At 36.6% G+C, this 62,650-nt stretch overlaps 1 protein-coding gene and 1 pseudogene across 1 annotated transcript; one reads left to right on the top strand and one right to left on the bottom strand.

The window, feature by feature from the left end:
• Nucleotides 1-8,102: 8,102 nt before the first annotated feature.
• Nucleotides 8,103-8,185, top strand: LOC144224245 (U2 spliceosomal RNA; annotated as a pseudogene).
• A 1,568-nt stretch (nt 8,186-9,753) lies between these two features.
• On the bottom strand, nt 9,754-55,219 carry OPRM1 (opioid receptor mu 1). The gene is made up of 4 exons (XM_077755087.1): nt 54,927-55,219; nt 13,951-14,303; nt 12,449-12,969; nt 9,754-9,798 (listed from the first exon to the last, which is right to left on the bottom strand). Exons 1-4 carry the CDS (start codon nt 55,217-55,219, stop codon nt 9,754-9,756), a joined length of 1,212 nt encoding a protein of 403 aa, XP_077611213.1.
• Between the last annotated feature and the right edge of the window lie 7,431 nt (nt 55,220-62,650).

The raw sequence follows: 62,650 nt of genomic DNA, 5'->3' as shown, positions 1-62,650 counted from the left end.
ACCAGCATTACCAGCATTTTCAAGCTGGCATACATGTTGAGCGATCCCATGACATTTGTTCACACACGTAAAATGTGACTTGATATTTTCAAATAAGGAAGGAGAATTGTGGAAAAGAAATAAATTTTGTAATTAACAAGTACTCATTGTTGTCATTGGTACTATAGTTTTTGGTGAGAAGAAAAGGAGGTGTGTAACTTACTATATACACTCTATTTTGGTAAATTTCAAACTTCAGGAAAAATGCAAGAATGAGATAGGCACAAAGAACACTTGTGTACGCTTTACCCACATTCACCTGCTGTTACCTTTTTATTCATTTGTTTCATCATGTGCTTTGTATTCTTTTTTTTCTCTCCCTCCACACACACACTATCTTACTGAACTATTGGATACTAAATTGACTTTTTATCACTAAATATTTCAATATATATTTCCTTAAGAATAAGGAATAGAAAATCATGATCACCATTTGGTAAGGCCATCTGACAGGGACTCTGGGTTCCCTGCACATCCCTGTTGACTGTGCCAAACTGTGAAGCTTACCTCTCCTGGTCTGGAACAGTTTCTGCAGATGGTCACACAGACAATTAGGTAGGCCAAGGTGACCACAGCACTGATTGCTATGTAAAGTGCTTTTTCCGAGGGAGGTCTGTTTATTGCTTGCCCCAAAAGGGGCTGAGACTTTAGCTCTGGGTTCCTTAACTGTGACAAACCCATTGTGTGTGCAGCCACCATCTGGTCCCATCCCACTGCCTTGTGGGGTGGGGGTAGAGGAGCATAGCTATTGGGAAGCATCTGCTTTTTGCTGTGCTGTGAGTATTAAACTGTCTGACATTTGGTCTACTTGTAGCATCTAAAGAGTTGTGGTAAGACAGCCTGTTTGCTCAGTCATCTCCTTCAGAGTCTGGTTACTTCTTTCCGAAGGGGTACAGCAAGCATTGATACTCTTTCTTCTGGTCCATTGAATTACATTGTCCATTTTGGTCCCCATGGAACAGTGCCAAACCTGCCTGCTTGCCGAGATACCTCTTTTGGAAACTTGTAACTCCCTGCAACTACCATTTTCTAAGATGGTGCTTCTTTCCTGACATAACCACAGCACCATTATGGATTCCAGGAAATTTGACACTTGACAGGGATACACGATTTTAATGTATCATTTTCCAATGTTGTCAACAGCTTTTTGAACTGTTATTTATTATTTTTTTTTTCAGGAAGTCAACTAACAAGTCCCCTTGGGTTATATTTTTAATATATTTTGAACAATAAAGTTTTGAAAAACTTTTAGATTCAAACTGAAGTTTCCTTGAGGCACTTTTAATCTCTATCCATACAATGACTGGAGTTTGTTTACTACCCTGAAGGGAATTTAAGAGATTGTTATTTATTTATTTACTTACTTATTTAGCCAATTCCATTTGAGGACTTGAGAGGTGAGGTGACATGCCTCCTGGTTAGGGAAAAGTTGGTCCAAAATTTTTATTGTTGCTTTTTGCAGCCACTATTTTTTGCTTCCATTTTCTTTTCCCTGTTTGTGATGCCATCCACAGAAGTTGTGACTGAAGCCAAAAACTGAGTTGGGTACTTTTGAATTTGATCAGAATTTCAGCCAGCAGTAAGCTTCAAAATTTCATTCACATAGAATCATCCAGACAAGGCCATGCAAAAAAAACTGGGAGTTGATGACTCATAGGCAAAACTCTACATTTACCTAAATAACATAGAACTCATCTTGTTTTCTAAGCTCCATTGCCTGAATAGACATATTGGGATCTGGAGTATGACAAGGGGTGAATCTTCGGTCAAGGAGAATGTAAGGACTGAAATAATTGTGTAGTTTAAAGGATCCAGACTGGATGATCCATATGCTTCCTTTGGCTTTTTTTTTTTTTTTAAGTTTATTCATTTATTTTGAGTGAGGGAGAGGCAGAAAGAGAGGGAGGGAGAGCATCCCACAACAGATGTCTTGATCAGTTACACATGGTTGTCAGGTTAGAGTGATGGTTCTCAATTCATTCCCTCCACCTCCCCATCCCAGGTGACATTTGGCCATGTCCAGTGACACTTTGGCTGTTGTAACTGGGGGTAGGTGGGTGCTACTGACATCTAGTGGATAGAGGCCAGGGATGCTGCTGAACATTGCAGCACACATTTCCCCACAACAAAGAATTAGCTGGCTCCTAATGTCAACAGTGCCGATGTTGAGAAGACTTAGCTAAGACCAGCCTTATGATTTCTTTTGGCACCATTATTTCATCCCTTTTAAAATTTTCTTCATAAAAGCTGTAATTTGGTTGCTTGGGGATAAGAGAATGAAGGAGATGAAAAGTGTAAAGCCTAACTGAGTGGCTTAGAGTAATAGTAATAGCAATGCTAGCCAGTTGCTTGGCAAAGTACAGAGACTATGATCCATCACGTTCAAGTTAAAACTAAGTCCTAGCTACTGAAAATACCACCATTCTCACAGAAGTAGCAATTGAAACTGGAGAGTTCCAGCAGTTTACTCAGGAACATTCAGCTGGTTAGTGGCAGAATCTGGATAAATAAATGAGCCACCTAAACTTTTAGGATTTTATATTATATCTGCTATCCTTATCTAATTATCAGGTGTTTCCTTACTTGCTGAAATTTTTAATTAAATTTACAAATACTAGAGTTTATGTAATACGGAATTACCTGACTTTTTTTAGTCATAAAATTTTTCTTAAACTCTATTTGAAAGCCAGATATTTGAAAAGATTCTATCATCTTTTATATTTGGAAAAAATATGCATAGTCAAAAAAGTACATTTCTGGCCTACACTTTCCTCATTTGTAGAATAAAGGAGTTTGAACTGGATGATCAATCTTTAACATTTTTTTTTTCAGTTCGCAACACTTAAGAATTGTGACTATTTTGTATATGCTTGATAACTCCAATTGCATGAGTGGAACTTAGATGTTGATCTTTACTTGCAATGTAGTCATTTGAGAGTCTACTTGTCCCACTGAATTTCCGAAATAGCCAGAAAACTTTTCGTTAACATGTATGCTCACCATACTGCAAGCTTTCATCTGCAGCGTTGTGAGGTTCTGAGAGTGACGTGTTTCTCTTCTATTTCCTAAGGGTAGCTCAGGAAAAGCAATTTTTAAGTTGATGTTTTGAATTTGAATGAACCCATATATAATTATATTTGGGGAGTTTTGAATATAATGACATTTTAGCTAACATGACAAAGAAGAAGAAAAAACAGATAGAGTGAACTGTTCTTGCTAAGTTGGTAAATTATAGAATGGGTTAAATACATGATTGTATTGTCAAATATATAATGACCACATTCCCTTCCACATCCACTATGTGCTGCATTTTCTTGTTAAGTTTCTTTTTTCAACAATTTGGCTTTTCTTGAGTAAAATATTCTTATTTCTTAATGACATTTTCCATAACTTTTACTTTTTTGCTTTTCTATCAGATGTATTAGAGGTAAATGTTTCACTACAATAAGAAAAAATTACTCATTTCTTATGCTTTGAGGGACTTAGGCATACCATTTGGGATTCTGGATCATGAAGATCTGATAATGTGGATAGAAAAAAGAGGAAAAAATTAGGTAGGGCTTGATAGATTTTCTAGATTTCTGGTATCCATAGGATTTCTGTTGTCTGTGTGGACAATAGAATAGTAGGAAGAATATGGCTGATTTCAAACACAAATATACTCTTTTTCTCCCTTCCTCCCTCCCCTTCTCCTCCCCTCCCTCGGGCCCTCCCTTCCTCTCTTTCTACCTTCTTACTTTATGAATTCTATGCTTTACAGACAAATGACATGAGTTACTTTTCTCCATATTAATTCTTGGACTGACAGAGCTATTTTTTAAATCACAATGAAACTTGCAGCTTATATTTATACGTATTCAATTTTTGAAATAATATGTAGCTAATTTATCTGGCTAATTATATATTTGCATGCGTTCCTAATGAGTTCAGGTGTTATGGAAAGAAAAAGTAACTCATTTCCTTTGATTCACAAGCAGTAAGTCAACAAACACTAAATTAAATGTAAATTTGACTCCCACCCAGGTATTGATAGTAAAATAATATTTATGAGTATTCATTCCTTCAGCATACATCACTGGTAATGCAGAAGATCAAACTTGTATGGCGTCTGGAGAGTAGGCATTATAACCTTTTGGATATGTGTCATCAAAATGATTCATGTTTTGAAAAAGCACTATTACAATGATTTAGCACTCAAAATGAATTGTTTGTAGCTTCCCCTTACCGTCACTGTGTGTGTGTGTGTGTGTGTGTGTGTGTGTATGCTTTTATTGCAGTATAGCGTTCTAATATTTCACTTTGTCATGAAAGTTTCTACTAACTTCAAAGCCAGGAGCTCCATTATATAAGAAAGAAATGCCTTAGTGTAAAGGGAGAAGGGCAACAAAATTTGTGCCTCTAGGTTCTTGACTTCCATGAAAATAATAATTAGGAAGGAAAAATTATGACATGTTTTATTTTAGAAACTTGTGTTTCTCATAGTCTCATCCCCCAAATACTTTTACTATTTGAAAAGCTGTATCAATTTGCAAATATTTATTGAATTTATCAAAACATAGTTTGAATGACATTCAAAATTAATGACTGGTTTGTGATAGGTCTTCTTCATTCAGATGGTCAGTTTGTTTGGGATGAGGAAGAAAATGCAAAGGCAAAATAATAATATGTAACTGCATTTCAAATTCATAAAGGTAGAAGAATAAATGTGTTGTGCAAGTTAAGAGATCAAAATGCCCACCCTTTATATTTAGCTCCCAAGATGCAAATACAGATAGCGAATAAAGATTGACATGTTCCAAAGTACTAAATCTCCATGTGAGAACTTTTCCACGATAATGATTATGAAATATCAACTTGCCACTTACGCTTAGCCAAATAAATAACATCTCATTTAAAGTGAGTTTTTAAAAGCTACACATGTTGCTTTACTTTATCAATTAGTTACATCTACTGAAACAACAAGCACAGGAAAATACCGCAGTAATTATATTAGTTAATCTAATCTTTAAAATGTAACCTCTCTGAAAGATAAGAATATTCATTCAGGAAGAGCACTAGCCAAGTCATGTTCACCGTATGGCTCTGATATAGAGAATAATCTTCTGGTTCAATTCTCTTATGCGCAAGTTCTTGTAAGAAGAAAGGGTTTGCTCCATCGCATGTTGGGCAGGCATAGCATGACAACTTGAACTTTCACCTGATCCCCTGTCTTGGCTTCCTCTAGCACCGCCACTCATCAAATTGCCTTCTCTAGTAGGATAAATGTGATTTATGAAAATACTAAATGAACCTCTCTGACATGAATGAAAAATTTTAACTTGGGGAAAAACAAATGCTATCATTCTGTGAGCATCAATATGGACTTAATGATGGCAAGAGTTTAGTTCAAATAATTTGAACTCATATAATGATAACCAAAGTTCTCATCATTGAATTTCTAATTCCCCAGGCTATTCATCAACCTATTGTGATGTTTATCATTACACACAAAGATATCCCATGAATACATCAACACAAGCCTACCTAAAGACCTTACGGCATTTGAATTGTTAGTATGTAAATGCAAAAATTTAGTTCCAAAAGTCACCAGTCTTCACATAGATAAAGATCCATTCCAGCTGGATTCTTTCCTCAGCCATACTTTTGTAACTATGACTTTGGGCAGGTTAATTCTGTAAACATTGGTTTCCTCGACTCTGTGGACTGTATGGACTATTATCCATACCTCATGTGACTAAGTAAGACATACTGGACACAAACTGATCAGTAAGTGTTATTTCTAATAGTCTTAGAGACAGATTTTTCTTTGAATAAACATATTTTCAATTAAACAATATTTTCTCCTCCCAGATTATGGCCAAGTTATAGAAACATATGAAATTCTTCTGCTATTTATTAAAGATAATGTTCATTTTAAATTTAAATAGACTCTGGTACTACACACACTTAAAGAGGCACAACAATATCATGCACATGCGCGCGCGCACGCGCACACACACACACACACACACACACTTGTAACGGGAACCATTTTCTTCCTAAACCCTAGAATTGAAAGAACAGCCATTTTGGTTTAGGAAAATATGGATTAATGAGGTCAAGCTCTGTTGTTTTGTGAGCTATTTGCATTTGGGGCTTTTGTGATGGAATTGAAATGTTTTTCCTTTTCAAATTATCTTTCTATAGATATTTTATTTAAAAAAAATCAAGATCTAGTTTTTGAGAGTGACATGGTTGATTTAAAAAAGTAGTCTTCTGCTTTTAGTTTAGCTGGGGGATAATATAGCTTTGTAGTCAATACAAATGCAAAGCATCTCCTTATTTCTTGACTTATTACCTTGCTTAAAATATCAAGAAAATGCTTTAAAAATGGTAACCAGAGGGCTTACCAGCCGGACTTGCCATATTACTGAGAAGAAGTGGAAGAAGGTACCATAAAGTTTGCTTTATCACTGTTATATTAATTACTATATCTTATAAGACTCACTGATCGATATATTAAAGAGTTTAGGATTAGTCCAACTATAGCTACATTATCCTTCTAAATATAAGATTCATTTGGTGAAAAAACTCTTACTAATCAGCTGGACTAAAATGGTAGCCACTTCAGACAAAATAGTAACCTTGGTAGTATTTGGATAAAGTTACAGTTTAAATCAGTTTTCAGTTTTGTGTTTTATTCAAAAGGCAGATCCTTAGACCTCACCTTGACCTTGATGCACTGAACCAGAATTTCTTTTTTTTTATTTTTTAAAGTTTTTAAATATATTTTTTCTTAAATAGTTTATTGTCAAGTTGGTTTCCATATAATACCCAGTGTTCATCCCAACAAGTGCCCTCCTCCATGCCCATCACCCTTCTTCCTCTCTCCTCCATCCCCATCAACCCTCAGTTTGTTCTCAGCATTCAAGAGTCTCTCATGGTTTGCCTCCTTCCCTCTCCCCAACTATTTTTCCCTTTCTCCTCCCCCATGGCCCTCCGTTAAGTTCCTCCTAATACACCTATACGTGCAAACATATGGTATCTGTCCTTCTCTGCCTGACTTATTTTGCTCAGCATAACACCCTCAAGTTCCATCCACGTTGCTACAAATGGCCAGATTTCATTCTTTCATTCTTTCTCATTGCCATGTAGTATTCCATTGTATAGATAAAACACATTTTCTTGATCCTTTCGTCAGTTGATGGACAGGCACTTTACATGTTTTGACTATTGTTGAGAGTGCCGCTATGAACATTGGGGGTACATGTGCCCCTATGCATCAGCACTCTGTGTCCCTTGGGTAAATTCTTAGCAGTGCTACTGCTGGATCATAGGGGAGTTCTATTGTTAATTTTTTGAGGAATCTCCACAACACTATTTTCCAGAGGCGCTGCACCAGTTTACATTCCCACCAACAGTGTAGGAGGGTGCCCGTTTCTCCACATCCTTGCCAGCATCTAAAGTCTCCTGATCTGTTCATTTTGGTCACTCTGACTGGTGTGACGTGGTATCTCATTGTGGTTTTGATCCGCATTTACCTGATGATGAGGGACGCTAAGCATCATTTCATGTGTCTGTTGGCTACCTGGATGTCCTCTTTGGAGAAGTGTCTGTTCATGTCTTCTGCCCATTTCTTCACTGGATTCTTTGTGTTTTTGGATGTGGAGTTTGGTGAGTTCCTTATAGATTTTGGATACTAGCCCTTTACCTGATAGGTCATTTGCAACTATCTTTTCTAATTCTGTCAGTTGCCTATTAGTTTTATTGATTGTTTCCTTTGCCGTGCAGAAGCTTTTTATCTTGATGAGTTCCCAATAGTTCATTTTTGCTCTTGAGTCCCTTGCGCTTGTGTTGCGGATGTGTTGAACCAGAATTTCTTAGAGAAGTTCTTCAGCACTTACACTCACAGTAAGGTTTGAGAGCCTCTGGCTGAGACCGTGTAATAATATTTAAGAACAAAGTAACATTTTGTAAGAAAGCAGAGGAAAGCTTTGGATTGGATTAATATTAGAGGCCCAGATATTTGTCTGGGTTCTGCCTCTTATTGGTGGTTTGATCCTTTAATAATCATTTAGCCTCCAATCACTTCTCGGCCTTTTGGCTAAGATCAAGTGTATAATCATTTAGCCTCCTTGAGCATTTTTTAAATATATATTTACCCATCATTAAACGGGTTATAGGAAGCCAATGTGATAGTGCACATGAAGGCACTTTTTAATCTGTATGCTGTAGGATACAAATATAGGATGGCATTATTATTATAGTTGTGGTTAATACAAACTTCTTAAATAATAATCCAACTGGTCTAATAGAGTTGTTTCTTTTCCCATATAATGTTAAATAGCAAAGGGCATAGTCTAGATGTCAAAACAGAAAATGCATTATAGAATGCAGTCAGAGTGGAAACCAAACAGTGAAGGCAGTAAGAGTGGCCAGCATCTCAGGTCCAAGCTGACCTGAATTGATCTGAGCAATAGGGGAAGTATTCTGAAGCAAGGTGGAGTCCAGTAACAATGGTAGGGTGGTACATGTACAGAGAAATTAAATTGCAAGGAGAGCAGATGGAAAATGAATGTCTATGCCTGATTTTCCCTAATAAAAATCTAGAAGCCATAAAGACAAGGAGCTGAACATAAATCAGGCATGGGGTCCTGCAGCTGGAGTGGGAGACTGAGCCCCAGGAGGCATAAAAATACAGGAGACATCTTTTCTTTTCTTTCTTTCTTTTTTATGCTTGGCCAGGGCAAGTCCTCTTTAGGGCCCTAATTCCTGTTTTGGCCTCCTTGTCAATAGCTCTTGTTAGAAATAAAATTAAAAGACAAACACGAGTATAACAATTTTTTTTTTTTGAAAAGTAGAACTTTTGGTCAGAGAACTAGAGAGAAGAAAATGAAAAACACTGCTGTGAATATCTTCCAGTTACTGAAGGGTGAGACTGGAATAATGGCAAAGCATTACATGAGCATTGATGTTGTCAATCAGTCGTATAAAAAAGGGGTCATCCGTACTGCCCTCCATATCTCCTGAAAACATCATGAGCACTCTGATTATCATTCATTCAGCAGATATTTTTGGAGTACTTTTTAATGTGTCAGATACTGTTTTAGGTAGATACTGGAGCAATGAGAAAGAGCAAGGCAGATACGTTCCGTGCTCTCAAGAAGCTATGCCTACGCAACACAGCATGTGCCTACGATATAGACAGCTGGCAAAAGGGGCCACGATGATTTCCCTCCCTATATCCACATCCCTTTGCAATGTAACCGCAGCTCCTGTCATCAAGAGGTGAGGTCTGTCTGGCCTCCCCTTGAGTCTAGAACCTGTGCCCACCATGAGAACAGCAAGGAAAATGAGGATCTGCTGGAAGATGAAAATCCATGTGCAGCTTGCAGTTGTTGCAGGGGTCTTCCTAGACTAGCTCCCTGACAGCAGTTCTGACACCTGCTAATGTCCCTAGAGTGAGCCCAGCCGAGACCGGAAGAACTGTCTAGCTCAGCCCAGGGGCAACTACTGATCTATGGAAGCACAAACTAAATCAATGGTTGCTTAAGGCCACTATGTTCTGGAATGATTTGTTATGTAGCAAAAGCTGACTGAGCAGCCCTTTCCTACATAAACATGATTCAAACTTTATTTGGGGCACAGAATGTTCTTATACAGCTTGTCAAATTACCTTGATAACTGCCAACTCTTCACTTTGCGCTGTATGGACATGGTCTCAGTGTACTTTTGTCAGAATACAGACACCCTGGGAAGGTTTGATATTGGATCTCTGATCTGCAGGATATGAAGTTGGCTAATGTGCTTGAAACATGACATACATATACAAGAGTATATCTCTTAGAGAAAATACAAATACATCTACAAGTACCAACTCCAAACAAGCAGTTAACAAGTTCATGCAAGTCTGATTAGCTTTGTTTCCCAACATAGTAGCTCACAGTTTAAGAACGGAAACACACACACAAACAAACAAAAACCCCCAAAACCTGTATGACTAATCAACTGTGTACTATAGACACAGCCATAGAGTCTCTGGTTTTCCCTTCAAATAGTTTTATTATTTTGAAATATTATTGAAACTATCGCCAAAGGCTTCTGTATCATTCCCGATGTCTGTGTGTAACTGCTTTGATTCTAATGATGACACATCAGTGGAGATTAGTGAAAGAGATCTTTGATTTATCTTAATTTTCAAATATGTCAGAGTGTCTTTTCCTCTTTTCCTGGCAGCCGCTCTTCTCTGTCCGGTCCTCCCAGCTGGGCATTTTGGGAAAGCAGCCAATTCCAGGGCTAATGTGTTTCTGCTGTTATCTGACACTGATGCTGCTTCATAGAGGCAGCAATGAAGATAAGCCCTAATTGGATGTATTTTTAAAGCAAACCTTTTAGTTACTTAGAACAGAGCTTCCTCAATTAGCTTCCTTTCCCCTCTCCCTAGCTGTGCAGGAACCACATTAATGTGGAAATGCTGGATATGGATGGGAGTCAAGGGCAGGGTCTGGGCAACTGAAGGACAATCATAGTGAACTCAGGAGAAGCGCTCCACCAGACAGGCTGGGAGCTGAGCTGTTTCCAGGACAGCAGGTGAGGGAAGAGTGCTGAGAGGGTCAGATGGGACTGGAGTCCTCGTCAGTGGTCCGGGGTCATGCTACCCACAGCCACACCACAGAGTGCCTGCAAGAGAGGGAAGGTAGGGCAGGCTCTGGTGGAGAAAGAAGCGATACTTATATAATAGGCTCCATCATTGCACTCCAATGGAAGTACTTTGTTCCAATGCAAAATATATTAACCTGGGTTTAGGATTCAGAGTTTTAAATTGCTTTCCACAATATATTATCCTCAGGTCGGAGAAAACTTATGTAAATCCCTACCCTTTTTTAAGTTACTCACAAGCTTTTGTAGCTGCTGAGAGGGAGCTAGAAGAAGCAGGTGTAGAGGTCTTGATTGGAAAAAATGGAAAAGAAGCAGAATAGAAAAACATTTCTTTCTGGCTTTTATTTCTGAAATGAAATTGGAGGTGACACTTAGTAAGTTTGTAATTTCCCATTGGTTGGAAGCGGGTCTGCCATCATCCCCTTATACTCTCTAGGGGGCCCAATGGCCCCTGTCCCTTTTGACCTTATTTAGTACCAGCGGTGTGAGGATCAGCACCCCCTATGGCAGGCCCTCTGTGCCTCTTTACATTAGGTCTGTGGTCAACTGCAAGGGGTGAGCCTGAGCGGGTGGGTCTGCAGGCCAGAGAGGGGGTAAGAGGAGACAGAGTGGGGAAGGGCACAGGAAAGAGAAAAGGAGAGGAAGCCTCTGCTGCTCTGTACTGTAAGGCTTTCCTTCTCCCTCCCCAATTCAACTTCCTTGTCATTTTTATGGAGTCACCTGTTCTGACAGTCCTGCCCTCTGACCTTAGGAAGTTTTAAGGTTCTGACTCAAGGATTTACTTCACAAGAAGTTAAAATTTGAGTTCTGTGTTATAAAATTACAGGGGCTACGATTTTTGGATGCTGGCACTATCATTAGAAAATTTACGTATTTAAATTAATGTTAATAGTTATGCAGTATGTTTGATTTATAGGTCAGATTCCAAATTTTGCACATTGGTGGCTTATCGGGGTCATATTAATTTAGAGAGAATTTTTTTTCTTTTCTATTTTTTGGTTCTCATGTGATTATAGTATTGTGTATACATCTTGACTCTGTGCAGCCTCACATCCATACTGTGTGCTTAGGAATACATCTTCCAAAACATAGTCACTCCTCATCGTATTAACCCTGACTAGTATAAGGACACTTATAAAACTAAGTTAGTTCTAATAATTAAGTAGTATGATTGTCATGTCCTCTCGAGTTCAGGTACAAAAATGGACAAACTAATGGCTGAACACATTAGGGCTGGCCACTTTTTTTCTTCTCTTTTCTCCTTTGCTGTGACACTGATTTTCTGGGAACACCTGGCACTCATCACCACAGTGAGCAAAGTGATGACCCTTTCTGTTTAACCACAGAGCCAGAGCAGGATTGGTTTTTGAGAAGTGACAGAGGTGTTGGAGTGATGTGCATGAAACATAGAACATTGGGGTAAATTAGAAGAACTCCAGAAAAGGATCACTTCCACCATGTGCTAATGTCATTAATTCCGCATAGAAACAACAGCTGTGAAGGTAGTGATTATTAGTGGCTTTATGGATTTCTAGTAGGCATATCTATGTATCTAAACAAACACATACCAGTGCATAGAGCTGTTTATATAATGAAGCACCCCTCTGTCTGAATGACTATAATTTCCTGCTCTCCTCCCTCAGTCCTCATGGGAGGAACCTCCATCCTTTAGTTACCGATCCACTTCTAATGGATTAAGGCTGGATTGGTACAGACTCTATAATGCTTGTGCCATCCCCGGTAGGTATACCCAATCCCAGAAGCTGCATACCTGATGGTTAGTCCGATCCACTGTATTGGCCGTGGAAGGGTGGTCTCGAGTATTCTGACGGATTCGAGTGGAGTTTTGTTGCTCAATGGTGGAGGAAGTGGGGATACAGAACTCTCTGAAGCATCGCTTGAAGTTTTCATCCAGAAACGCGTAAAGGACTGGGTTCAGACAGCTGTTTGTGTAACCTAGAGCAATGCAGAAGTGCCAGGAAACGGTCTGGAATGTCGTTTCTGGGATTGTAATCAAGGCTTTAATGATGACGTAAATGTGAATGGGAGTCCAGCAGACGATGAACACAGCCACAACCACCAGCACCATCCTGGTGATTCTTCGCAGGTTCCTGTCCTTTTCTTTGGAGCCAGAGAGCATACGGACACTCTTGAGGCGTAAGATCATCAGTCCATAACACACCGTAATGATGAGGACAGGCATGATGAAGGCAAAGATGAAAACACAGATTTTCAGCAAGTTTTCCCAGTACCAGGTTGGGTGAGAGAATGTGAGTGTACAGTCTATGGAACCTAGGAAACAATGATTATAAGGAAGAATTAGCAGCAATATCTAATTGTAACCTTGACCAGAGCTACTTTAAAGCCATGATGGGAAACCAATAGGAGAAGATATAAAGAACTTGAGGGAAAAACTCAGCTGTCTGTTGATTTTCAGAAAGAGTTTATTTTTAGTTTTTTCCCCCATCATATATCTCATTTTTTGTCTATTTTGATTGCATTAACCTTTCATTCAGTCAACAGTCTAGTTCACTGTGAACTAGATCCTTTATGGGATCTATGTTCTATGTTCTATGGGGGTTCTATATTATAAAAATATAATCACTGTCCAAAGTCTATAGGAGTTTCCAGCTAACGGATATTTTCATTCTACTTTTTGATCGGTGGATCATCATTCTAGAAAGATAAATTTGTCATGTAGGCAGTCACTCAAAGTTTTAAAACAAGCTTCCACTTAATGTTTTTTGGGAGGGGTTAAGTTCTAACTTTTTAATGTTTTTTATTTATTTCTGAGAGAGACAGAGACAGCGTGAGCAGGGGAGGGTCATAGAGAGAAAGGGAGATACAGAATCTGAAGCAGGCTCCAGGCTCTGAGCTGGCTGTCAGCACAGAGCCCGACGCGGGTTTCAAACCCACAAACCATGGGATCATGACCTGAGTCGAAGTCGGATGCTTAACCAACTGAGCCACCCAGGCGCCCCTAGGGTGAGGTTAAGTTCTAATTACTCTTGGAAGAGCTGTCTAGTTTCCCCATCATTTTGATGAAGTAAATGTAGAGAAATCAGGAAGCAATAGGATATGTTCTCTTCAAAATGCTTAGTGGGCTTAAAATTTAGGGAAAAGTTCCTATTACAAAAACTTCAAAGGCATTTTGCTAGAAAAAAATCATTAAAATTACAATTTGACTAAGAAGTCAGACCACTCCATACTTGATGCATGCCTTCACCAGCGTATCAGTCTATAAGCCCTTCATTCGTCAGGCTTGCAACTTACCATGCCTGTACTTTGTTGTTGCCATGAACATTACGGGCAGACCAATGGCTGAAGAGAGGATCCAGTTGCAGACATTGACAATTTTGGCATTGCGGGGAGTACGGAAATCCAGGGCCTTGACGGGATGGCATACGGCGATGTAGCGATCGACGCTCATGGTACAGAGGGTGAAGATGCTCGTGAACATATTATAGTAATCTATGGAGATCACAATCTTGCAGAGGATGGTTCCAAATGGCCATGTTCCCATTAGGTAATTGACGCTCTGGAAGGGCAGGGTACTGGTTGCTAAGGCATCTGCCAGAGCAAGGTTGAAAATATAGATGTTGGTGGCAGTCTTCATTTTGGTGTATCTAGGAGATGAAGGAGGAGCAGTGGCAGAATCAGAAAATGACCAACGTGAAATATAGATAAGCTTCCAGTAATAAAATACATTACAAAGATTAGTGGAAAGCATTTGAGATGAGATATGGAAGAACTCTTTCTAATACAAGTATTATTTATAAGCATGTGTCTATGAACTAAATACATAGTTTCTCTACCTATCAGTTTTATAATTTGTAAAATTATACATTTGTAATTTGTAAATTGGTTATAATAGCTGGATGCCAATTTATCAACTTTTTTTTTAAATGTGCCAGGCACTGTGATAGATGTAATAGACACAGGGAGCTCTCAGTCACGTATTCAAGTATATTGATATTCATGAAATGGATATAAAATGAATAGTAATTCATTTTAACTCTATGCATGAGAAAAAATTCAGATGTATATAGTTAAAATTATGGAAAAGTGTAGTCATGCAGGAATATGTACCTATATATGTCGATGTAATATTGCAAGTGTGTTTATGTGTATGTATGTACATATGTCTGTATACACACACACACACACACACACACACACTATTATAGTGGCGCCAAGAAGAAACAAAGGAAATAAAAGGGGTAAGGGAAGAAGAAAGGTATCCTGGAATTGTAAATGTGCAAGTATAATCTTACAGTTGGTAAGAGTAGGTCATTCTAAACAAAGGCGTGACGTGGTGTGTGTTTTGGCACTGCTGAAGGGTAAAATCCCACTAGAGAATGAATGGCAATAATTCTGATAGGGTGGGCATATAGAGGCCAGTTCCTGGAGGGATTTGTGTGCCCTGATGGGGAGATAGGACTTTATCCAATCCATGCTGAAGAAGTTAAAGCTGTTTGTTTTTATTTTTTAATAGCTTTATTGAGACATAATTGACATACAGTAAGTGGCATATAATTAAAGTGTACAATTTGATAAGTTCTGACACATGTACACACTTGCAAAACAGTCATCTTAATCAAGATCAGGAATTGGTGAACTACAGCCTACGGAGCGGATCTGGTTGCTACCTGTTTTATTGGAACACACTCCACTTCATTTAATTACTTCTTATTTATAGCTGTTTTGATAACGCAATGGCAGAGTTGAGTAGTTGTAACAGAGACCATATGGCCTGCAAAGTCTAAAATATTTACTTTCTTGCCCTTTACAGGGCAAGAAATGCCAACTCTTGATCAAGATAACAACCATATCAATCACCCTCAGAAGTTTCCTCATGCAGCTCTTTAATCTTTCCATCTTACTTTCCCTGCCTTGACCCCAAGCCCTAGGCAATCATTGATCTTGATCTGTTTTCTGTTATTATAGATTAGTTTTCATTTTCTAGAATTTTATGTAAATAGAATCATTCAGCAGGTACCCTTTTTTTGTCTAGTTTCTTTTGCTCTGCATAATTATTTTGAGTTTCATTCACATTTTGTTGCATGGATCAATAATACATTCTTTTTTATTACTGAATATGGATATGGATATTATAGTATTGTTTATCCATTCATCTATTAGTGGGAATTGAGTTGCATTTCCTTTTTTGGATACTAAAAATTAGCTGTTATGAACATTAGGTCTTTGCATGGACATAGGTTTTTCTTTCCCTTTGTAAGTATTCTAGGAGTTTTATATGTCTTCAAAATCACAGAAATTAGAACTTAGAAGAGATAAGCAGGTATATTGACAGCACTAATGAATTATATCTTATGGTAGAAGGATACCCTACAAATGTATTGTGAAATTGGCGGATGTATTTGACATTCCACATCTATTTACCTTAACGTTAGGAACAGTACCTCAGTTTTCACTCTCGGAAACCACTCTTTTTCCACTCTCAGTCTGTGTGGTTTGCAATGGGCTCTGTTACTAGTTCAGGGCACGAAGATGTAAAGTGACTGGGGCCATGGTGAATGTTCAGGGATAGTCTCATGTTTCAACCAGAGCCAATAAGACTTTTGGGGGCTTTCTGGAGGAAGACTCTACTATTTTTAAATAATTAAACATGAGAGTATGTACGGTATGTAGTTGTTGGAAGAGCCTATTTAAAAGTGGATCCGGGGGCATCTGGGTGGCTTACTTGGCTAAGCATCCAACCTCGGCTCAGGTCATGTTCTCATGGTTCATGAGTTCAAGCCCCACGTTGGGCTCTGTGCTGACAGCTCAGAGCCTGGAGCCTGCTTTGGATTCTGTGTCTCCCTTTCTCTGTGCCCCTCCCCCACTCATGCTCCATCTTCCTCTCTCTCTCAAAAATAAATAAACATTTTTTAAAAAGTTAAAAAGAGGTTTCCTTAAAAAAAAAAAAAAGAAAGAAAGAAAGTGGATCCAACACAGAGGATGTGGATTTGGAAGGGTAAGAGAAGAATCTGAAGCCTTGTACTTTCTGTTTACTTGGTGCAATAAATTCTCTTTAAACTTCAGCTTGTGTATATTTTTCAGTCACATGATTATGAAGCTAACTCAGCCCCAGATGGCTGTTGGTTGGTGGAGATAGTATTATGGACTCATTTCTTAGGACCTTAATTCAGTGTTCAAGAAAGTTTTGTTTTGTTTTGTTTTGTTTTTGTTTTTGTTTTTGCTTTGTTTTGATTTTCAATAAGCACCAGGAAGCTGTAGTTATAATGGAGGATTTCATGAACCTTCTTAGGTAGGGTCAACAGACCTGAATTGTTTCTTTCCACTCTAAAATTCTGATACTCTATCTTGTCTGTTATAATCACATAAATTGCATTAATGCAGGAAAGTCAGACCTGGGACCTTTCAAAGTGCTTAAGAAGTTTTATTCCTTTAAAATATTTCAAAAGGAAAAGGTAGAGAAAGCAATTTAACTGGAGGAGGTAAACCAGTTTGATTCTAGTGAGGACTCTAAATGTGGCAAACAGAAAAAAAAAGTAATTTAGATAAGATCCTCCAAAGTCCAACAACAAACAAATAAAATCAAAATTAAAACTACAACTTTTAGGATTTTAGAATAAGTGACCTAGATGCTCAAGAAGCTTAAAGATTTTTTGATACTTATATGGGGTGCCTGGGTGACTCGGTTAAACATCCAACTCTTGGTTTCGGCTCAGGTCATGATTTTGTGAGTCTCATGGGTTTGAACCCCATGTCAGGCTCTGTGCTAAGGGTGTGGAGCCTGGTGGGGATTCTCTCTTTCTCCCTCTCTCTTTGCCCCTCCCCCACTCACACTGTCTCTCTCTCAAATAAAGTATAAAAACATTTAAAAATTTTTTTATATTTATAAAAAGAAATTTCTGCCACAANTGATAAAAGATTTGCAGAATACAAAGGCACGAGCCACTGCATTAGTCATCTTCTCACCCAGCTGACCTTCCCTTTCACATCTTATCTTTAGGAGTGTATTCTGTTGAATAATCAGGTTCTTTACTGTCAGTTTTATGACTCAACATACCTCTAACCTTTTCTTCAGGCTCATCATAGCACTAGGTACTTATTAATGTATGTTTCTTTCAGTTAAAAAGATGTTCCTCCTCCAGAAAGAAATGTTTGTGAAACAAAATTAGGTTAGGGTCCTAAATCACAAAAGAAAAAGTGACTGTCTACCAAAGCTGTTTCAGATGGCATTTCACAGAAACAATGCTGCTTGAATTTTTTCAATTCATCCAAAGAGTCTTCCTCTAAAGATAGCCAGTGTTCTTACCCCAGTTACTCACACTTTGAGTCATAGCAACATATAAATGAGGGTTTCACAATTTCCTAAATATATGTAAGACCAAAGGTTCCAGAATTCCAATTGCCTCCAACCTGTTTCCAAAGGCTTTACTCTAAAGGGACAGTCTGATCAGAAAAGGGGTCTTTTCAGTCCAGCAAACATGAGCTTATCATCCTGCTCTGTTCTGATGCAGTGGTATGAATGTTGCCCCAGAAAAGTTACATGAACAATCAGTGTCATCCCACAAATAAAAGCACACACACCAGAGTTTGCAAACCTGCCCAAGGGGTGAGCTGAAGGAAGGACCATCTTTGTTGCTTAGTTTACCTGAGTGGATCTGAGTAGGGTCCTGGATATTAACACACGCCTTTGTCTATCCTTTGTACCTATTCCTTCTTAATGTGCCTTAAACAAGTTTGGTGACAAAATTGGCAACGTGACTGGAGGGATACGTGGCATGTTTTTGGAATGTCTCACCTGGACTTTAGGGCCTTCCTGACCTTGACTGGCCTTACTGTGCCCATTGAATTGGGGTTTTTCCTCTAGGCAGAGTCTCAAGCTATTTATTTTTTTCTAATTATCCCACTGAATCTTTCCTAGTATATATTTCTTTAAGCCTGCTTTAGGTGATTGAGTAGCTTATTTGCCATATAAATTCAAATATATTGCCATACAATTAATACTTTTTTAAAAAGTATTTTCTCAGGACCTTCAATGTTGACCCATTTTGGGAAGCTTCCAGATGCTGTGTTGGGGAAGAGGCATTATGAAGCCCATTTCACTGGCAGTTCAAATATTCTCCCATTTTTCATAAACATTTTTGTTTGTAAATGCCCTACCTTTCTTTGTGGTTATAAAAGAATGCCTATCTTCAGACCCATTCTTGATGTCATTTTTGCAACTATTGCTACTCGCCAGAACATCACTGATTGTGATCAACATATGTTAAATGAAGCCACACTGAATAAATTACTTGTGTGTAATCAATGGGCTTTGCAAATCTTTTGTTATTTTTTTATTTAGAGTTAATTCTTGAATCATGATGGCCTTGTCTCTGGCCAGAATGAACCAAGGAAACTTGAAAAGACTGAAGAACATATTCTAGAATCCAGTTTGTCAGCTTGTACCATGTCTGCCTTCATGGTGCTCCACAACTTTTTCTGGGAGTTTACAACAGAGTCAACTGGGATGAGTGGAAGATCCTCATCTCTTCTTGGACTAAAGTGCTGCTCTTTCATGTTTTTACCAAATGGAGTGTTTCTCCCTTTTTTTCTCGTTTGCTAATACCAGCCAAGTAGAAAGATATCTAACCCAGTAAGGACTCAATGAGCCCTTTCTAGCACTGTGCTTGGAAAGATACTTCTCTTGCATCTGCTGTGACTTTTATGTCTACCTCACATAAAGAAATTCACATTTTTGGAGCACCTGGGTGGCTCAGTCGGTAAAGTGTCTGGCTCTTAGTTTTGGCTCAGGTCATGATCTCACCGCTTTGTGGGTTTGAGCTGTGCTGCCAGAGTGGAACCTGCTTGGGATTCTCTCTCTCTTCCTCTCTCTCTGCCCCTACCCCCTCCCTTGTGTTTGTTTCTCTCAAAATGAATAAATAAATAAAAAAGAAATTAACACATTTAAGGGTGCCTGGGTGGCTCAGTCGATTAAGCCTCCGACTTCAGCTCAGGTCATGTTCTCAAGGTTCGTGAGTTTGAGCGCCACATCAGCCTCTGCGCTGACAGCTCAGAGCCTGGAGCCTGCTTCAGATTCTCTGTCTCTCTCTCTCTGCCACTCCTCCACTCACACTCTGTCTCTCTCTCAAAAATAACAAATATTTAAAAAATTCAAAAAAAAGAAACTCACACCTTTAATAGAGAAAATAAATTACTTTGTACACGGACAAAAATGGGCATATGACTACCTGCTTAAAATTTTCATTTATTGTCCATTTCATCCTGATATTTCAGGCAAGCACCTGTGTGTGTGTGTGTGTGTGTGTGTGTGTGTGTGTGTGAGAGAGAGAGAGAGAGAGAGAGAGAGAGAGAAAACAAGAACCAAAATCAAAGCTAGTGAAGATACTCTCATTAGGTGTTAACATAGAAAGAAACCATATAGTAATTTGTTATTTTCTGTTATGTTCACCACTAGGTTAAGGAAAGAGGGGACAGGGGATTCCTTACTTTATTATAAAATGCTTTAAAATATTTTACTTACATTTATTTCAAAGTGGTTTTATGTGGTCAATGACCAAATTTCCAACAAGCTTATACTAGAAAAAGGAGAGAATAGTAACCTCAGACCTCTGAGCCCTGTGGACAAGAAAGTGACTATTGCCTGGAGTCTGGCTCATATGACAAGACAGAGAGGCTTACAGGAAATTCAACAAAGAGGCACCTCCTCCCAGAGGTTAATTGGTTCTTTCCCTCTCTGGGTAACCAGAATGTGAGGACCATCAGAATGTTTCTGGCTGAGTGTTACTCTCCCTTTATCCACTTTGTTTTTTGTTCTCTTTTTAATCTTACCTTCTTCCTCTTCCATCTCCCATTAATGACAATTCACAAGGGAAAAAAAAAATCTGTTCTCTTGAAGTAGATTAAATTGATGAATCTTTTAAATAGAAAATGTGAAATGAATGAGTGATTATATATTTATTTTTTGCATTTGTGGCTTGGAAAAATCAAAGTAAAATCTGTATTTCTTTTTAATAATTGTGTAGAATCCTAATGACATTAAAATCTAATACCTTTCTATCTATTAATCAACCTTACTGATGATCTTATCACTTCATTCTCTGTTGGTTTCCTCTTTACCTATTTTCATTTTTATTTCTCTTATTTTATTGTATGCATTTTCATAAGGCTTTTTAAATTCTCTTTTTGGAAATTGAACTGAGGTGGAGGATGGAGTGAGAACATGGCCTCTGATTAAAGGAAAAATAAATGAGAGACTTCCATTCTGGCCAAGAGACTTTGCTTAACCATTTTTTTTTCGGGATTATACTTTTTGAGAGTGCTTATTTCCTGCTTTATTTCATTTCTGAAAATTTTACTTCAGGACATGAATACCATTTATTTCATCAGAAGTTTATATGAAAAAATATATTTTGTTAACTTGATGGCTATATTTTGTGATAAATAATATTTATGTATCATAGAAAAATATTACTATTTTAAATCTTCTGAGGTATTTAACCATTATTACTGGTTGAAATATTCTTGTTTATAACTTCAGATTTTTGTTTACAAAAAAATCTCATATCTATAGACTAATGGACTTCAAATATAACATGAGAACATCTACCTCAGAGCTAAAGCTTTTTGGTTCATAGATAATGATTTTTCACTTTTATTTTAGAGACCTGGTTTTGAGAACTTAGAAATATCTTAGATTTGAAACTTGGAAGTTCTAAGAGAAAAAGAAATTTCTCCTATTTTAGAATCTGAGCATTTTGTACATAAAAAATAATCAAGGTGTACATTACCAGTAACTTCAAATAATAATATATCCCTAGACTTTCATTTAGTAATGAAGGAACAAAAAAGAATATAACTTCAAAATATGATAAAACAATTCTACCAACAGCAACTTTAGAAAATTGCTTTCTACAGAAGCTGAAGTATATGCTATAGACTGTAAACTTTTAGGAGGCATAGTCTACCTGTAAAATTATTACCTATTGTATTTAATGAAAGAAAGATAAGGCTTCATTTACACTTTTGGCAATGATGTGCTTATAATCACTCAATATAAGTAAAATATGAAAGGTAACACAAATGGAAAAGCTTTTAGAAATAAAAATAGAGAAGATTATCCATTCTGCACAGAACTCAGCACAAAATGGGGACCAGTAAATGCTTGTTGAATGGAATTAAATATAGAAAGAAGGGTTTGGAGTATTTTATTTATTGTAGTAAGATAAGACAAAATTTTTTAGGGAACCAGGAATTTTTAAAGTAAAAACGAATAGGGGAATATTACTTTTTCCTTGTCAACTCACTGTCATATTAAAGAGAACTTTGGTCAAAAAGGTCATGGAATGACAAGTAAGAATTGAGAGAGGCTTTCAAAACCACACTCTCTGATCACCTTCTTTTATAAGAGACCCTGAAACACAGAAAGATGTATGAATGTTTGAGATTTTTTCCCTCCATTTCTTTAGGCTCCACCTAAAATTCTGATGTGCCTCTGTACTGTGATGTGGGTCATGTACGTTTCTTGGATTCCATTGTTGAGAACTTTGCAAAGTAGTTTGCCCCAGCCATCTTTGACTCACTATCTAGCTGAAACATGGTAGGTATGCAAAGCTTTTTAATCTTCGTCTCATAAATGGCCATGCTGGGAACATCTTGGAAATCTTGAGACATTTTCTCATTATATTGAATGTTGTAGCAGAATCATTTTTAAAAAAGAAGAGCTGAGTTCCTGTCTTTTGCTTTACTTTCTCAGAATCCTAATTGATCCACAACCTCTCTCACAAGTTGCAGCTCTCTTTTAGATATCTCCACCTGCTACTGGCTTCACGAATGCAGTATTTCCCCCAAAGTATTTATTCTTTCTTACCCCTTAACCACTGCTACCACCACCATCACCACAATCAGCGACAACAAAATCATCAGTAACATCATTTAAAAAGATGTAACAAATGGTGAATTGAGATAATTGGGAAGAAGTATCAACAAGAGTTAACTACTAAGGTATATAATATATAGTATATAAAGCTTGAGAAGAAAATCTGTATAGGGAAGAAAAAAGGGCCCAGGTTAAAGTCCTGATAAAGATGGAGGGTAAGGAATAGCCAAAGTTTAAAGAAGAAACCCAGAGCTGGGGTTAAGAAAACCAAGAAAACAAAGAGTGTCCTGAAGTCTGTAGTGGTCAAATTCACAGAATGCTGCAGAGATTAAGTAAGAGGAGGGCAGGGATATGTTTATGGGGTTTAGCAAATTACACATTATTAATGGTCTTGACCAGTGCCATGGAATTGGGGGGGGGGCATTGGAAGATATTTAAAGTTAAAAAGCAAAGGAGAGTGAGGGGGAAGAAGGGTATAGAATGCTTTTGAGATTATGTGCAATGCAGAACAGAAGGAATGTGAGTCAGGAAAGGGTCTTTTTTTAAACCTTGATCTGATATATCAACGAACATGCGTGTGCTAATGGAATCATGTAGCAATGGGAGTCTGATGAATCAGAGGAAATAGAAGGTGCCAGTGGGGCAATGTCCTTGAGAAACTGAAAGGACATGGGATTCATAGCACACACGAGTGGCTCGCTCCTCCTTGATTATTACTAGCAGCAAGACTAAAAGTAGGGAGACACATACAGAAAAGGTCTGAAGGCTCATTGAAGACTTTTGCTTGCTTATATTTTTCCCAGTGAAATCCTTCTCTTGACTTCATTTTTCATTTTGTGGTTTCCATTTCTGTTTTTTGTTTCAGCAAAGCTGCTGGAAAAAAACAATCTATGTTCACTGTCTTCAGTTCTACCGTGTAGACACACAATAAATATTGGTTAAATGAGACAATGAAGTACAAGTCTGAGGCATCAGCGAACAAAGGGGATGGAGGGAGAAACAAGGGAGATTGGACAGAGAGGAGAGCAGAAGAGTTCATTTCAGGAAAGAAACATTTGCCTGGCCATGTTGGGTGCTCACTTGAGATTTGTAGTGTGCAAAACAAGTCGTTACAATGATGGATGGGGATCCTCAGTTTTGAGGGAGCACCAGATTCAAGATCCAGAGAAGAGGAGGTATGAGTCTGAAAAGGAGTAGGGGGTCCTTAAAGAGGAGACTTCAGAGTTCTTGATGGAGAATATCTCTAAGGTGTGACAAGGGAAACTGAGGCTAAAATTGAGCTACAATGAATTATCACCAGTGGGCCCAATTCAAACACTGTCCTTCATGATGGGACAGGCACTTTATCATTCCCATTTTGCAGATGAGCAAACTAAGGCTCAGTGATAAGCATCCTAACACAAGGTTGTAAAACCGGTGAGTAACAGAACAGGGATGACCCCACGTCTGTTTACTGCTGTGTGTTCCTTCCCCCTTAACAAACAAAAGGTCCCTCAGAGCCAGAGATTTTTAGTCTTGGTATTCTTCCCTCCAGCCCATAGTAGGCATTCAAAACTGCTTATTTTATTTGGTTACTTAAAAAGTACACTTAATCTTTTTAAAAAATTAAAAAAAATGTTTTATTTATTTCTGAGAGAGAGAGAGAGAAAGAGAAAGAGAGTGTGAGCAGGGGAGGGTCAAAGAGAGAGGGAGACACAGAATCTGAAACAGGCTCCAGTCTCTGAGCTGGCTGTCAGCACAGAGCCCTACATGGGGCTCGAACCCACGAATCGTGAGATCATGACCTGAGCCAAAGTTGGACACTTAACCAACTGAGCCACCCAGGCACCTCCACTTAATCTTTATCAAAGAAATCCCTGAACATAATTTCATCCTGGTGATGAAAGATGCCAATTTCTCTTAAATTTCATAAATTGTTTCATGAAGTAATAGGCATATAGCAGTATTAATAAACGTTACTCTTCTTGTGTATGAGATTTTTGGAAGGATATTGGCCAAAATGCTATTTCCAAGGAGTTGAGTTCCAGTTTATATTTTATTTTCTTCTTTGTACTTTCCTGCATTATTTGATTTATTTTTGCATTAAGCATGCTTAATTTTTAAAATTTAAAAATACTTTCTGGGGTGCCTGGATGGCTAAGTTGGTTGAATGTCTGAGTCTTGATTCCAGCACAGGTCATGATCCCAGGGTTGTGGGACTGAGCCCCACATCAGGCTCTATGCTGAGCATGGAGCCTGCTTAGGATTCTCTCTCTCTCTCTCTCTCTCTCTCTCCCCCTCTCTCTCTGTCTCTCGTATTCTGCCCCTCTCCTGCTCTCTCACATATACTCTCTCTCTCTCTAATAAGAATCGTAATTTAAAAAATAAACATAATACATTCTGAAAAATGTTTAAATTATTGAAAGGAAATTTCAGAGACAATTTTTCAGTGTCTGAAATAAAGTAAAAGAGGCCTTTGTGAAAAACATGCGTGTGCGCGCACGCACACACACACATGCGCGCGCACACCATAAGGGAAGTTAAAATTTGACACATATAAAGGACAAAAAAAAAAACCCCACCACAAATAATATTAAATAAACAGCCACAGTCTGAGAAGAAATACATGTAGCATCTCCTGATCCAAACGTCCACATCTATCTTTTAAAATATGACATTCCTGTTCATGTTATATGCAGCTACTTCACATTCTAAATATCAAAGACGTTGATTTCCATATAGGGAGGTCACTGGTGGTCCAGGACTATGGGTGGGTTGGTTAGTGTGTTTCATTTTGGATTTAGAATTATAGGAAGCTATTAATACTGCACATCTAAGTCACTGTACCAGCAAAGTACTTATCCTAATAATGCTGATATATTTTCTCCATTCGCTGAGTCGTATCATCTTCTGTCTTAGTTGGTTCAAACATCCTCAAGGAAAGTAGGCCTGATATTTAATGGGCCCCTTTAAACATCCTCATGGCCTATCAAGAATTTCTCTATAATTTTCATAGATGTACATCTGGCTATTCATTGATTTATGCCCAAAATTATGTTACTTAAAAAGTAATTCCTAAAAGTTGGTCTAGAGTTTGGGGGCTGAGAGTGGAGTGCTGTGCTTGTCCTCAGTTGATCTGGAAATGAAACATCATATGATATTTATTCTCAACAAGTATTTGAGTAGTCAATAAAGGCAAATTTTGTGCTATTAATGAATTTGAGAGTAAATTTCAACCTTGTGCATGCTGGCACATTAAATCTTGGTGCTGTGTAACACATGTGCTGATTATGTTAAAATTACCTGTTTTGTCTTTTGGTCTGTAAGCTTCTGAAGTATAGGGACCATGCTCAGTGTCTACCCTACTGTCTGCTTGCCCAAGCAACATGGTGAATTCTCTTGACCCAAATGCCCACAGCTATCTATCTCTTTATTTATTTATTTTTCTTTCATAGTTTATTGTCAAGTTGGTTTCCATATAACACCCAGTGCTCATCCCAACAAGTTACCTCCTCCATGCCCATCACCCCCCCTTCCCCTCTCCCCTACCTCCATCAGCCCTCAGTTTGTTCTCAGTATTCAAGAGTCTCTCATGGTTTGCCTCTCTCCCTCTCCCCAACTATTTTTCCCCTTCTCCTCCCCCATGGTCCTCCGTTAAGTTCCTCTTAATCCACCCATACGTGCAAACATATGGTATCTGTCCTTCTCTGCCTGACTTATTTCATTCAGCATAACACACTCGAGTTCCATCCACATTGCTGCACATGGCCAGATTTCATTCTTTCTCATTGCCATGTAATATTCCATTGTATAAATATACCACATCTTCTTGATCCATTCATCAGTTGATGGATACTTAGACTCTTTCCATGTTTTGGCTATTGTTGACAGTGCTGCTATGAACATTGGGGTACATGTGCCCCTATGCATCAGCACTCCTGTATCCCTTGGGTAAATTCCTAGCAGTGGTATTGCTGGGTCATAGGGGAGTTCTACTGTTAATTTTTTGAGGAACCTCCACACTGTTTTCCAGAAGGGCTGTACCAGTTTACATTCCCACCAACAGTGTAGGAGGGTGCCCTTTTCTCTACATCCTTACCAGCATCTATAGTCTCCTGATTTGTTCATTCTGGCCACTCTGACTGGCGTGAGGTGGTATCTCCATGTGGTTTTGATCTGCATTTCCCTGATGATGAGGGACGCTGAGCATCATTTCATGTGTCTGTTGGCCACCTGGATGTCCTCTTTGGAGAAGTGTCTGTTCATGTCTTGTGCCCATTTCTTCTCTTTAAATATGACGTTCCTATTCATTTCATATTCTTAAGGGATTTCATCATCCGCAACAGAAATAAATCACAACTTCTCCTCCTATGAACTCTTACCATTCTATATTGATCCCCATTTTTATCCTTCCCCTCTTGCCAGAGGAGAGAAGTGGGTGGTACCTAATGGTAGTAGGCTGAAGAATCTGAGGGGAAAAGACCCTGGCAGCTTTCAGGGACCTAGCCTATTTGCTAATGGCCAGGCTGTGGTATTTTTTTGTGGAATATAATTCTATGTAATATCAACATAGGAGAACTCTTCATGGACGTGATGCAACAAGACAAAAACAATTGACTCTATAACTATGTCTGAAGAGAGATAAAATCCAAATCACCCTAACCATTAAAATGCCAAACATTTTCCTCTCCTGGTTAACATTAAGTGATGGCTGCCCCTTATTCAGTGATGACTCCAGCCCCACTTTATGAATTCTGTGTCCTAGATAAAAAATCACTGATGCTCACACATCAAATTACTCATGCTTTGAGATAGCACCCTGTGCAGACAGACCTCTGCTTCCTTGAATCCTATCCTAAAACACCAAACAGACACTAAAATTCCCCTGGTGGTCTCTCGCTGCAGCAAGCTTAATAAGTTTAATTGTGTTTGGCTCCAGGTGTATTCCCTGTGGCTATCAGCTGGTAAGCACTGATAGTAGAGTGTACTTGGCTCAGGAGATTGTACCAGCACCAGCAGGCCAACAGCAATCACCAACTGAAAGGAGCATTAGGAATTTTCCGGTGATGTCCACAGATGGGCACAGGCCACTTACAGGGCATTACGGCCACACCAGCTGCCTGGAGTCTTGGCACATGAATTCACTCAACATCTGCCTGTAGCAGATGCTGTCGGAAGGTTCATATTAGATACCATCCCACCTTTTGTCAGGGCCACTCCCCTCTTTCAGAGCCCACAGCCATGCATTGAGCCATTCGCTGGATCCTCACCATGCCCAAGGGAACTCTTCATTTACAATGCACTCCATTTCTTCAAGTAGTGCTCTTTAGGTCTAGGAGTCATTGAAGCAAAAAACCTGCTTGTTCAATTATAGCCATATGTTTCATATTTATAGTGTTCCTTTACAATATCTTCTACAGATATTTCAGATTTTAAAATCCAGTATTTCCTGGATTTTATGTTACGTATTAGGAGATTAAGTAACCAAACATTTTAACTTTTAAGGTAGGAACATTCCTGGTGATTCTAAAGTCATAGAAACTGTTTACTTACTCTGAAGAGCAAGGCCAGTTCTGTTCTAGTGCTATGAACCCACAGAGCAGTGAATAACTAAAACTACCTTGATTTTGTTAATTTTCTCCCAATTTACCTTCTTGATCAAGGTAGGAGTAAAACAGTCCTGCATAGTCTAGGAGGAAGACGCAGTTTAGAATCAAGATACGTGGGTCTGAGTGCCGTATCTTGTGATTTTGGCCAAGTGGTTGAACTTCAAAATTACTATGAAAACACATTAAATGATGATGGTAATGGGTGCTATTTTTAATTAATATAACCAGAGCCAATATTTATTGAATATTTTATGTTGGGCATTGCTATATAGAAGTTGCCCTTATCTGCAGGAGGTACATCCCCAAGGATGCCCAAGACCATGGGTGGTACCGAACCCTGTGTATACTGTTTTTTCTTATACATACATACGTATGAAAAGTTTAGTTTCTAAATTAGCCACAAGAAGAGATGAACAATAATAATAAAATAGAGCAATTATAACAATATACTTTACTGAAATTTATGTGAGTGTGGTCTCTGTTTCCATCAATATGTTCCCCTTTTCTTGTGATGATATGAGATGATAAAATGCCTCTGTGATAAGGCGACGTGAGATGAACGATGATAGACATTGTGACATAGCATTAGCCTATTGACCTTTGGACGTTATTGTCACAAGAAGAGTCATTTTCAGTTAAGGGACTGGTAACCAAAACTCCGGAAAGTGAAACTGCAGATTAGGGGGCACTACCATAGGCAGTTTACTTGGGTTTTCTTACTCAGTCTTTGTAATAGACTTTTGGATGGTATATTATCACTTCTTTTGTAGATCAATGATATAAACTTCATGGAGATGAAATAACCCGCTGAAGAATGACAGTTATAGAAGCATAATTTAAATACATATCTGTTACCGTTTATACTCTTCACTATTAGATGGCCATGCTGCAACACATGCCATGCAATATAAGCTATCTATATAATAAATACTTTTATAAAGTGTAATAAAGTTTCTACATACATTTGTGTAAGCTGATGTTCACAAAAGTCCTACTGATAGCTGAAGCAACTATGGTTATTGTCCCCATTTTAATTTATTTTACTTATTTATTTTTATTTGAGAGAGAAAGAGAGAAAGAGAGAGAGAGAGAGCAAGTTGCGGACAGGGGCAGAGGGAGAGAGAGAGAATCCTAAGCCAACTCCATACTCAGTGTGAAGCCTGAACTGGGGCTCGATCCCATGACCCTTGGATCCTGACCTGAGCCAAAATGAAAAGTGAGATGCTCAACTGACTGAGACACCCAGGCACCCCTGTCCCCGTTTTAAAGAGAACTGAGGTTTGGAGCAGTGTGAAAGACAGACATGCTTAGTACTATACATTTGAGATACCTGGGTGTTTTGTTGCTATGCAAGCAAAATACCTACATATTGTGTGCGGTTCTGTGTGTGTGTGTCTGTAGAAATAACTATTACCAGTGTTTAACAATCATACAGCATGTTGGAAAGAATCATATATCATGCTGCTGTGTAGTGAGTTGAAATAAGAATGTTCTCATTGGTCCTGAGTGGCTTATTATTTAGGCTTTATGGCCAGTGTGGAGCCCAAATTGGGGCTTGAACCTGAGATCAAGACCTGAGCTGAGATCAAGAATCAGACACTTAACCAACAGAGCCACCCAGGTACCCCACTCCTGAGTTTTGCAACAGAGAGATTTAATTAAGATACATGAAGACTTAATTTCAAATTCCATTTGTCAAAACTGTTGATGTGCATTCTTTTTAATGTGTCAGAGAACCTGCTGATATCTAAATATTTTGGCATTCAATTAATTCCAGCAACAGTAGCTGTCCAAAATCTTTCAGGGCCAATTGAAGGAGAAATAAAGGCAATACAATTAGTTCCTCTAGATCTTCACTTATGTAAAGTAGTGTATTTATGATGACTGCTTTCCATCCAAACATTATAAATTCTTTATAACTTAATGATCATGCTGACCTGGGATTTTTCTAGGAAAAAGAAGGCAGTTTATTGGGGTTTTAAAAATATTTTCATGCAGAGAGATTTTTTGGTAGGTATTTCCTTCCCCTGTGGGGAATTCAACAGCAATTGTTAGTAGAAAAAAAAGTGATTCATAAATAAACCAGTAATTTGGCACAGCAAAAAAGTCCCATTTGTCTTTAGAATTTGAAAATTTAGTCTTATGGTGTAAAAAGAGTTATTAAAATGATGTGGAGTTGTCCTCCAACTTGGAATAGACTTATTTGGCACTATCAACATTTTTAGTCACAAATTAATGTATGTAACTGTATTTTTAATAGGAAAACTTCAAACATGATCTCACTTATATTTTAGTGAAAAAGTCATCTGATGAATATTGTATTGCTTTTCAAGATCAACTATTACATTAAAAAATTTCTCTTATTTTAATATTATTGATTGTGTTTTTCTTCATTATACCATTACATATCCATTGTAAAAATCTGAAGAATACATGAAAAGTGAAATACAAAACATCATAAGCTTAACATGTAGAGACAAACTCTGATAATATTTTGTTGTATTTAAAACTCTAACCTTGTGATCAGGGTTATACACTTCACATTTATCTTAAGATAAAAATTACATGGGACTTTATACTATGAAATAGAATTATAGGCATATCTTTAATATTCATAAGATACATTTGTATTTTCTTTTTTAAAATAAAGACATCTTTTATTTTTTTTGTATATTATATATATACATATCTAAATTTTGTAATGTTTATTTATTTTTGAGAGCAAGAGTGAGAGAGAGCATGAGTGGGGAAGGAGCAGAAAGAGAGGGAGACACAGAATCCGAAGCAGGCTCCAAGCTCTGAGCTCTCAGCACAGTGCTCTATGCGGGGCTTGAACCCACAAACCATGACACCATGACCTGAGCAGAAGTCAGAAGCTAAACCAACTGAGCCACACAGGTGCCCCTATTATATATATTTTTTATTTTAAATTTTACTTAAATTTCAGTTAGTTAACATAGATAGTAATACTATTTTTAGTAGTAGAATTTTCTGATTTATTACCTACACACAACACTCAAAGCTCATCACAAGTGCCGCATAATCCCCATCATCCATCTAACCCATCCTCTACCCACTTCCCCTCTAGCAACCTTCAGTTTGTTCTCTATAATTAAGACTGTTTTATGTTTTGCCCTCTTTTTCTCTCCCTATGTTCATCTGTTTTATTTCTTAAATTCTACATATAAGTAAAATCATATGATATTTGTCTTTCTCTGACAGACTGACTTCACTTAGCATAATACACTCTAGCTCCATCCACACTGCTACAACTGGCAAGATTTCATTTGTGTTGGTGGCAGAGAAATATTCCTCTCTATACACACACACACACACACACACACACACACACACACACACACTACATTTTCTTTATCCATTCATCAGTTGATGGACATTTGGGATCCTTCCATAATTTGGCTATTTTTGATAGTAATGCTGTAAAAATTGGGGTACATGTGCCCCTTTGAGTCTGTATATTTCATCTTTTGGATAAATACTTAGTAATGCAATTGCTGGATCTTAGGATAGTTTTATTTAACTTTTTGAGGAAGCTCCCTACTGTTTTCCAGCGTGGCTATCCCAGTTTGCATTCCCATCAATAGTATCAGACTGTTCCCCTTTCTCCCCATCCTACCCAACATCTCTTGTTCCTGATAAGTTAATTTTAGTCATTCTAACGGGTGTAAGATGATATATCATTGTAGTTTTGATTTATATTTCTCTGATGATGAGTGATATCGAGCATCTTTTCATGCATCTGTTAGCCATCTACATGTCTTCTTTGGAAAAATGTCCATTCATGTCTTAACTGGATTGTTTGTTTTTTGGGTGTTGAGGTTGATAAGTTCCTTATAGACTTTGGATAGTAACCCTTTATCTTATATGTCATTTGCAAATATCTTTTCCCATTCCAAAGGTTGCTTTTTAGTTTTGTTGATTGCTTCCTTTGCTGCGCTGAAGCTTTTTATCTTGATGATAAATCAAGATAATTTGTCCCAATAGTNTATATGTCATTTGCAAATATCTTTTCCCATTCCAAAGGTTGCCTTTTAGTTTTGTTGATTGCTTCCTTTGCTGCACTAAGCTTTTTATCTTGATGATAAATCAAGATAATTTGTCCCAATAATTGTTTTTTCATGTTTCTCTTGACTCTGGAGACATATCTAGTAAGAAGTTGCTGTAACTGATGTCAAAGAGGCTGTTGCCTGCTTTCACTTCTAGGATATTGATGGTTTCCTGTCTTACATTTAGGTCTTTCATCCATTTTGAATTTATTTTTGTGTATGCTGTAAGAAAGTGGTCCAGTTTCATTCTTTTGCATGTTGTTGTCCAGTTTTCCCAACACCATTTGTTGAAGAGACTGTTTTTTTCCATTGAATATTCTTTCCTGCTTTCTCAAAGATTAGTTGACCATATAGCTCCATACATTTCATAAGTGGCTCCTTAAGCCATTTGAGAAGCAAAAAAAAAAAAAAAAGTCACAGGTAAGAGTCATGAGTGACAAGGGAAGATTTCTGTTTACTTTATTTAGCCTCTCTGGAGTAACACTGACATGCCTTGCTACTTTCATCTGCAGTAATTCCAACTGATTTGCCTTCCATCTGGTGTTTTGCTCACCAGGGAGATAAGGGCATGGTATAGGATGTTTTCTTTGAACTTAATTAGGTGAATCTTTAGCAAAATCCTGAATAAAAGCCTATCTTTTCTTCCAGATTGATTCTTCTTAGATTCTTGTAAAATTAATTCTCCCAGATTCAATGTTTCTCATTCATTATTATCTCCTTATAGCTCTTCTCCCATTTGGATTCCTTGGGACAGTGAGTTGGAAGAAAAAAGCAGACTCCATGGACTCAGGTTCTCTTCTTGAATGTGGAAAGTAATCTTAGAAAATATCTTTGCTCCCAAATTAAACAATGACAGTGACTTTTACAAGAATTTTACTTTTAGGAGTTCTAAGTTTAACTCTCATAGGAGCAATGATACAAAAGTTATTATTTTCACAAACCAGAATCAGGACAGTTAAACACAGAGGGCTGAAATAAATCTGACATTAATATACAATATAATGAATTAAGTGGATTGAAACATTTCAGCAATATCCTATGTCCTATGACTGTTTCTTACTCTTTTGGTTTCAGGATAAAAGAGTGGAAAAAAGTATACAGTCAAATCTTCAAGGAGCTTACATTCTCTAAATTGGAAATTTCCTTTTTCCCAAAATGTAGAAAGGAATTCCTGATGTAAATGGAAATATGAAAATGGCATGGTACTTGGCTAGATAATAGATCCAAAATCCAAGCTTAACCTATAGCTGTCAGCACTGAGTCTAGAATATAAACCGTCCCCTGATCAGTGTGTTGATATTTGCTTGCCAGCAGATCAAGTTACGCTATTGGGGATCTATCCCCTATATGACTGCCCTTTTAGATCACAACTGAGTCTTTCTAATTAACAGTTTCACAAATAATTAATGGATTCTTTAATCAGAATTAATCAGTCTACCTTTCAGTTGAAAGATAGAGACCTAGATCCAGTTAGTCCAAAGACATAAGTTCAGTTCGAAATGTCACAGTCCAATATTAAAGAAAAACTCCAGATTTAGACCTGTAAGGAGACCAGTGCTCTGTTTACTTCATTTTCATTCAGTGGGAGCACAGCTTACCAATAAAGGAAAAGTCATGAACAGATTGTCAATTAGGGAATATTTTTGGGAGTATTGTGTAGAATATATGCTAGGCGGCTATCAGCCATCCTGATGAAGCCTTGCTCACTGGCTTGAAAATTTTTCCTTGATGCAATTAAACATAACAGTTTTGAAGTTAAGTTTCAGAGTCATATAGAACTTGATTCCAATCTTCGTTCTATCTTTTATTAGTTGGACAAACGGGGTTATTACTTAAATTTTCTGAGTTCTATTTTTCTCTTCTGTAAAACTTGGGATATAATTAGTACCTTCCTCAGATGGTTTGTGTAATGATGAAAATTTTAAAAGATGGTTTACTGAAGGGTTTTTACATGGAGTCTAACACGTATTAACTTTCAACTAATGTTAGCTAAGATGATAGCTCTGCTTCTCATGGACTTCAAATGTAATGAGGCTAGCACTATTCTCTAAGACCCTGATAAATGTTATTATTTACGAAAGTGTTACTTTTGTTTTGCTTACACTAATAATGTTTCTAACATTTTCTCATGTGTGCTAAAGATGCATCCTGACTTATGATTGTTCTAAAAAACACGACTATTTTCTTTGACCAATTATCTCTCCACAAAATATTTTGGTTTATTAAGTTCCATGACATTGTTTATTTTAACTAGAATGTCGACTGCTATGTTGTATTTTACATATCAGCTTAACTTCAAACAACCGTATGAACAAAACATCTTAGCCACACCAAAGAATGGTTTCTGTCACTGTACTAGAATTCACTTTTTTGATAGCGTAGAAGACCTATATCTTTATATAAAATGTATTTTAAAAAGCAATTAAAACAAGGTTGTGTAGAGGAGCATGCTAATTCATTTGTTCATGTACCATTATTTTGAGTTTCTAAATTGTTGAGAAAATAATACTCTTGTGGAAATGGTCGTTGCTGTGGTTTACATGGTTTCTTATACGCTTTGTGGCATTGACTCATGGAACAATGTCTTTTGTGGAAATGTGACATTTGTTTGCATGCAGGAAACATCTCTTTTGTTCAGAGAAATAATCTTTTCAAAAGATGGCATCAATTTTTTTCTTTGATACTTATATCCTAAATTCCACACAAAGGATAGTAATTTTAAAGAATACAAATTTCCCATCTGACTTCCAGCTTGAGTTTTCTGTTGCCTGTTACAAAGTGTTCAGACAAAGATGTACAGTGGCACTAATAAATCTCCTAGAGCAATGATTCCTGAGATTTTTCTTCCTCCATATTCTATTCATTCAGGACTCTACTATTCTGCCACAATTGCCTTATTATTTGTAAAATGTTTATAATAGATGCTTTAAGAAACTTGTAAATTATGATTGACAGGATTCTCTTTCATTGTTTTATTAAATTAACCAGGGCCCTGTCCACTCACTTTTCTCTATCATGTCTCTGAGACATAAATAATACCTTTAAAAATTTTGGATAAGTGAATAAGCATTCAAATCAGGAGTTATCCCATTGCTGGGCTTGGTGATAGAGAAAGAAAAACTATACTGATTCATTGTTAAAAAGCTTGGGAATAGCGTTTGCCTGATAGTGTGGTTAAAGATCGTAGGTTAGTTGTTTTGGACCTATCCTAAGCATTTGTCAACTGGTGAGTATTTTCTTCTCCACTAGACTGTATTTTGGGGGACAGGGAAGACTATATGAGTATTCTCACTGGTATATCTGGAACCCTCAAGGAAAGTGCTCAATAAGCATAACAAATAAATACATGAGCCTCAGTTTCATCCTCTTTCATATTAGTCGAGTTAATTATTTCCCTGTCTATGATCACAAAACTTTTTTTGGAACTCAAATTACTCAATGTAATGAAAAAATTAAAGTCCTTTAAAATTGTAAGATATGATCTTTATTATTCAGATAGGCGTTTCGTTTATTTTGCAAAGAAGTTAAATTAGCTTTTTTTGTTGTTGTTGTTCTCACAAGAACAGACTGCAGATCTCAATTTATAATTTACACTGTCTGATTTTAATAGGACCTCTTATTTCTTTGGCCTTGGATCACCAGCAGCATTGGAAGCACACTCTTCCTTAATTTCATTCAACTCATGTGGTTGCCTTTTCATAGCCAATGGGGGCTGAATAAGTATAAAATTATAATGTCTATAATAATTTCCCTTGTTCTTCTTGGCAGGCACAGTCAGTTTCTGATGTTCAGGTCATACTGCTGGCAGCATTTTTCAATTTACATTTAATAGTCCCCCAGAAAAGGCTCAATCTCTCATTGGCACTGAACCCACTATTTCAGTGGAAAAATGCTCATAAACAAGGAAGACCTTCCCTTTCATTGATCTTCTTGTTTTCCACAGCTTTTGTACTTGGAGTAATCTTTATTTTTGAGAACACTAAGCCCATGGATGTTACTTTCTACCCTGTGTTTGCTTATTTATACAATTTACTATCCTTAGGATGTTTACGGACATTGCTTTGCAAGTTCTGAAAAAAAAAATCCATCATGAAGGTGTTAGGAAAAGATAGACACACAGACTCACTGTGTCATCATTAAGGCATTCATCATGAAGAGCTCTACCTTTTTGACCAATTTTACTGTGATTAGTGAGTGAATCAGACTCATCAAAGAAGCTAGGAGTCTCCCCAGAGATGGAATCTAAATGACTAAATTTTCAAAGGTAGTGTTTGAGAACATCAATATTATATGTTATTTCTTCTAATCCAAATAAACAACGCTGCTGTCTAAAAAAGTTTCATCACGTGCAGTCAGCATTTACACTTAAATTTTGCTTCAGATGCTCTGGCTGTAACCCCAGTTTAAATGTGAAACATTTAAGTAACAAAATAGTCATTTTTCTTCTCCCCTATAATTGATTTGCATCTTTTTTATCCACTGAATTTATTCAGTGGACAGTATATTAAAAGACTTGTCCATAAAGAACTAAGTATGTTGCACTTCTCTGTCATTAGATTTCTTTTCTCATCATCTTGGTAGTCAGCAAGATGATTTTGGAATGATCCAGCATTGGGAAGGAGCTGACTGAAACCAAGAGAATGACAGCAGTGACACCTATACAGTGACTTGCTTTGCCTCTGGAGAAATTGTGATTCCAAAGACATAAACTGCATTTCAAAATATTATAGTGGATAATATATCTGACCTATGAGAAAGCAAAGCATTTGAGTCTAGTGGGTGGGAAGATGAATTCTCAGTAGGAGGGGAACAAATAACAAATCTCCTTGCTTTCATAAAACACTTCTAATGTTCATCACACACTTCCATATATCTTATCTAATTTGGAACTAAAGTCCATGTGAGATTGAATATGGTTATTGTTTCTCTAGTAAAGTTTTACTAATGTGATTTAGGGAGCTTGAGTGACAGTGTTAACTAGCAAGGGGCAGAGATTCAAACATTAGTCTTCTTAGTACTCTACCTGCTCCACCATGCCTGTTATGAGGAGAGGCAATTTGTCAATTTTAGGGAAAGTTTGAAAGCACCCTGAACTTTAGCTTTTCTTAAAGGTAGTTTGATTTACTACTTTTTCTATAAACTACTTCTTAAAGTTCAGAGAAGTAAGACATATGGACAGACCTCATAAACCTCCTTGACAGATAAGCCTCAGTTTCCTCGTCCATGAAATGAATAGGTTGGACCAGATCCATGCCTCTAAGTCTTGGCTGCACATTAAGAGGCCTTCTTGCCTACATCCAGAATCTATCCCCAGAGATCCTGATTTAATCAACTATAGTCTTAGGTGAAGCTAGGCTTCTATTTTTGTTTTATCACTTCCCAGGTGATTCTGATATGCAGCCAAGATTGAGCACCACTGGAATGGATGATCTGGGAAGCCTTCTTCTATGTGTCTAGGCATATTTCAAGATTTATGCAATAGTTCTGATGTTCCATGAGTTAATTGGAAAGACCCTCAAATTTAATTATTTATTTTAACCTATCCGGATTCCTTGATAAAATATAAATCTCATTCTCACTTAAGAGATTCTGGGAACTACAGAATTTTTGGCTGGACTGTATTTTGCCCAATAAAATCTCTCCTCAACTTTGCTCTTCTTGCACACTTAGACCCAGAAGCTATCTGGCTAATCTGAAGAATTCCTGTACATGCCAGAAAGTTTTCTCTGAGCACAACTGTTCAAAGAAACAGTCATTTGGAGACAGAGGGGGACTAAAGTAAAGACGCTGAGTCAGGAAGAATAGAGATTTCAGCAAGTCCTTAGAAAAATCATTGAGTAAAACCATGGACAAGAACCAAGGATTACAAGCATCACAGAATGCTTTGGCCTAACTAGGGCTCCTTTTACCCAGCTAGCCAGCTGCTACTAAAACAGGAAAGATAACATTTTTCAAAGCAGACTTTGAGAACTGCAGAAAACTTTTTTTTGTAAATGAGCAAGTTACATAAATCAGAAAGAAAAGGAAAAAAATCCAAGCAGTGAGCTTTTGTGCCTGAAAGGGCATAATGAGAGGTTGAGTGAAATGAAGCTGCCAGTCACCATCTGGGTGCATGGGGGTGGGTGCAGAGTGGCTGGTATGTAGACATAGGTGTCTTTGAGGACAGATTTTGTATTTGCTAAGAAGCTAATATGAATTTGTAGATGACAGTTTCAGTTTTTCCTGAAAGCTTCAAATAGTTGAAGATGAAAATACTGCGAAAAAGCCTAAAAAATTGCACTGATTTAAGTAACCACAAAGCATGTCCAATTGAGGGAAACTTGTCAGCATGCTATTTCCTAAGCACTTGCTTCCTAATCACTGGCTAAAGATGGTAATGATTATTGCTGATTTTCTGGTGCTATGAGGGTTAAAGATAGTGGTAGAGGAACATCCTGAACTCACCTGCTCCCATAAACACAACAAACCCACAAAAACAGGTGGAACAATTCTTTCTGAAAAGGAACTGAAAGCTAGCTGAATAGTGTGTCTACAAAAGAAGGATAAAAAGGCCACAGCAAGATGGGCAAGAGAGGGAGAGACATGGTCTTGCAAGAAGCCCCACCCCAGGTGTAATGACCCATAGTCAGGAGGGATCTCATAATACAAAGCTTGTCCCTGTTGAGTGAGGGGTTTTTGTCCCATACTATGTACCCCAACCCTTGGGAACTGCACCAGACAAATGAGCCACCAAAGAGTTTGGCCTTAAAAACAAACAAGAGTCGGGGCAGCAGGGTGGCTCAGTCGGTTGAATGTTGGACTCTTGATTTCAACTCAAGTCATGATCTCACGGTTTGTGAGTTGAGATTCTCTCTCTATCCCTCCTCTTTGCCCCTCCCCTGCTTGCGTGCAATCCTTCTCTCTCAAAATAAATTTAAAAACTTAAACATAAACGAACAGGGCTTGCTTCCAGGAGAACAATAGGGCTATAAGGAACAGAAATCTACTCTAAAAGGGCTCAGCACAGACCCACTCACAAAGCGATCCATACAAAAGCAACTATTTGAAAGGTGACTAATCCATATCAGAGGACTCATTATGTTAACCTAAAAGTGTCTGCCACATAGGAAACAACCTGTTGAGACTCACTCTGTGGGTGAAGGTGTTGGCAGGTGTCATATTTGCATTCACCTTCTTCCTTCTTGGTCCTGGGGCTCGCGGGTACCATTTTTTTTTGTACCCATCTTCTGGCCTGCTAGTTCCAGTGGAAGCCTCATCCCCTCACAATGCAGCCCTGGTCCTTGAGTGCTTTGCCCCTAATGCACCATTGCTAGACAGACAAGTACTTCACACTGCATCTCAACTATGGGCTGTCCTGTCCCAGTCCTGGCATGTCACAACCACAGCCTTTTTCTACACAGATGACAGGCATGTGCAGCCCACACAGAGAGGCCCCTTGAGTGCCTGGCTCTGGTGTCCAGTGGGGATTGTGTTTCTGGGTCTTATGGGTCTGAAATAATCAGAGAGACAGTCCTTTGCAGCCTACCATCACTTGGTGTTGAACAAACAGCAGACTGAAACATATCCTATCTTCATGAGACAAATGCTTATTTTCTTATCCTGGAGCTTCAGCCTGAGGAGCAAGATTCAGGTTTGCCACACATCCAGATCCTACAGAAGTACTCCCTGGGAGTGTGGGCAAGGAGATACCATATTAGGGTCCTCCCTTCATCTTGCTACAGCTACCCGATGCATCCCAGATATGAGCTTTTATATATAAGACTAACACAATTTTTTGCCAGTGTTGCTGAAGGGTCACATCTAAATGTCCTGGTCTTGAAGTCAGCTGGATTTATGATTGCAGAAACACCTATATATACATAAGATATCTCTACCTTTATCTCTATATCTATGATCTCTAGCTGTATCTGTATCTCTAATCTATCTATCTATCTATCTATCTATCTATCTATCTATCTATCTATCTTAAAAGCTGGTGCCTGAGGATCTGGTTTACAATTAGCCTAAAACCAGGCCCTGTCTGAGATCCATACTTATGGAACTCTGACAGGTCTTGGCACCTTCTTAACAACTGGGACCCTCAAAAACCAATCAGGCTACTTAAACAATCAAAGAAGTCTGAGAAACAACAAAAACTCAGGGCAAGATTGAATGACAAGGTTCCTGTCCTACACTAGACCACTCTTTCAAGATTGGAAGAGATGCTTTATTTCATCTAATAAGGAGGAAAAGAGAGCTGACCAAAATGAGAACACAAAAGAATATATTCCAAATGAAAGGACAAGACAAAACCTTGGAAAAATAGCTTAATGAAATCAAGATAGGTTATCTACCTGATAAAGAGTTCAAGGTAATGGTCTCTGAAGTCAGGAGAAGAATGAATCAACATGATGAGAACTTTAACAAAGAAAAAAACATAACAAGGTACCAAACAAAAGTCATAGAGTTGAAGAATACAATTGCTGAACTGAAAAATAAACTGGAGAGGTGCAACAGTAGACTAGATGAAAAAGAAGAATGGATCAACGACCTGGAAGATGAGGCAGTGGAAACCACCCAATCAGAGGAACAAAAGAAATAAGAATTAAACATAGTGAAGGTGGTTTAAAGACCTGTGGGAAAATATCAAAAGAAATAGCATCTACATACAGAAGCCCCAGAAGGAGAAGGGAGAGAAAGAAGTAGAAAAGTTATTTAAATAAATAATTGCTAAAAAGCTCCCTGGAAGGAAATAGGCATCTAGGTTCAGGAAGCAGAGTTACAAATAGGATGAACCCAAAGAGATCACACTAAGACACATTATAATTAAAATGTCAAAAGTTAAAGAGAGATTATTAAAAACAACAAGAGAAAAATTACTTTTTAAATACAAAGGAAACTGATAAGACTATCAGTTATTTTTCAGTAGAAGCTTTGCAGGCTAGAAGGGAGTGGCATGATATATTCAAAGTGCTGACAGAAAAAAAAGAACAAAAAACTTCCAAACAAGAATATTCTACCCAGGAGGTTTATTATTCAGACTGAAAAAGAGGTAGCATTTACCAGACAAACAAAAACTAAAGGCATTTGTCAACACTACACTAACCTTACAAGAAATATTAAAGGGATCTCTTTTAAGCTGAAAAAAAAATGCATTAATTAGTGACAAGAAAACATATGGAAGTAAAAATCTCACTAATAAATGCAAATATATAGTAAACATAGTAGACTAACCACTTACAAAGTTAACATGAAAGTTAATAGACAAAAGTAGTAAAATTAACTATAACTACCATAATTATTTAAGAGGTATGCAAAATAAAAGTTGCAAAATATGGTATCAAAAACAGAACCTATGGGGGAGGGTGAAAATATAGAATTTTTAGAATATGTTCAAACTTAAGATGCTATTAACTTGATATAGACTGTTAGATGTATAGGATGTAATATGTAAATCACAAAACAAAAATCTATAGTAGATGCATAAAAAAGTGAGAAAGAAATATAAACAGAACATTAGAGAAACTCATCAAATCACAAGAGAAGAATGTAAGTAAAGAGGAAACATAGAGGAACTACAAAACAGCCAGAAAACAATCAACTAAGTGGCAAAACCATGAGCAATAAGTAATTTAAATGTAAATAGGCTAAATTTTCCAATCAAAAGATAGGGTGGCTGAATGAATAAGAAAAGCAAGACTCATCTTTATTTTGCCTATAAAAGACTCATTTCAGATCAAGGGACACACTGAGACTGAGAGTGAAGGGATGGAAAAAGATATCCCATGCAAATGGGAGCAAAAACAAAGTTGGCGTAGCCATGCTTAATATCAGGCAAAATAGACTTTTTAAAAAGACCATAATAAAAGACAAAGAAGGGCATTATATAATGATAAAAAGGTCACTCCAACAAGAAGATAGAACACTTGTAAATATTTATGCATCCAAAATAGGAGCATCTATATATGAAGTAAATATTAACAGACAAAAGGGAAGAAAATGGCAGCAATACAATAATAGTAGAGGACCTTATCCCAGTTACATCAATGAATAGATCATCCAGAGAGAAAATCAGTAAGGAAGCAATGGCTTTAAAAAACACATTAGACCAGATGGACTGAAGAGATACACACAGGACATTCTATTCAAAAGCAGCAAAATACACATTCCTCTCCAGTGCACATGGAACAATCTTAAGAATAGACTATATGTTAGGCAACAAAACAAGTCTCATTAAATTTAAAATGATTGTAATCATATCAAGTATGTTTTCTGCCCACAATGGTATGAAACTAGAAATCAGTTACAGGATGAAAACTAGAAAAATCAAATATGTGGATATTAAATAACATGCTATTGAACAACCAATGAATAAAAAAAAGGAAATTTTATGGCAGTACAGTCCTATTTCAGGGAACAAGGAAAGCCCAATAAATAATTTAACCCTACACCTAAATAAGCTAGAAAAAAAAAAGAATAAACAAAGCCCAAAGTTAGTGTAAGGAAGAAAATAGCAAAGATAACATGGAAATAAATGAAATAGAGAATAGAAAAACAATAGAAAAGATTAATAAAAGTAAGAGCTGAAAAGATAAACACAATTCACAAACCTTTAGCTAGACTCACTAAAAAAAAAGATAGACACATAGACAGATATGGATCAGAAATGAAAAAAAAAGATATAACTCATATCACAGAAATACAAAAAATCATAATAGACTACTCTGAACAATTTTAGTCAGCAAATTGGACAATCTAGAAGAATAGATAAAGTCCTAAAGACAGTCAACCTAACAACACTGATTCATGATGAAATAGAAGACCCAAGCAGAATGATTACTAGCAAGGAGATAAAATCATTAATCAAAAACCTCCCAACAAATAAAAGTCCAAACTAAACGTCTTTACTGGTGAGTTCTACCCAATATTCAAAGAATAATTAATACCTGTCCTTCTCAAAATTTTCCAAAAGAATTGAAGAGAAGAGAATGCTTCCAAACTTATTTTATGAGGCCAGCATTAACCTGATACTACAATCAAGTAAAGGCACCACAGAAAAAGAAAATTATAGGCCAATATTCCTGATGAACAACTGCAAAAATCCTCAACAAAATATTACCAAACCAAATTCAATGATACTTTAAAAGGATCATGCATCATGATCAAGTGGGATTTATTTTAGGAAATCAAGGATGGCTCAACATCTACAAATCAATGTGACACATACACCAAATTAATAAAATGAAGGATAATATCATGTGATCATTTAAATAAATGCAGAAAAAACATTTGACAAAATCCAATACCCATTTATGACAAAAACTCTCAACAAAGTGGGTATAAAGGGAATGGGCCTCAATATAATAAAGGCCATATGACAAGCCCAAAGATAACTTAATACTCAACAATGGAAAACTGAAAGCTTTTCTCTAAGTTAAAGATTAGAAAGGGATGCCCATCCTTGCCATTTTATTCAATATAGTATTGGAAGTCCTACCCAGAGGAATAAGAAAAGAAAAGAAAAGAAAAGAAAAGAAGAGAAAAGAGAAGAAAAAGAAAAAGAAATAGAAAAATCTAAATTGGAAAGGAAGAATAAAACCGTCACTATTTGAAGACAAGATAATATATATTTGTATGATCCTAAAAACTCCACCAAAACGTGTTAGAATTAACACATGAATTCAATAAAGTTGCATGATACAAAGTCAATATACAGAGAAATTTTCTCAACTTCTATACATTAATAACAAACTATCAAAAAGAGAAATTAAGAAAACAATTTCATATATAATTGCATCAAAACAATAAAACACTTAAGAATAAATTTAACTAAAGAAATAAAATCTTTCTACTCTGAAAACTGTAAGATATTGATTAAAGAAACCAAAGGGGAAACAAATAAATGAAACAGTATCTCATACTCATGGATTGGGAGAATTAATATTGTTAAAATGTCAATATTCTCAAAAGCTGTCTATAGATTCAATGCAATCTCTATCAAGATCCCAATGGAATTTTTACAGGAGTAGAAAAAACACTTTTAAAATTTGTATGAAACCACAAAAGATCCTGAATAGCCAAAGAAATCTTGAGAAGGAAGAACAAAACAGAAGATATCACATTTCCTGATTTCAAGTTATATTATAAAGCTATCATCATCAAAACAATATGGTACTAACGTGATAACAGACAAATAGACCAATGGAACAGAATTAAGAGCCAAACAAACCCAAACATATATGGTTAACTAATATTTGATAATGGAGTCAAGAATACTCAGTGGTGAAAAGATAGTCTCTGCCATATATGGTGCTGGGATAATCATATATTTACATGTAAAAGAGTGAAACTGGACACATATCTTACACGATTCTCAAAAATTAATTCAAAATGGACTAAAGAATTATACATAAGACCTGAAACCATGAAACTCCTACAAGAATACATGAACAAGTTTCCTTGGCATGGGTCTTGGTAATGATTTTTTAGATATGACAAGTAAAACATAGGTAACAAAATAAAAAAAAAAACAAATAGCACTATATCAAACTGAAAAACTTATGCACACACCAAAATAAATCATTTACAAAGTGAAAAGATGACCAATGGAATGGGAAAAATATTTGCAAACTATATATCTCACAAGAGGTTAATATCCAAAATATATAAAGAACTAATATAACTCAGCAACATAAAACCGGAAAATCCAATTTAGAAATGGGCAAAGGACCTGAATAGACATTTATCCAAAGAAGATATACAAAAGGCTAATGTGCACATGGAAAAATGTTCAACATTGTTAGGCATTTGGGAAATGTAAATTAAAACCACAGTGAGATATCACTTCATGCATCTTAGAATGACCAGAAGTAACAATTGCTGGCACAGGTATGGAGAAAAAGGGACCCCTGTGCATCAGTACGTTCTTAAATTTGTGTGCTAATGTAGGTATCTAGTGATATACTGATGATTGATTCATATGGGAATCCATTTTATTTTCAAGCTATTTCCTCTGATTATGAAACACAATAATAAGAATACAAAACTTGTCTTCCTGTCATGAAATTGTCATATTTAATATGGAACATACTTTCTGATTTTTTTCTTCAGCTCTGTTTTTAAAATATTTCCTACAAAAACATTTGTACATGCAGTCAGTCCTCATAATTAATGGATCTGTATTTGCAAACAACCTTACTTATTATAATTTATTTTAACCCTAAAATCTATACTGATGTGTTTTATGGTCATTTGCAGATATGTACAGAGTGATGGAAACTTTGAGTTGCTTTGATGGGCAAGTTCTCAGCGGAGGTCAAACAAAGCAACACTCCGCTTTCCCATTTGAGCTCTCAGGCTGTAAATGTTTCCTTTCTGTGACACATTTATAGTATTTTTGTATTTTTTGTTGGCAATCTTACTGTTTAAAGTGGACCTCAAAGAGTGCTGAAGTGCTTTCTCATGTTCCTAAAGACAAGATGGCAGTGATGTGTCTAGTAGAGGAAGTAGGTATCTTAAATGACCTTCATACAGGCATTGGTTATAATACTGTTGACCATGCACTCACTGTTACTGAATCAACAATAAACATTAAATAGATGCCTTTATACAGAATCACAAATAACAGAAAGTTATGTTTTGATTAATTGATGTAAATGTGACTGGTGACTCACAGGAACCTAACCCTAAATCTCTCCTGGAAGCAAAGCTTCAGTCTTTTCTAATTTAATAGTCACAATGACTTTGTAGAACATAATTATCATGAATATTGAGAACTGACTTATTAACTTTTTATTAATTTTACTCTTTAAAATTTTACTTTCTGCATTTCAATTATAAAGGTACAATCTATTTCCTATTTAATTTTTTTGGACTTACATATATGCATAAATAGATATGTGTGTGTGTGTGAATTTATGATTTGCTGATATTAATCCATTGGTACAGATCAGTTTTCATGATTCAAGTTACAAAAGCTAAATACTCATGAATAAAGTAGTGAATTGAGGGAATTTTCTGAATTAGAATTTATATCTGAATACTTTGAGGTGAATTTGAAATGTGAAAACTTTGAATTACAAAATATTTCAAAGATGCATGGTTCTGTTGTTCAACTTTGAGATGTTTTAATTTCTTAGCTATCACAGAGAGGTAGTTGTATATTAAGTCTTCAAGGATTATCAAGTGACATTTTGTAAAAGTATTAGAAAATGCTGACTTTTCACAATCAGAGCCTTTATCCTGGGTTACAGTGAAGGGAGCTTGGTTGTAGATGTACCTTGGTGAGGCTGCAAAAAGAAATGGCTGTAAGTTGAGACTTGAAGAATAAGAAGGATTTTATTGGAAAAAGTAGATGATAGGGGAAAATAAAAAAAAGTAAAAATTATGGAGGAAATTAATATGTAGCATATTTGGAGACTGAATGTATTAGGTTGGTTTAATATATTTAAACATTAACTTAAATTACAAAGAATTATTTTTACTAAATGTGAATAATTACATTTGATTCACTTTAGGGCACCTACTTATATGCAACTAATAACACATGATCAAATTTAAAAAATGTACTTGACAATATTCTTGCCTGGGCAGAAGCTTAAATCCAGAACAGAGTGATCTCTGTCTCATTTGAACCTATCCAGGGCTCCCTTAAGTGTGAGAGTCCTATCTACCCTGCTTTAGAATGCAATATTGTGAATATAATTAATTTCTGAAAGCAAATATTAAAACAATATATGAATTAAAAAGAGAATGAGAGAGTGGGAGGAAGGGTTAAAAAGGAGAGTGGGAATTAGAGAGGGAGACAGAAAAGAGGAGAAAGGAGAGGAGAGGAGAGAACAGGAGAGAAAAAGAGAAGTGTCAGGATTTAAGCTGAATCTGAGAAGTCTGAGTCCAGGCCAAATCTTATGTGTTATCTTTGAGGCCCAATCATAGACAATAACAAAGGCTTTACCTGGTAGGCTTCACAGCGAGAAGCTGTCCTCCTCACAACAGACTTGGTATATAATCTAGAGGAATTTGTGACCAAGGACTCATGCCACCCACCCCCCCACCTCAACAACAATGCTCTAAGATGTATATGCATCACTAGTCCAATTGCCTCCATTTGGAGCCTCTTTATCGAGGAGCTCTTGACAAAGCTATTTCCAGGTTTCTCTGCTGAGACCTCCTTATCAGGAGTCCTTGAAGAAACTTTTCTCTCTGACTCAATACTTTCCCACTCCTAGCCCTTCATGTGACCTGCTGCCATATGTGGGGAAAAATGGAACCCTGGGGAGCTGACATCTTTATTTTGTTTCATGTGAACATGAAATTCTTTTTTTTTTTTAATATTTTTATTTATTTCTAGGAGAGAGAGAGAGAGAGAGACAGCGTGAACAGGGGAGGGTCAGAGAGAGAGGGAGACACAGACTCTGAAACAGGCTCCAGGCTCCGAGCTGGCAGTCAGCACAGAGCCCGACGCGGGGCTCGAACCCACGAACCGTGAGATCATGACCTAAGCGAAAGTCGGACGCTCAACCGACTAAGCCACCCAGGCGCCCCGAACATGAAATTCTTACAGTAAGTGAATAAAGGCTTGACTATTGCCTTCAGTTTGGCTCATTGTATTAATTGACCACCACCAAACTGGCATGTCAGAAGTTTCTTTCTCTGACAGAATCCATTTGAGCTTATTTAGAATCCAAGGGGGCAAGGTGGAACTGAAAACATTATTTAATTTGGTAAATCATTATTTTTTTCTCTAAATAGTATAGTTGCAAAAATTATGGAGAAACAGTCCCTGAAGTTGCCGTAGGAATTCTTAGTACTAGAAGGGACTTCAAGATTTTTTAAGTTCAATTCTTACATTTTATAGCTGAAGACAATGAAGCACTGAGCAGTCTGAAATTGAGCCACAACTGGCACGTGGGGTCCTGAGCCAAAGCAGAAATATATTTTTGCATGTGACCTTTATATTCTAAATGTATATCTTGGATTCAAAGATCCTCAGCCTGAAGATTTTGTGGGAAAGGGAGTGGCCTAAGGCAGGAATGGATGGTTAGAGAAAAGAGATGCTAGGACAAACTCAGTGTATGATGTTTATTGTATATGACATTTCTTGTATTTGTTGTTTCAGCTCATTTTGAGGACCTTGAAATTTTCTTGAGCTTAGTTATTATAAGAACTCTTATGGTTACTATATAACTTGGAATCAGTGGAGAAGGGGGTGGTAGTTTTTGTCTTCAGATAATTTATTGAAAGGCACAGGAAGGTTATTGATTTCTTTTACATATCTGAGAGCCTATTGCTACCATCACTCTGAGCTCAAGAAAGAATCTGAACACTGCACATGACTGTTATCTACTTCCTGTCAATTAAGGGAAAATATACTAAAGCCTTTCCTGAATCCTAATAAAAGGAAAAGCTTCACTCATGAATTCTCTTGATTGTTCTAATTTGGGATACTTATTAGAATTTTTCTTAAGAACTTTTAATTATTCAGGAAAACCTATACTTAATGAATCTGCAAAGCTCTATTTATTAATTGGATTTTACTGTGTCAATACATTATAACCAATTATAAAAATAACAGGAATGATGAGCTTTACAGAATGAGACAGGAGATGGTGTGGAGGTGAATCATCTTGGGAAGCATTTGAGGGAATAAAAGTGGGAACAGAAGTGGGAGAGTAGAAGGTAAAACAGGAAAGAAGGAAAAGTAGGTTCTTGAAATGGTCACAATGAAGACCAGAGTTTCTAATGTGCCTTATGGTCTGCTCCTCAGAACTGTGTACCTAAGTGTAGAGAGGGAAGCATAAGGGACCGTTTGTCCACAGCTTCCCATTTCCTCAGTCAAGGAAGGGTTCTTTCATGGGGTGGGAATTTCCTTATATTTTCTCACCTATGAATACCAGGGTGATTTCCTTGGAGGGTAGAGTCAGAGAAGTTCCAGGTGTGAAAACGAGGGCTGTAGAGACAGCTGGGGTAGGAAGCTACCAAGATATATCTGGGCAAAGCTGACTGTCATACTAATCACTGAAGTAAAAGGTGAGTAGCAGGATGAGAGGTAGGCACAACAAAGGTCTGAAACAATATGATAACCATTATTTTAAAATATTGTCTGAGAGAGCTCCGGAAATTCCATGAAGGAGCTCTGAGGACAGCAATGGAGGGCAGGATGGGGTAGCAGGTGAGCAGTACTCTCTGGCCCCAGCACGTGATTCATCCTGAAAAGCTCCTTTGATCTTTTTTATATATTGGCTTACAAGTTTTTTTTTAAATAAAGTTCTCTTATTTGAGACAGAGAGAGCACAAGTGCATGGGAACAAGGGAGGGGCAAAAAGAGAGGGAGAGAGTGAACTCTATGCAAGTTTTGTGTTGTCATCATGGAGCTCAATACAGGGCTTGGTCCCTTGATCCATGAGATCATGACCTGAGCTGAATGTCCACGAAAGAGTTGGTTGCCCAACTATATTGGCTCAGGAGTTCTTGAAGTAAATGTCTACCTCTAAAAACAAGTTTGGAGACTATAGTCATATCATTATTTTAGTTCATTAATATACATTAAACGTTATGAAGATTAAATGTATGAAATTCTCATATTTTAAAAACTTTACACAACATTTAGTTTTGGCATTTATCATTAATATATTTTAAGATGTCACATTGTTTTACATTATTTATCAAAGCAGTTTTTCTGCTCCTGCTGACCTAAATAATCTCATTTCAATTAAAATCCAAAGTGGAATTCTGGAAGAAATAACAGTTTCAACTTTTATGTGTAAAGAGTTCTCTAAGACATTCAAAATCCCAAAGTAACGATTGTTAGCATCACCTGAAAGACATTTTGAAGTGGTCCGAAGCCAATTATTTTTATTTCCTTCTTAGACGTAGATAAATTATACCTAGATTTTATTCATGAACAGCTTTATTTACTGTAGCAGTTGTCAGAAGTTTTTTCCCCAAATATTGCATGTAAGTATTAATGAAAATATTTGTTCAGGAAAATACTTGTGAAGAAATCTTTACAATACTTTTTAACACAGATTTAGAGATAAGTTAACAGTATAAAGGAGAGTTAGTTCTTTAACATCTTATTTCTATCATTGGTCTGCTGGAACTAGACAGCTCTGGGAAAATAGCGAAATTATGTCTACTAATATTAATATAAAATATAAGTGTTTAATATATAAAGTTCAAAGGGCATGTTTAAAAGATTATACTTTGTGGAAGCACCACAGAATACAAGTTTAAAAATGTATCTATGAATAATAACCANATAATTTTTGAAGGTGAAGAATCTTATTAGTCTCTATACATTCCTTTGTGTTGGAAATAGTTTGTAAAATATAAGCTAGCTCATTCTTTCAAGAAAGAAAGGAGAGAAGGAAAAGAAACTTAGTGATAACTCTATGAGAATGACAGAGACACAGACACAGAGACATTTCCACAGAGGAAATGAAAAGCAACTTAGTGTTCTCAGGACACACTGAAGAACAGTGTCATGATAGAATTAGCACCAGTATGAGAAATAGTTAAAGTTGAAATTGCAAGAGATACTACCAGAAGCTCTCTATTGCAAGTAAAAGGAATACAATTAAATTCTTATGTTTTCTTGTAAACCATTATGTTAAGGATAGATTTTTATTTAGTATGATTCTTTTTCCCCTTAAATCCATCCTCAAAAAAAAAGTTCATCCTCTAACATGGATATTTTATAGTTTTAAAAAAGAAAGCAAGCTTTGTTAGCATTTGAGCTTTCTAAATAAACAATTATCTTTTTTATTTTATGAAAATTACTAGTGACCATATTCAGGGATTTATGCATTAAAATTAATTCATATGTATCTATGTATATTAATTAATTAATTTATATTTATGGTTAAATTAGATAAAATATTGTTATTCCTTATTTTCTCAGTTACTTATATCCGAAGTAAGTAAAAAAGCTTGTACTTCTGTTCAAATCAGTCATGCCTGATCATTTTGTGGTTTGATTCTGAATCAAATATTTAGTATATAGAACAAGTATAAGCTCAATAGGACTTGCTTTAAAGTCAGAAATACATTTGAGTGAAATAAAAGCGACAATAACATCTTGCATATATATATATATAAATGCTCTGCTCTGGTAACTAATCATATTGAGAATTTATCAAGTTAAATTAAGAAATAATCTGAAAAATGAAGGCAATATCATTTATTTGGCACTCTTTGTTGGAACTTTATTGGTCAGGGTGATTTACACAGATCATAGAGATCTAACAGTTTCCAAATCCTTTACCTTTTATTTCTTTCTTTCCTTTTTAATAGTGTCTACATAGACCATGTTCATGACTACATGGACAATCTTTTTGAATAAAAAGCTTATAAATATAAATACATGTGGGATAATAGTTTTTATATTTATGATTAATTGTATACTTTGGACAAGTGATCTCCAAAAATTAAACATTCCTGTGGCTATAACTTTGTATACTATTCTGGTTGATTTTTTAAAAATATTCTTTTTTAAAAATTTTTAAATGTTCAATTTATTGCTGAGAGAGAGAGAGAGAGAGAGAGAGAGACTGCGTGAACAGGGAAGGGTCAGAGAGAGAGAGAGAGAGATGCAGAATCTGAAGCAGGCTCCAGGCTCTGAACTAGCTGGGAGCTCAGACCCACTAACTGTAAGACCTGAGCCGAAGTCGGACGCTTAACCGACTGAGCCACCCAGGCGCCCCTGAAAAATACTCTTGACAATAATAAACCATCATCCCATTTTAAATAATTGCTACATTTTATAATATTTTATCACCGTATTTTTTAGAATTTGTGTGGTAATTTTATATTATCTTGCAATTAATTTTTTACTTTAAAACCAAGAAAAATTTTTGTGTGATGAATAGTTATAACATTTCTACCTTTTAACATCTGGGTTTTAAATCTTTAGATCATATGATGGTATCTCTTTTCCTCCCTCATGTTTTTCAGAACAGCACTGTGTAAGAATCCTACTTAAATTATACTATTTAATAATGTTGTTGATGAAGGTATGATGATGATGGAGTTGAGAGAGAGCACAAATGTATTAATCATGGTATCTGTATGACCAGTTGCTTTTGTTGTTGTTTTGGTTGCCATAGTCATTTGAGTCTCATGGTTCGTGTGATGTATTAAAACATACTAATAAACATTAACTTAATCTGGTTAGAAACTGTAACTTGTCCGTTAATTGTACTTGACCTTTCAAAAGTATTTGTTGAACTTTAAATAATAGCAGGAAGTGAGCATTTTCCCTCAATGATCTAATAGATGTAGCATTTTACTCTTCTTTTTAACAGGGGCAATAATATCTCTGAACTACCATTTTTGTAGTAAAAATCTCACAGCCTGGAGACAGTCCAATTATATATGCTAATCTCAATAAACATATTTTCTTCAATCCCCAGATGCTTTCTTCATCACTCCATCGGCCACCAAACTGTCTATTTTTCTGTTTTGTGGTCATATTCCCAGAGGGTTACTTGACTATGGAATTGCCACAGGTGGGTGTTTGGAATGACCTTTCAAATCATACTGCCTTTTGTTAGAACAGAGAAGTAAAGCATAATATCATGGTCCACTAAGATGCAATGTCACTATCCATCTCCAAGCCATCAAGAGGTGAGATGTCTTGAAAACAAACTCACCAAGCCAGCAATCTCTGAAACACTGAAATAAGACCAGTCTTCTTAGCTCACAGCCAGTTGCCATTTTACTGTTTCTCTCTTTATAGAAAAGCATAAACTACAAGGGAGAAAAATAAGGAAGGAAAATACCAAGAGAAGAAAGAAAAGGAAATAAAAGATTATGCTTCAGACAGATTTCTAGACACTTTGGTAATTTCTCTTCATCATGTCCATGATTCCAGACATAAATTTAAGATACTTTATTATTTCCGCATTATTACTGCTAACTAAATCTACTCTGTCAGTCTTTTAGTTGAATTAACTCAAATCACAATTTGCCACTCTAATAAAAAGAGAATTATATTGGCTAATATAGATATTATGTTGAACTAATAGTGTTATTGAACTAATGAACTATCTTCTTTGAAGAAATCATTGATATTTTTTGTGCCTCAGCTTACTCATCTAGGATAGGTGACTTCTAGGGTCTCTTCTAGCCTTATCAGCTTGTGATTCTATGCGTTTTCTTAGGACAAGTGGGACACATATTTCCTCTTTATAAGGCAGTCCTCTAATTATGTTTTATTTATTTACTTTTATTATCATAACTGCAAATGACATTTGGTTTTTGTCTTTGAATCTTTGTATTGGATTATTACAAGGTAAATGTTTTCAAAAAGAAATTCTTCCATTGATTTCCATCCTGCATTTTCACTTCTGTTGTTAGCTTTCTTCTCAATAGATGGTGCTCTTTTCTCAGAGACACTACTTAAATTATTCCTCAGCAAAAGATTAGAGAAATTAGTTTTATTCTTTAACAATCATTAAATAAAGAAACCAGGCATACAAGAAAGAATCGATTATAAGCAGCCTGCAGCACCTTGCTCATGAAAGTATAATAGGGAAAATGATTATTTAATGGTTGAGGAACTCCATTAAACCCTGCAATACTTGCTGAACAGATGAAGTGAATACTGTAACTAAATATGAAAGTACCATGTTCACCACATACAAATAACCCTTAGCAGGAAGAAAACCCCATTTTAAAGTGTGAAATTTTTTATTTACTTAAACAGAAATGAATAAATAGTATTCCATATTAGCATGTAGGATATGAATATACACAACGTCACTAACGCAGTCTGCATTAATCTCAATTAATATTGAAAACTCATACACTCTGCCAAATAAACCTGGAGCATATGGGTAAACAGAAAACGGTCCACAAAGTCTTCTGAAATAATTTCACTGAGTAAAGACACTTTCTTCCCCCGTGAGCAACCATTGTAACTTCTTCACATTCTTTATGTCATGGTTTGTAAATCCAGAATTATGCCGCTTTTGGTCACTTTTAACTGGGTCTCATTTTCAGAAGATTAGAGAAACAGTTATACCCTGCAGTTCTCCTGAATCACACTCTCTATTCCCCATTCAGTTTGTGACTCCTGTAGCAGAGGTACAGCCGCCAACTGCAAAATGGTCTAGGCAACACAACTGTCGTATTTATTACAAGAAAGCAACATTATGTACTGTGGAGAGACACCAAAACTTTCCCACTGAGTGTGGCCTTGGGATAGAAGGATTAGTGAGGCAAGGGCAAGTGTGACAAAGGAAGAGGAGGGGTGGGGGGTGCAAAAAGTACACGGACACCAGCAGGGGGTAGGAAAGTTGCCAAGATTCTTCTCTGAAAAGAACTGACAAGGAGATCGGCCCCCTAATTAGGACATTTAACTAGAATTCCTCTTTCGTTATTCACAAGTTACTGTGTCCACAGCCCCTGTCGAAGGGACTGTGGGATTCTGTGCCCAAGAGCTTTCTTGGCTCAGTGTAAGTGAGCTGTAGATAGAGTATTTATTTATTTATTTATTTTTCGCAGAGCTTTGCAGCTTCTACCAAAGCAACTTCTCTGTTTCTGAAATTTTTGATTCTTTAACAGTGGAGGGAAAAATAGGAAAGTAGACTTTTGCACTCACAACGACCACTCTATCCACTGTTGCTCCCATAATATCCCCCCTCCCCCCTGTTTACCTCTCTTCTCTCATCCTCCCGCCAAACACTGCCCCAGGGGTCAGGTATCCTTTTAGGCCCTTATTAGCTTCCCCTCTGCTGGGAGCCCTGGCGCCTTCCTTACCTGACAATCACATACATGACCAGGAAGTTTCCGAAGAGACCCACGACGCACACGATGGAGTAGAGGGCCATGATGGTGATGGCTGTGATCACGGAAGGACTGCCGGTCGGAGGGCACGAGCTGTCGCTCCCGCCGAGCTCCGTGCGGTTAGGACCGCACGGGTCGGACAGGTTGCCATCTAGGTGGGAGAAATTGACCCAGGAACCGGGGTCAGGTGCTGGGGAGCAACTTGAAGAGTGCAAATAGGAATCCGAGCAGTTGCTGGCGTTCGTGGGGACGGCGCTGCTGTCCATGGTGCTGACGCCTGGCTGGGACCTCGTTGTGAGCGAACGGCGAGCACCCAGACTTTTTCAGGTGCCACGCGTCTCAGCCGCTTCCTCTCGCCGCCGCTACCACAGTTTCTGCTGTTTCTTACAGATACCAACCCTGATGCAGCCAGAGAGAAGCTTCAGGCAGAAGGAGAGAGCTGGGCATCTGACATTATCCGCTGCTTGTAGCCCCCTTCCGCCTTAGTAGTAGAGACACATCCTCAACCCAACACCACTGGAAGGAGGGGAGGGAGGGCTGTGCGGGATCCAGAGGCTGGAGGGGAGGGAGGAGAGAGAAGGGGGTGGATTTTGCGCAAAAGGATCCAACCAGTTGGTCTGTCTCCCCATTCGGTACTCGTCCCTGCAAACATATCTAAGGAGGAGCAGAATGGGGAAGGGAGTTGGAGGAAAGGGTTGGGGGAGAGAGAGAGTTAGTTCTTGGCAACAGGGAGACATAAGAAAGGGGGCTGACATCATTCTATTTTCCCAGCGCCGTTTTCTCTGTGTATTACGACAGGGAACACATTGGCCTGGTGCAACCTGGACAATCCTTACCCCCTAACCCTTTTCCAGCCCTCTAGTATGCTGAAATCTTTTGGCATAGGGCACACAAAGTCCTCTTCCTTAGTCTCTTTGTCTCAGTCCTGCGTGTCTACACAAAGCAAAGGTGTTTTTACATCACTGAATGAGAATTTTGAGCCCTACAAACCTATCTGAAAAAAAAGTGGTTCTTTCTCTGAAAAAGAAGTGAGAAAGAAACTTTTGTGTAGGAAACGTATTCCATTCCATCTATATTCCTTTAATTTCTCCTAGAGTAGAAACTTTAGTTATGACTGATTTCTATTCTGGTGGGGAAAAGGCACAAGAACTGGTTACATAAATCAGGGCATTGTGGCATCCAGGAAACTCAACGAAAGATAAAGGTGATCCTCCACACTTACATCTCATATATCTGTTTAGAATTATTTATTATCTCTTTTATTCCCAGGCACATGGACATGTGCTTTTCAGTTGAAGCATGTCAAACTGAAACGTTTGCATTATTTCAGTCTGTTTCCTTCTGTAGAGATTCCTAAAGGAATCCCATAGATATCTGGAACTGGAGTGGCCCATACAAGGCTGAGGAATATTGATACATTTTAAAATTTGATACCTCACTTCCAGGACCCCAAATATTTCTATTTTAGAAATAAATTTGTAAGTCAATGAAGGGCAAGATGTTTTTGTTGTTGTTTTTTGTTTCTTTGTTTTTTGATTAATTAACACTAATGCTGAAGTAATTCTCATATCTGTACATGTGTGGATTTGTGTGTGTATGTGTCTTTTAACAATAAACATTGGTATTAGGTATCCTCAATTGGTTGTAGCAAGCAACACTCTCAGGGAACAGAGACAGGTGTGGGGTAAAGGGCTTGGAAAAAACCTTTAATTCCAATACTATTCCTATCATTTTTTTTTGAAAATATAACTCATAGGTAAACTCCACTAATCATAACTCTGCCAATATTCAGTATTATTTTTATCCTTTTACACTAAAGGGTATAATTTCAGCAATAAAAGTTTACAGAGATTACCCAAAGACTAATGAAAATGCCTTACCACATATTCTTGTGTGAACTAGTATATCAATTTACTCACATTGAACTGAAATCTGTCTGGCATTATTTGGTGTCTTGAGGACACACAGAACCAATCTAAGCTTTACTTAGTATGAAAGGCAAATAGGCACACTATAATAAGCCCTGGTGTTTGACTCGAATCATTTTGTGAATTTTAGATTTACAACTTTTAGTTGTGTGAATCTGAATATGTTACTTTATCACACTGAGTGACAGTTTTCTTATCAGTATAAAAGCAATGTTAATAATAGAGTTAGCAGGATTAAGTGAGATACACAATACAATAGTAGTTAGTAAATGATAATTTATAATATTCTACTTTGTATATTTGAAAATAACTAAGTAGTCTCTTCTATAATTTAAATATTACTTTCTTTTGGCTGTTTCTTATAAACTGTAGTTTTTGGTTTTTTTCTGTAACCTTGCCTTTTTTCCGGTCACATTGTTTGTATGTCCTTATTTCCTTTTCCCTTCCTCCTTCCCTCCCTTTCTCCCTTTCACTCTTCCCCTCTTTCTTTCCTTCCTTCCTTTCTTTCTTCCTTCTTTCCTCCTTCCTTCCTCCCTCCCTCCCTTCCTTTCTCTTCCTTCCTTCCTTCCTTCCTTCCTTCCTTCCTTCCTTCCTTCCTTCCTTCCTTCCCTTCCTTCTTTCTTATTTCTTTCTGTTCTTAAGGTATAGCTCCAGAGCTAAAAACAGTGCCCTAAGTTTGGCTTGACAAATAAAAACTGAGCAAGATTGTAAAGTTTTCTTTCTACCAATACAGTTATTAGAAGGCCCCATTAAATTTTTTTTTTTGGAAGTCACATTGCTTTATTGTTTCTCCTTATATTTAGTATTGATGACATTCCCTAAACATGAACCAAGTGAGTTCAATAGATATTTATTAAAGGTCTACTTTGAGCCATGTTCTGCAGTTTTAAAAGTTATATACAATTGGAGCTTATTTCTTATGCCTCATAAGTTATGTTTTTCCTCTCCTATAAACTTATAGTTGTTTAGAGGAATCTGAGCACAACACAATAGATTTTTAAAATGACATCTTGTTAGATCTAGTTCATGATTCAAATGTAACAAAATCTTTTGGAATTAAGATTCTGTCATCTTTTGTATGCCTACTTCCTACTTGATATATTTTATTTACCCTCCCAGCTTTATATATTATGCAAGAAGATTCCTGAGGGCAGGACGACTCACTACATAGTATTTAATACATAGGGGACTCTTTCCCTCTCTGTATTAAGTATATATACATCTATAATATGTTAATTTAATTGAGATACAATTAGCATATGTTTCTTTTTATTATTTTTATTTTAGAGAGAGCAAGTCAGCAGGAGAGAGAGAGAGAGAGAAAGAGAGAGAGAGAGAGAATGAATCCCATTCTCCATTCTCAGTGTAGAGCCTGATGCAGGGCTCGAACCCATGACCTGAGCCTAAATCAAGAGTTGTGGCTCAACTGACTGAGCCACCAGGTGTCCAGCATATGTTTCATAAATGTTATGGACTTAATGTTTGTGTCCCCCCAAAATTCATATGTTAAAATACTAACACTCAGTGTTATGATATGGGGTCTTTGAGAGGCAATTAGGTCATAAGGGTAGAACCTTCAGGAATGAGACTGTTGGAGAGCCTGTGTGGCTCAGTGGGATTAGTGTTAGATTCAGCTCAGGTATGATCTCATGGTTCATGGGACTGAGTCCAGTGTTGGGTTTGTACTCACAGCTTGAGCCTGCTTGGGCTTCTCTGTTTTCCTCTCTCTCTGTCACCCCCTTGCTCTCTCTCTCAAAATAAATAAATAAACATTTTAAAAAAGGAATGGGATTATTTCCCTTATAAAAGCAACCCCATATTTGATCATATGAGGGTACAAAGAGAAAAGGGCAGCTTGGCAATTTACAACCTGGAAAAAGACCTGTACCAGAGTCTGACCATGCTGTCACCCTGATCCTGGGCTTCCAGCTTCCAGAACTGTGAGAAATAAATTTGTTTTGCTTATAAGCTACTTACTTTCTGGTATTTTATTATAGCAGCCCAAACTGAGTAAGACAATACTTCATCTAAAATACTCTGGGTGATTTTTAAATAGCACAGCTTGAAAACAAAACACTTTTATGAGTATAATAATAACATTTATTTTTGTAAAGTCAGTATATTCTGTTCAGTAGCCAGGACTTAATGTATAGATGTATGGACCAGCCATGTGACTTTTCTCTTAGAATTACTGTCACAGAGTATGAATTCCTATGGTTTTTCTCTAGAAACATTATTTGTTTTTTATTCTATTTTATAAATATATAATCATTCTATAGAGTAGGAATTTGAACTCTGGGCTTCAACTATATATTTTTAACTGAAATTTGATGTTTTCCTTTTCTGCTATTCTTTCTCAAGTTTCATTAAGAAGATTATCATTTCTATTTTGAATGTAGGATTTTCTGGACACCATCACAAGTCTTTTCTTAAATTATTTTAATATCTATATCTCAGTATCTCCCACCTATTCAATATACAATTTGGGAAAAATGCAGAACAAACTTAATTTCTCTTTCAAATAAATATCTTAGGAAAGTTTTGATAAACCCAGGGGAAGAGCTGTGATGGGAATAAAAACTTATGCCACTTAATATATACTATAAAAGGACTTCAAATTATAGCTTCTGTTATATTTTAGTTGCTTTATGGGGTGTTCTCCCTTTTCTCCATAATTGTATGTTCCGTACCTGAGTGGTCTTAAGCCTGCTATGAAAGCTCAGGTCTCTTGTAAAAGGAGGTGAAATGTAAATACATAAGTCAATTTATTACATGCTTAATTATTTTATATAACATGGATTCTAGCCATATAATCTTTAATTTCCTTAAGCCTTTAATTTCCTTAATATGTATAATAGGAATATCTGCTTTTTTTGGTTAACATTTCTTGTTTAGCCTAGATTTTTCTATCTGAAGAGGGAAAAACTTATCTACAATTCAAGATTTAACATTGATATCAAACCTCATCATAAGACACTTTTTTCATAAAAATATTTGCTTCAAAGCAATGCATTTGGTAATGGAATAGATTCTAAACAAATGCTAAAAGACAATCCTCTTCTTTGAATTTCAAAATACATTGGCTTTAGTTATTCATATAATTCCCTTTACCCCACACATATTTAAATAGCTTAGTCCTGATTTTTTGAGTCCGTTAATGGAACACAAGACTAACAGCCATTAATGAAGAATACATAAATACAATGCATAAAAGTATTACAGTGGTTGGATGTTCAGGAAAAAAGTGGACATCTGTTTCATTAGAAAAACACTTCATGAGTTTATTTACTGATATTTATGCCATCTAACTATGCCATCTAACATCTAAATCTGTATAACTAAAGGACTTAATTGCATTATGATACAATATTATTCTTGATTACTGTATTGTTGCTTTTACATTCAGTATAATACAACAGGTACACTTACTTACATGGTAAAAATAGAACAAAAATTTAAAAAATAATTTCACAACTACCTCAACTTGATAAACCTAAGAGAGAGATGTCTGGGATAGAGTGGTCAAAAGCCTTGGACTTTATTTATTTAAAACATTAAAAATATTTATTTATTGAATTATAATTGATATACAATATTATATTGGTTTTAAGTGTACTAAATAGTGATTCACATTTTGAGAATGTTGGATAATTCTTTATTCGGATTGTCCAGGTGCTGTCCTGTAATTTTTTTTAATTGAAATATAGTTGACACAATGTTACATTATTTCAGATGCACAACAGAGCAATTCAATAACTCTTTATGCTGTGCTCACAAGTGTAGCTACCATTGGTCAACATACAGCGCTCTTACAAAGCCATTGACCACAAACCTTATGTTGTACATTACATCATTGTAATTTATTTATTTTATAACTGGAAGTCTGTACTTCCTACTCCCCTTTACCCATTTTGCTTGTCTCCCTACCTTCCTTTCCTCTGGCAACCATCAGTTTGTTTCTATTTTATTTTGCTTGCTCACTTGTTTGTTTTTTAGATTTGACGTATAAATGAAAACATTTGGTATTTGCCTTTCATTGACTTATTTCATGTAACATAAAACTTTATGTCCATCCATGTTGTCAAAAATGACAAGGTTTCATTCTTTTTAATGACTAATATTCCATTGTATGTGAAAGTATTTATAATTTGCCTTTTGGATTTTCATATCTTGTATGTGGCTTGAATATTAGAAAGAATAATTAGTGGAAACATTACGCTATATTTAATAGCATAAAATTGACCTTAAAGAGCTGATTCTTTTAAGGACCTGAAGGTAGTGTCTATGGATCCAAACAGTTAACTCTTTTGAATAATTCAAGCAGCTAGTTTAAGTGATTCATTGGTCTAAATATCTTTCTTAAAATCTGGGTTCTCATTTCTATTTGAGTCTTTCTCTTCAATCTCCAGTTATAGAGGACTGCCATTACCCTATTTATTTTTTCCACTTTATATTTGGACAAAAAGTTCTCAGATATTTTTGGTCTCAGGACTCTACATATTTAAAAATTATCAAGGATTCAAAAAAACCTTTGTTTTATGTGGTTTATCATTATTACAACTTATCACATTAAAAATTAAAACAAAAAACTTTAAAAACCTCAGTTCATTTAAAATAACATAAACTTGGGGTGCCTGGGTGTCTTGGTAGGTTAAGCATCCAACTTTGGCTCAGGTCATGATCTTGCAATTGTTGGTTTCAAACCCCACATTGGGCTCTGTGCTGACAGTTCGAAGCCTGGAGTGTGCTTCAGATTCTGTGTCTCCCTCTCTCTCTACCCCTTGCCCACTCACGGTCTTTCTCAAAAATAAATAAACATTAACAATTTTTTTTAAAAAACAGTAAACTTATTACAAATAAACGTAATTCTTTAGGAAAATACTATATTTTCCAAAGTAAAATATTTAGTGAAAAGAGTGGTACTGTTTTATATTAGACAATTATATTTGATGTCTGGTTTAGAAGAAGACATTTCTTCATGCAATCAGTTGCAATATGTTGTTTGGTTGAAGGATATGAAGAAAATACACAAATATGTAATTGGAAATGGGAGGAGTATTTTAATAGTCTTTGCAGATAATTGTGGATGTTTTTCTTTGATACTAAATCCAAATTTAGCAAGTGCTAGTTACTTAAAGGTTGAAATGTGGAAATTGAAATAGTGATTTGTGTGTGTGTTCTGTTATATTAAAAGCCATTGCTTTATCTTCCATTTTGAATGAATCTGCTACTCATGGATGATTTTATAACATCATGCACTGATGATTTGGAAAATGTTAGTTTACTGGATTATGACAATTTTCCGAATGATGAAATAGTCTACTTTATAATATTAAAAAATCACATTTGTTAATGTCACCAGTGGTATTCTAAGACATTTCTTCAGATATTGGTATGTTGTCAAGCTACAATGAAAGACAAAAATTTTCTAATTTCCGATTTTGCTTGAAAGCCTGAATTTTATCATTGGCAGGAAATATCTTCAGTTTTCCTTAAAGTGACAGATTAAGTTTAGTTTGCACTAAATCACAGAAATGCTTTTCCTGGGGACAACCATTCTACCTTGGGAGGTGGCAAAAGTGCTTTACTTCCCATTTCATCATCTGAAATATCAAAAGGACATATACTCAACGGTCAAGATTTAATAAAACTAATTATTTTTACTGATCTGTCAATGACATTTTAAAAGTGAATATTTTTTTTTCTCTGTGAATATGTGTTTGTGAAAAATACAGTGACACAGTTTTGAGCTCTTGCCTTGATTCCTAT

This window comes from Crocuta crocuta, unplaced genomic scaffold (assembly GCF_008692635.1).
Source record: "Crocuta crocuta isolate KB4526 unplaced genomic scaffold, BGI_CrCroc_1.0 scaffold11, whole genome shotgun sequence".
In the NCBI taxonomy this organism is placed as follows: domain Eukaryota; kingdom Metazoa; phylum Chordata; class Mammalia; order Carnivora; family Hyaenidae; genus Crocuta; species Crocuta crocuta.
Note: the sequence above shows the minus strand (reverse complement) of the source record. Positions and strands in the feature narration are given on the sequence as shown.

What these genes read in the sequence shown, in the direction of transcription:
- OPRM1 (XM_077755087.1), bottom strand. Translation starts at nt 55,219, where the DNA reads ATGGACAGCAGCGCCGTCCCCACGAACGCCAGCAACTGCTCGGATTCC. An exon ending in GTCATGTATGTGATTGTCAG is followed by an intron (nt 14,304 to 54,926) that starts GTAAGGAAGGCG and finishes TTCATCTCCTAG; the next exon opens with ATACACCAAAATGAAGACTG. An exon ending in TGGATCGGACTAACCATCAG is followed by an intron (nt 9,799 to 12,448) that starts GTATGCAGCTTC and finishes CATATCCTGCAG; the next exon opens with ATCAGAGATCCAATATCAAA.